The sequence below is a fragment of the Somniosus microcephalus genome, chromosome 10 (assembly GCF_052327205.1).
Source record: "Somniosus microcephalus isolate GS21.2 chromosome 10, FLI_Smic_1.0, whole genome shotgun sequence".
Classification (NCBI taxonomy): Eukaryota; Metazoa; Chordata; class Chondrichthyes; order Squaliformes; family Somniosidae; genus Somniosus; species Somniosus microcephalus.
Window position 1 is genome coordinate 123,661,730 of NC_140996.1, and position 72,089 is coordinate 123,733,818.

Below are 72,089 nucleotides of genomic sequence, written 5' to 3' on the forward strand. Positions count from 1 at the left end.
GCTGAGTTAGAGGCTGCAGTGTGTACCATCTACAAGATGCACTGCAGCAACTCGCCAAGGCTTCTTCGGCAGCATCTCCCAAACCCGCGACCTCTACCACCTAGAAGGACAAGGGCAGCAGGCGCATGGGAACACCACCACCTCCAAGTCACACACCATCCCGACTTGGACATATATCGCCATTCCGTTCTCATCACTGGGTCAAACTCCTGGAACTCCCGACCTAACATAATTGTGGGAGCATTTTCGCCACATGGACTGCACCAGTTCAAGAAGATGGCCCATCACCACCTTCTCGAGGACAACGAGGGATGAGCAAGAAATGACGACGATGCCAGCGACACACATAGTCCCCAGAATGAATTTTAAAAAGGACATGTGTCGCCTTCCCACCTAGACCACCAGATAATGGACACATACTCTGACTGTGATGGTACACCGCTCCAGTAGGCACTCGGATACGAGGCAGACACACTTTAATTTATTTTTGTTGCCAATGTTCTCCCATCCACCTCCTTGATGAATATGGTTCCATTGGAAGCAGTCACCCTTAAGTGCCTTGTCCAAGTGGAATCCTTCATGAGGGACCTCGGTAGCAGGCCAGGTCAACACAGCCGAGCCCAACCCTGTCCTCGCCAGTCACCCGTGCACTCAACGCCCGATCTAGCAGGTGTCCCTGAACCATACTCGGGATCTCCCCCTCCCTGGTGCAGGGGCCACTGCTGCCAAATGTAGCACTGCTGCCATTTCCCAGGCTGAGATCAGCCGACGTGGCACAGACCGGCGATCGAACCTGGAGCCTTTCCGACCTGTGCGATTCACCACATCGGGTGACTCATTTATGGGCTTGAGCCAGCAGCAGGTAGGGTTGCCAACTCTCCAGGATTATCCTGGAATTGAAGATTAATCTCCAGGACGCTGCTGTGAGCCACCCAGGAGAAAAATCAAAGGCGCATTAAAAAAGAATCGTGTTTTTTACATTTTCTTTGAACAATTTCATTTATTAGTTGTAAAAATATTGGATATGGGGGAAGAAAGGCTGTTTGACTAACAGTTAAGGTTAATCCAATTGGATAACATAGAGTCTGTTCACTTTCCAATTGGCCGTGGGAAGAGAGCGCGCCTGGAGGATGGGCCAATGGCGGGAGTGCGGGGGCAGGGCGGTTCTAGGTGGGAGGTCATGTGATGAAATCTCCAGGGATACGCCCAACCAGAGTTGGCAACCCTACCAGCAGAGGTATCTTTTGGGCATAAAATTTAAACGTGATTGCACCCCGACACAGCTGAAAACTTGGAAGTAAGCTGATTTGAAGCACATTAATTCCACTCACATAGTCCCATGTTTATTGAACCTCTCTGGAACACAAAGGGGCCTACTTTCCTCGCAGGCAAATCTTCAACCTTTCTGACTTGGCTCACGATTGACCCAGTAAATTAATTAGCTGCAGACGAGGAGCTGTGCGCTCCAGTGCGGTGTTTTAGAAAATATATTTTGCCTTTTAATACATCTGGGGACTCTGGAAATGCAGTTATTTTGCAAAGAGACCTCCCTCAGCAAGCTGAGAAGTGCTGATAACTAACTGGAAAATGCACAGAGGCCTGGAAGGTTGCATTTTACCAACCTTTTAAATAGCTTGAGAGTACGGCTTGTCAGACGCTATGAACTCAGTAATGAGCATCTATGCTGAGATCTAGGAATATATAGTGCAAGGTTCCTGCCACACAATTATTTAGCTTGAAATCGGACAGGAATAATCTGATTGATTTTCTTGCATATCCAGCTACTAGTGCATCTGATCTTATTTTAGTTTTACAAAATACAAGTGGAACGAGAAGGGCAGCATGAGGCAACCTTCATTGAAAGAAGCTTCAAGCAATTTGGCGAACTCAACAAACAGCTTCTCTGCTGCTTTCCAGCATCGGAGTTACCAAGGTAAGGAAGGACTGATGGTCAGGCAGCTCTTTAACTCCTGCTCTGCTTACGTACAACATATAGGCATTTCCTTTAAGGTATCATCCCCACCCTGACAGTGGGACTGCCCCTCACCCCCATCCCCACCCTGACAGTGGGACTGCCCCTCACCCCCATCCCCACCCTGACAGTGGGACTGCCCCTCACCCCCATCCCCACCCTGACAGTGGGACTGCCCCTCACCCCCATCCCCACCCTGACACTGGGACTGCCCCTCACCCCCATCCCCACCCTGACACTGGGACTGCCCCTCACCCCCTCTATCCCCACCCCATTATTATTAGGCATCACTTTGAAAGTCTAACGCTGTCATGCTTTGGCACGTTATGCACTGTAGTGGTAAAGTGCAAACAAAATAATACCATTGTGGTAAAATGGCAATCAAGGAAGCCCAGGGAACTAACATTTTGGAGGGCTCTGTCGAATCATTGCTGTTTCCAGGTGTTTTTGCATGGTCCAGTAAGGGGAGGGCCCGCCTTCTGCCCCTTAATTGGGCACCTTGTCATAGGGGGTGTGACCAAAGACAGGAAATCCCAATACTACAAGGGAGGTGGCGTAAAATCAGGGGCTAGTACACCAAGAAAGAAAGGAGCATGCTGGCTTCCAATCCCAGCACGATCCAGGTTGGGATCGGGGCCTGAACCCCTACGGTGAGGAGAAATACTTTGTTAAATTAGGAGGGGCCTGAAGGCTCCCTCTTTAGATTTATTTGAAAGTGGCGGAGGGTAGCAACTCCGTTCCCCAGCTGGCCACTTAAGCCACACTCTGCGGCCTGTTCTGGCATGTGGTCACTCCAAGTACCAAAGACCCGCGTTTCATGGCTGTGTGCCCTGACCCGGCGTACCTCAGCGGGGGTCAGCTGCAGGGGGCATGGGTGGGCACATCCCAAAACTTACGGCAGGGCGCGCCCACTTTCAGGGCCTATATATTTCACAGGGAGTTTCACAAGCTCTGATAGCCCTAAACTTAGAAAGTAAAAGTGTGTGACTTCCCACCTCTTTCCTGCCCAGTCTCTTTTAGAAACCATGGCATTAATCTTGCTGCTTTTTGTTTAACATTTCTAATCATTGCCAGTGAAAGAATTATTTGTGTATTTCTACTGAGTGAGTTCATTTCAGAGGATTTTATAACCTCAATGGTGGAAAATTGTCCATTTAAGACTTGCCTGCAGTCGGGATTATTTCACACCACTGGTGGCGTAACAACTATTTAACCAGTTAAGTTACAGCCAAGGATGGCAGTGCAGCTCTGGACTGCAGGGAGCTGTCGGGAATTAAGCAGAGCAATGAATTTTACAGCCCTATTCACTGACTTGGCCCTTTCCAGATTTTGGAAAGAGTAATTTATAAATCTGTGGCGTTGGATCCATAGGATTTGTTTTCATGTGTCATCAACCTGTGAGTTTTGAAATCAGAAAGAGTCTTTCACAATTCAACTGTTGAAAACAGTATTCTGGAGTAGTTTGTATTGAAAATTGTAATTAAATTAATCTCTTGTTCCTGGCCTTATTTGTATTTGTAATAAGAACATAAGAACATAAGAAATAGGAGCAGGAGTAGGTCAATCGGCCCCTCGAGCCTGCTCCGCCGTTCAATAAGATCATGGCTGATCTGATCCTAACCTCAAATCTACTTCCACTCTCCATCCCACCCGAACCCATGTGATCTCCCGGGAGAGGCGAAAAACCAGATAAAAAACCCAATGGCCAATTTGGGAGAAAAAATCTGGGAAATTCCTCTCCGACCCATCTAGGCGATCGAAACTGGTCCAGGAGATCACTCTGTCCCTGTATTTCCTGCAGTACTTACCTTCTGTAAAAGATGATCTCCACCCCAGCCAGGAACAGGCCCAATTTACTCTTGAAGGACTCCTAGCGGGGAGCCTGTTCCCGAGGTCTCCACTAATCCCTGTGAATAGAACCATCTCCTGAAATCTAACACAGAATTAGAACACAAGAAGTAGGAGCAGGACCAGGCTACATGGCCCCTGGGCCCGCTCCGCCACCCACAGGGCCATGACCGATCCGAACCTAGACTCATGTCCAATTTCCTGCCTGCTCCCCGTAACCCCTAATTCCCTTTATTTAAATATCCAAAACTTGAGATTTTTGCTTTACCACAAGGAAGGTGAAAACAGCTAAGTGGTGCATGAAAAGGACAATTGTAAACCAACACGCTAGTTTATTTTACATTGAATACATGACTGAAGAGAATACATGTCCCTCAGAAAGATTTACACACTTCTTATCATCATCATAACAATAAAAGAATAAGTGATGCAAACTTTGCCCTTGATAAGGGCCTACTTTTATTTCACCAATTATTATCGCTACATAGTCCATCTAATTCTATATAACTGACTAATGCTCACTTGGAGTCTCCTGGCTCTTATAAACCCCAACATTCTGCACCTCCAGTTCACACCTGGCAGGAGAGAGAAATAGGCAAAAGCTTCATCTCTGCTCCTCCTCCCTCTACCCCCAACTCTCCACCCCCTAACCGCTACCCCACCCCCCGCTGACCACCACCCCCCCCAAACCCCCTAGCCCTCACAAATCCACCCAAGCTCTTTGTGTCAAGGGTTGGCCCATTGAGCTGCCAATCAAAACTACCACCATGCCCCTTGGTCTGCGTCCCATGGCAGCTACATTGTTTAGCCAGCTCGCCCACCTGTGTTTCTCAGTGAATGAAACCGGTCCAAGATTACATGTGCAAATATCTCTGGGAGGTGTTGGAATGTACAAATAACCCTCTCCCCATCCTATTGTCTCAAACTGATAGTTATAACAGTTTTAATGACTAACCTATTTTCCTTCAGGACAGCCCATCAAGCTCCTAGCCCTTCTTTGTTTCAGCACCTCAGACATTTTGCTATCAAGTCAGAAAAGTATGGTGGAGCTCTAGGAATTAATCTTTTATATCCTCAACCTGACTTTATACCAAAAGAATATTACAGCCCTATCTAAAAGCTCCTTCCAGGTAAAAGTCTCAAAATGTGACCATAACCATTACAGCAAAATCCGTGTTCAACAGATACTCTTTCAAGGAGTTGAGCTGTTCCATTGTTTTGTTAATACCAGCCCAACAAGTGTGCTAATCCCTACATGCTTGTTTTAAATTCCCTCAAGGGAAAACTGTTGCATCTTTCTCTGGAAGCTCATTAACAAAGCTTTAATGAGCAACCTCAGTTTAAAAAAAAAATTAAAACGTCCATACCAATTTCATTCTTTTTTGGGGAGGGGTGGAAAATGGAACTGAGCATAAAAAGGAAAGAAAATGGTGGACTCCACTTTTCTACCCATTTTCCGTCAGTTTTAATATCTGCAGCTATTCAACAACAACAAAAAATCCCCCATGGAGGATAGCAGTACAGTTCTATAGAATACGCAGTTTGGTTAAAAGTTGTTACAATGCTAATTCTCAACCACTGGAAAGTAATCTTCCCCTCTAGTTTTTTTCCCCCATATCACGCATTTTTCTATTAAGAGGTTTGAAGAAATCCTATGCCCAGGCTTAGTCTTAAAGTGACACCAAGGCAGTACGCAAAAATAGAGGGAGAAGCTCACCTTCTGAAAACATTCCTTCCTCTGACCCTCCACAGCCTCACATCCTGCCACTCCATGGAGCACCTTTGTTGCCCAATAGAAAGAAAGAAAGGCTTGCACTTATATAGCGCCTTTCACGACCACTGGACGTCTCAAAACACTTTACAGCCAATGAAGTACTATTTTAAGTGGAGTCACTGTTGTAATGCAGGAAACGCGGCAGCCAATTTGCACACAGCAAGATCCCACAAACAGCAATGTGATAATGACCAGATAATCTGTTTTTTTGGTTGAGGGGATAAATATTGGTCAGGACACCAAGGATAACTCCCCCTGCTCTTCTTCGAAATAGTACCATGGGATCTGTTACGTCCACCTGAGAGAGCAGACAGGGCCTCAGTTTAACGTCTCATCCGAAAGACGGCACCTCCGACAGTGCAGTGCTCCCTCAGCACTGCATTGGAGTGTCAGCCTAGCTTTTTGTGTTCAAGTCCCTGGAGTGGGACTTGAACCACACAACCTCCTGACTCAGAGGCGAGTGTGCTACCAACTGATCCACGGCTGACACTTAGATACTGCGTTTCATAAAATGTGATGAAACTGTTCTCGATTGTAATGTCCATACACATTCAAGAAACCTTCCCTTGTCGCCTGTGCCAAATGCAGAAGAAGATAAGAAGGGGTTACTTTACACATCCCTAAAATGAAAGTAGGTGTTCACATTCAGGGACCGCGCCAACATTTCACTGTGTACAAATAGTGAGTTTTATGTTACAGGAATGACTCCTTGAAATTGAAACCTTGGTAATCCGATACCCAAGCCAGATGAGTGTACAGTACTCCAGGGCACTGTTGATAACTCACCAGGCAGCTCATGAATGGGATCTGGAGGGGTAGTCTTGTCACTGGGAGCTGAGATTCTTCTCAGATAACGCTACAAGCCAAAGCTTAGGGTGGTTTGACTGAACAAGCACCGAGAAGCTTAACAGTGCGCTGTGCTCCAGCAGTGCCCCAGTGCAGACCTGAGGATCTTAAGTATATTAAGTCTTGGCGGGTTCCGTGCCAGAGGACACCGGTGAGCACGATGCCAGTGTAACCGCTGGTATCGCAGCCCCCATATATTGAGGGCGAGTGCTGAGACTAATCTAATTGTCTTAAACCAAAGTTATGTTCCTCATTTATGTAGTTAGCACCATTAACTCATTACCAAGGAAGAGCAGAGACTGGAGTACTGTCTACTACACTTAATTCAAAGTCACAATTGAAATGATCTGATGTTTCAATTTCTTAGCACAAAATTCTTACTTTAATGTGTTATTTACGTTGGTTAGTTAACTCGCTGGATATATCTTTTTTAATTGGAAAAAACAACTTCAAATTATCAGGAAGAGCTACAACTGTGGTGCATTCTACACGTTAAGTCCGTCCTGGTATGAAGTAATACCACTTCTGCAACGGGTTTCATGTCAAAATGAATTCAGAGGCCATACAATGTAAACAACACCAGAAGTGCCTCTCCCTCTGTAGCATTTAACACAGCTACCACATCCACCCAATTCACCACCACAATTCTGCTGCCCTCATTCACTTTTCTTCTTTTCCATTCCAACCATCATGTATACTGAAACAATCTGGGGGTGTGGATTGCATACATGCTTTCAGCGCCTGTTGTATGTGTGTGCAAGTATGAAACATACCAAAGACAGTGCCGTTCACATGTGCATGTACAAGCAAAGCAACATGTGTGATGTAGAGGTGCCCTGTTGAAAGTTGTACAGAGGAACAGGAGTAGATCATTCAGCCCCTCGAGCCTGTTCTGCCATTCAATTAGATCATGGCTGCTCTGTATCTTAACTCCATTTACCCATCTTGGTTCTATATCCCTTAATACAAAAATCTATCAATCTCAGTTTTGAAATTTCCAATTAACCCAGCCTAATCAGCTTTCTGAGGGAAAGCGTTCCAGATTTTCACTACCCTTTGTGTGAAAAACTGCTTCTGACATCACCCCTGAACGGCCTGGCTCTAATTTTAAGGTTCTGCTGTAGGAGTCTACTTACTCCTAGCAAAAAATACTGAACTCGGAGAGGTTCAACAGAAAAGGTTTAATTATTGAGGCTGCATGTTGAACACAAAATGGCGTCAGAGCCTACACCAAGTCCGACTGCCTTTCATCAGTCCACAGCTTCGACTGCTCCTCCCCCGCTCTGGGCTTAACTATGTTGCAGATCGAGTTTCTTAAAGGTGTGATCCTTCTTAAAGGCATGACGCCTGATTTATAGTCTACGGACCGAAAGCGGATTGTGTCCTTTCTGTGATTGGTACGCCACACAGCTCCCCCCAGAATCCGCTAGTAGGGAGTGTACGAACCGGCGTGGTGGCTTGATGGCACGGCCGGAACGGCTCTTGGCGGTTGGTGTCGGGAGCGGGGCGGTCGGACGCGTCGGGCTCTTAGGCAGTCTGCCCCGCGGTGGGGGTTGGCCCACTTGAACGGGTTCGTCGGGTTCTAGGTGCGCCAGCTTGAGCCGGTCGACCGACACCTTGTCAGTTCTGCCGCCCACTTCGAGGAGGAAGAACTTGTTCCCCGTCTGGAGTACCTGGTAGGGTCCATCGTATGGGGGCCGTAGAGGTCCTCGGTGGGCGTCATGGCGCACGAAAACAAATTTGGCCATGTGCAGGCTAGGTGGTACGTGGGTTGCTGGTTCGCCGTGCCGGCCGGTGGGTACCGGAGCGAACTGTTGTGCTCGGTTGGCGAATGCGCGGCGTTGCTGGTCAGCCGACCAGGGGGTCGTGGCAGTGGGCAGGAACTCTCCGGGTACGTGCAGCGGCTGGCCATACACGAGTTCCACCGCCGAGGCTTGCAGGTCTTCCTTGACCGCGGAGCGTAGGCCAAGTAGCACCCACGGGAGGCGGTCGATCCAAGTCTCGTCATCGAGGCTGGCGCGGAGGGACACCTTCACGGACCTGTGGAATCGCTCGCACAGTCCGTTGGCTTGGGGGTGGTAAGCTGTGGTGCGGTGAACGGCCACCCCGAGGTTTCGGGCGATGGCGGCCCACAGATCAGAGGTGAACTGCGGGCCTCTATCCGACGTCATGTCAGAGGGGACGCCGAACCGAGCGACCCAGGTACCGATGAAAGCCCTCGCGATGTCGGCGGTGGTGGTGGACGTCAGTGGAATGGCCTCGGGCCAGCGGGTGGTACGGTCCACGATTGTCAGCAGGTGCGTGTGACCTTGTGATGGCGGCAGGGGGCCGACGAGGTCGATGTGGACGTGGTCAAACCTTCTTTCTGGCACGGTGAACTCCTCGAGTGGGGCTTTGACGTGCTGGTGGATTTTGGCATGCTGGCAAGCTATGCAGGATCTGGACCAGACGCGCACATCTTTGCGCAGGCCGCGCCAGACAAATCGGTTGGCCACCAGTCTAATGGACGCGCGGGTGCCAGGGTGTGAGAGGCCGTGGACGATGTCGAACACCCGTTTTCACCAGGACGCCGGGACTACGGGGCGGGGTTGCACCAAGGAGGTGTCGCATTTGACTGTGACGGCGGACGGGCCGCAGGCGACATCGGTCAGTCACAGCCCTGGGAGGGTTGTGGGCGCGGAGAGCAGATCGGGGTCGGTGCGTTGCTCCGCTGCCAGTTGAGCATAATCCACTGCCAGGTGGGCGCCGTGGACGGCGGGGCGGGATAGGCAGTCGGCCACCATGTTGTCTCGACCGGAGACGTGCTGGATGTCCGTGGTGAATTCGGACACCGCGGCGAGCTGGCGTTGTTGCCTGGCTGACCACGGGTCCGCAGATTTCGCCATCGCGAATGTCAGGGGTTTGTAGTCGACAAACGCGGTGAAGGGGCGGCCCTCCAGAAGAAATCTAAAATGGCGGACTGCCAGGTACAGTGCGAGGAGCTCGCGGTCAAAGGCGCTGTATTTGGCCTCCGGGGGGCGCAGTTGGCGGCTGAAAAAGGCCAGCGGTTGCCAGGCCCCGTTGACCCACTGTTCGTACACGGCGTCGACCGCGTGGTCGGAGGCGTCCGTGGTGAGGGCCACCCTGGCGTTGGGCTATGGGTGAGCAAGCATGGTAGCATCGGTGAGCGCCTTTTTGGTTGAGTTGAAAGCGGTCAACATGTCCGCCGACCACTCGATCGCCATTCTGTCTTTCTTACCCCGGAGGGCTTCGTATAGGGGCCGCATGAGGGAGGCCGCTCCGGGAATGAAGCGGTTGTAAAAGTTGATCATCCCCAAGAACTCCTGGAGGCCTTTGATGGTGGTAGGCCGGGGGAACTGCTGGACGGCTTGCACCTTGGCGGGCAGGGGAATGGCTCCATCCTGCGTGATGTGGTGGCCGAGGAATTCGATCCTGCTGAGGCCGAATTGGCACTTGGCTGGGCTGATGATGAGCCCGTGCTCACTGAGCCGCTGGAACAGGGTGCGGAGGTGCTCGATGTGTTCCTGCTTGGAGGAACTAGCTACCAGGATGTCATCCAGGTAGACAAAGAGGAACTTCAGGTCCCGGAGGACCGAGTCCATGAGCCGCTGGAAGGCCTGGGCCACGTTTTTGAGGCCGAAGGGCATTCGGAGGAACTCGAATAGCCCAAAAGGGGTGATTATGGCCGTCTTGGGAACGTCCGTGGGGTGGACTGGCACCTGATGGTAACCGCGCACCAGGTCGACTTTGGAGAAGACTGAGCGGCCGGCCAGTCTAGCCGAGAAGTCTTGAATGTGCGGTATGGGGTACCGATCCGGCGTGGTGGCGTCGTTTAGGCGCCAGTAGTCCCTGCAGGGGCGCCATTCCCTGTCGGGTTTGGTGACGATGTGGAGTGGGGAGGCCCAGGGGCTGTTGGAGCGGCGGATGATGCCGAGCTGTTCCATTGTGGTGAACTCGGCCCGCGCGATCTCCAGCTTGGCCAGGTCCAGCCTGCGGGCGTGGGCATACACCGGTGGGCCTGTGGTGGGGATGAAGTGTTCTACCCCGTGCTTGGCAACTTTCGCGGAGAAGGTCGGGTTGGTGAGGGCTGGCAACTCAGCCAGGAGTGCTGAGTAGTCGTCCGTTGAGCGGGCGCGGCACTGCCACGCCATTTCGGCGGGTTGGGGGGGGGCCATGGCGCCCGGGATAGGTGACACGGTGTTCATGTCCACGAGGCGGCGCCGAGGCATGTCGACCAACAGGCCGTGGGTGCACAGGAAATCCACACCGAGGAACGGGGAGAGCACCTTGGCAGTGATAAACTCCCAGTTGTAGCGGCGGCCTGCGAGGTCGATGGTGATGGTGCGGGTGCCGTACGTCCGGATGTCGGTGCCGTTGGCGGCAGCCAGCGCAGGGCCGCGGCCGCCTCGCTGGATCTCGAGGGCGGACGCGGGGATGATGCTGCGCTGCGCGCCCGTGTCGCATAGGAAACGGCGTCCGGAGGCGCTGTCCGTAACGTACAGCAGTGCGCCTGCTTGCCTCACGGCCATCGTGTAGGCCGGTGTGGGGGCGGTTGGAAACGTGCAGGGATGGCTGCAGCAGCGTGCCCGTGCGCCGAACCGGGTATAGAAGTAGCAGTAGCCCTGGGTCGGAGGGCTTGGGGGACGTGGGGGCCTGGGGGGCCTCGTGGCCGAGCTGTGTGGCCGCGCGATAGAGGGTGGAGCGCGCGCCGACGCTGCAGAGGCCAGGTCGGGGGTGACGGTGTGGTTGGAGCCGGCGGACAGGAGCTTATCAGCTTCGTCGGCCAGGGCCTCGAGGTCCGTGAGGCTGGACGCCACAATCGCCGGGCGGATGCTGGGAGGTAGTTGGTGGATAAAGAGCGTGCGGAAGAGGGAGCCGGGCGGTTTCTCGTCGGTCAGAGCAAGCATGTGTGAGAGCAAGTCTGATGGCGTGGAGTCACCAAGGCCCGGGAGGTCGAGGAGGTGACAGTTGCGCAAAAATTGGGAGGCTGTGAATTTTTTAAGGAGCGCGGCCTTGAGATGTGCGTACTTGCCTTCCTCCGGAGGGTTTTGTAGTGTTGTCCAGACTTTCGTGATTGTGGAGCTGCCCAGGGAGGCGAGGAGGTAGTCGTACATCGTTGCGCCGGCGGTGATGCCGCGGAGTCGGAATTGCGATTCGGCTTGAAGGAACCAGGCGGTGGCTATGTTCTCCCAGAACTCCGGCAGCTTCACAGAAACTTGTGTCAGCCATGGTTACGCTTAGGAGTCGTCCTGAGCGTCGGGGTCACCAATGTAGGAGTTTACATACTCCTAGCAAAAAATACTGAACTCGGAGAGGTTCAACAGAAAAGGTTTAATTGTTGAGGCTGCATGTTGAACACAAAATGGCGTCAGAGCCTACACCAAGTCCGACTGCCTTTCATCAGTCCACAGCTTCGACTGCTCCTCCCCCGCTCTGGGCTTAACTATGTTGCAGATCGAGTTTCTTAAAGGTGTGATCCTTCTTAAAGGCATGACGCCTGATTTATAGTCTATGGACCGAAAAGCGGATTGTGTCCTTTCTGTGATCGGTACACCACACTGCCCTCTTAACCGTACAGACAGTGTAAATTTACCCAGTGTGTGCAGACTAAGTGCACAGTATTCCGTATAATCAAGGCTGTAATGTGTTTGTGGTTGAATTAGACCCCAAATCACCTAAAATCCAAATTGTAATATATCTTAGTTGATTTATGTACGATGATTGGGGACCTGTTTAAATGACATCACCTCAGGGGTGGGTTTAATGCAGGTGATAATTCAGATGCACATTAGTACCTGGCAGTGTATTCTTTACTCAATTACTCCCACTCCTCATGTTACCAACTGTATTCTACTCCACATTGCTCCCAGTGTACTCATAACTTTTCCTGGCATCTGTTATTTTCTTTTTTATAATTTCTCTTCCCCCCCACCTCCTCTCCTTTTAAAAAAAATGCTTGTTAAAGCTGTGCAGCCTCCCAGCTGAGACTAAGTAATATGACAGAGCATTGTACTTAACCACACACAGATTCAAATACTAAAATAAAAACAGAAAATCCTGGGAATACTCAGCAGGTCAGGCAGCATCTGTGGAGAGAGAAACAGAGTTAACGTTTCAGGTCGATGACCCTTCATCAGAACTGGAAAAGACTGGTGATGGAACAGGTTTTTAAGCAAATGCAGGGGCAGGGAAAGGGGGGAGTGGAGGAAAGAACAAAAGGGAAGGTCTGTGATAGGATGGCAGGCAGGAGAGATTGAGAGACATTAAGAGAGATTAAGAGATGGTGCAAGGGAAAAGGAGATGGTAATGGGACAAGTTAAGAAACAAAAGATGGCTCTAGATGAAGTGTAAATGGCACTGGCAGAATGAAAGACAGTTGCCATGTGGGAGAGAGAAAAAAAAAATGGGGGAAAAAAGGATAGGGGCAGAGGTTACGGTCTGAAATAGTTGAACTCGATGTTGAGTCCAGAAGGCTGTAAAGTGTCTAATCGAAAGATGAGGTGCTGTTCCTCAAGCTTACGTTGAGCTTCATTGGAACAGTGTAAGAGCCTGAGGACGGTGAGGTCTGAGTGGGAGTGGAGCGGAGAATTAAAGTGACAGGCGACTGGAAGCTCGGGGTCACCTTTACGGACTGAATGGAGGTGTTCCGCAAAGCAGTCACTCAATCTGCGTTTGGTCTCCCCAATGTAGTGGAGACCGCATCGTGAGCAGCGAATACAGTATACTAAATTGCAAGAAGTACAAGTAAATCGCTGTTTCACCTGGAAGGAGTGTTTGGGGCCCTGGACAGTGGGAAGGGGGGAGGTAGAAGGGCAGGTGCTGCATCTCCTGCGCTTGCACGGGAAGGTGCCGGGGTGAAGGGGAAGGGATGTTGGGCGTGATAGAGGAGTGGAACAGGGTGTCACGGAGGGAGCGGTCCCTTCGGAATGCTGAAAGGGGGGGGTGAGGGGAAGCTGTGTTTGGTGATGGGATCACGCTGGAGATGGCAGAAATGGCGGAGGATGATCCGTTGAATGTGGAGGCTGGTGGGGTGAAAGGTGAGGAGAAGGGGATCCCTATCATGGTTCTGGGAGGGAGGGGAAGGGGTGAGAGCAGAAGTGATGGAAATAGAACGGTCAAGGGCCATGTAACCACAGTAGAGGGGAATCCTCAGTTGAGGAAAAAGGAAGACATGTTGGAAGAACTAGTATGGAAGGTGACATCGTCAGAGCAGATGCAGCAGAGACGGAGATACTGGGAGAATGGAATAGAGTCCTTACAGGAAGCGGGGTGAGAGGAAGTGTAGTCCAGGTAGCTGTGGGAGTCAGTGGACTGGTAGTGAATGTTTGTCATAGCCTATCCCCAGAGATGGAGACAGAAAAGTCCATTTTATTTATTTAACTTTTTCTCTCTCCCACATGGCAGCTGTCTTTCATTCTGCCAGTGCCATTTACATTTCATCTAGAGCCATCTTTTGTTTCTTAACTTGTCCCATTACCATCTCCTTTTGCCTTGCACCATCTCTTAATCTCTCTTAATGTCTCTCAATCTCTCCTGCCTGCCATCCTATCACAGGCCTTCCCTTTTGTTCTTTCATCCCCTCCCCCCTTTCCCTGCCCCCACACTTGCTTAAAAACCTGCTCCATCTCCAGTTTTTTCCAGTTCTGACGAAGGGTCATCGACCTGAAACGTTAACTCTGTTTCTCGCTCCACAGATGCTGCCTGATCTGCTGAGTATTTCCAGCATTTTCTGTTTTTATTTCAGATTTCCAGCATCCGCAGTATTTTGCTTTTGTATTAGTGTTCAAATACTAAACATTGATTAATCCACAGTAGTTTCCCAGCATCTTGTCATCAAGTATTCATTTGTATTCCAAATTTGTCTATTGCTGGGGATGTTCATTCTGATGTAGCCACCTGTGAAATAATGGGAATATTATAAAATGCACTGGTACTGGAATGCCAGTTACATGCTCATTAAGTGTCAGCTTGACTCAGTTGACAGCAGTTTCACATGTGTAGGTTCAAGCCCAGCTCTAGAACTTGAGCATATAGTCTAAGCTGACATACTAGGCTGTAGTATTGAAGGAATGCTGCATTGCTGAAGGTGTTCATCCTACATAAGAAATAGGAGCAGGAGTAGGCCATTTGGCCCTTCGAGCCTGCTCCGCCATTCAATAAGATCATGGCTGATCTGATCTTGGCCTCAATGCCACTTTCCCGCCCGCTCCCCATAACCCTTGACTCCCCTGTATCTCAAATACCTGTCTATCTCTGCCTTGAATATATTCAATGACTCCGCCTCCACAGCTCTCTGGGGTAAAGAATTCCAAAGATTCACGACCCTCTGAGAGAAGAAATTCCTCCTCATCTCCGTTTTAAATGGGCGACCCCTTATTCTGAAACTATGCCCCCTAGTTCTAGATTCCCCCACGAGGGGAAACATCCTCTCAGCATCTACCCTGTCAAGCCCTCTCAGAATCTTATATGTTTCAATAAGATCACCTCACATTCTTCTAAACTCCAATGAGTATAGGCCTAACCTGCTCAAACTTTCTTCATAAGACAACCCTTCATCTCAGGAATTAACCTCGTGAACCTTCTCTGAACTGCCTCCAATGCAAGTATATCCCTCTTTAAATAAGGAGACCAAACCTGCACGCAGTACTCTAGGTGTGGTCTCACCAGCGCCCTGTACAGTTGTAGCAAGACTTCCCTACTTTTATACTCCATCCCCCTTGCAATAAGGGCCAACATTCCATTTGCCTTCCTAATTACTTGCTGTACCTGCATGCTAACTTTTTGTGTTTCATGTACGAGAACCCCCAAATCCCTCTGTACCGCAGCATTCTGTAGTCTCTTTCCATTTAAATAATAATTTGCATTTTTATTCTTCCTACCAAAGTGGATAACCTCGCATTTTTTCACATTATACTCCATCTGCCAAATTTTTGCCCACTCACTTAACCTATCTATATCCTTCAGGTGAGGCATTGAGAACCAAGACTCCATCTGCCTGTTCAGGTGAATATTATTTCATGGCGCTATTCAAAGAACAGGGAGTTCTGATCACCTTGAAACATTCCTGCCTCTACCAACACCACAAAAAGCAGATTAACAGGTCACCCATCCCAATGCTCTTTGTGGTATCCTGGTTGCCACGCATGCCTACATAACAACAGCCATTGCATTTCAAAGTGATTCATTGTATGTGAAGTGCTTTGGGACACTTCTCAAAAACACTAAGGTGCAAGCTAAGCACAAGACTTTTCTTTTAAGTAGGAATTGAAGGTGCTGTGTGTCAACCCACTGTACGTTCACCTCTGCGGTATGGATTCTATTCCAGCCAGACTAATCAGTTAGAAATCCCTCTCTCTCTCTCTCTCTTGCTTTGGAAGGATCCAAAGTGAAATGAGTTTGCGCAGTGTCAAGCCAGTTATCAGTGGACTTGGGGCTACAACATAAATCCACCCACAGTTCAGCACGTTTGGCACTAACTTGGTAGACATGCTCAAAATGCTTGGTGTGGAGAATAGAAACGTTGCACTGTTGCAGTAAGGGATACACTTTGGAAGCTAGAGTTGAGATGCATTGTTGGAGCAGATCGTTATCCTTCATCATATCTGTGCCATATCTGACCATGGGGGTCATTGATAGGAATGTGCAGGAGGGAAAGAACTGATTTCAGTTCAACTAGCTGGGACCAACGATTGAAAAATATCACCTACTACTGGATTTCACAGCTCTTAATTGCTTTCCCTGCCAAACATTTATAATAGTTCCTCTTGAATTGGCTCATCCTATCTGTTGATGTTGGATCCAACAATTAAAATTTGCATGCCTTGCTGCTCTCACAAAATTTCTCCCAGTAGAATATGCATTTTGAAAAGTGACCATTGTAAGCTCCTGTGTTCCAGATTTCCTTACAAGCCTCTGATAGGACTGTCTAAGGGAAGGGAATTGGCAAGGAAAAGAAAGGATGAACTGAATGTGTATGTGAGGTATTTGCTAAATGGATCACCTCATGTTGCAAAGGTAAGTGGTACAAAACTTCAATGAAAACATATAGAGGGATAAACTGGAAAGCCCCTGAAAATGGGCGCAAAAATCGCGATGCATGATTAACCCGTGCCCCTTGATTGCAATGTAAGCTGCCACTGACTTTGTGCTGCCTGCTCACTATAGTTATTTTTGTGTGCAGCCAGCACTAACTGCGCTGTTGAATAGCTGTACGCATCAGCAGGGGGCCAAAAATCGATGCTTGCTAGCACTACTTAAAGCTAGCCTGCACTGCTTAAAGCTAGCCTGCACTTCTTAATACGGAGGTGCACTGTGGCTGAAGCAGGTGCTGGGAATCGCGCAGGAAGTGAATCTCACCTGGGAAACAGTAAAGGATGGCACAACATGGGAGAAAGCGGGCTCCAAGGTTTTCAGATGCTGCACTGGAGGCCTTGGTGGAGGAGGTGGAACATAGGTGAGATGTCCTGTATCCACAGGGGAGAAGGAGGCCCTCCAGACACACACTCAAAAAGGCAGTGGGAGCAGATAACCGTGGAGGTCAATGCCAAGAGTCAAGCCCCGAGGACCTGGATGCAGTGCCAAAAGAAGTTCAGTGACTTCACACAAGTGGTCAAGGTTAGTGAATGCATCTTTAAATGTCATATCCTACCAACTGCACCACTAGCCTCACACATCCCCACTAGCCTCACACACCCCCATCACTCACCTACCAACAATTCGTATTCATTCATATGCTCCACTGCACTGTCACACACTTAGCACTGCTGCAAGCCTCACACCCACATCTCATGGCTTGCACACACTGCCAGCTATTCAATCATGACAGCCACATCACCCAAAGAGATTACACTACACTTACTGACACACTTGCATCTCTCTTGCAGGACAAGGTGGCACATAATCGGAGGCAGCAGGGACTACCATTAGAGGGGCAGGCATGTCTCCATCTCCTAATCCCCATGGAGGAGACGGTGCTGGCCATTATAAGAATGGCCATTGCTGAGACCATGGCCAGCAGTGGGGCTGAAACCATTGAAGATGACGGTATCCTCATACCTAATCCTCGTTCTCACATCCCACTTCCCCCCTCAGCCCACAATCTCTTCTGATTTATGGAGTAAGCAGGCACCTCTTACCTTCCCCATCCGCTCACCGCAGCCTTGTGCCTTTTTTATTTCAGATAACCAAAAGATGCAACCTGGCCAGGCAGTGGAGGAACAGCAACAAGACCGTGATGATGAAGACACAGCACCATCACTTGATTTCACACTCGCAGCCACCAGCTCAGATATTGACACTGCGCGTATCATAGAGGATCGATTAGAGGCGGAATCGGCACTTGGCGAGACACCGAGCAGGAGTGGGCAGCCAGGACTGGGACCAAGGATAGGGCAGGTGCCAGATCGCCGGAGGGCTAGGCCGCACACAGAGGACTCAGATGAGGAATTCGATGGGGGCAGAAGGCTGATGAATATGCACAATGAAATGCTTGGTGCATTGGCAGGCCTGCCAGAAAGCCTGCAGTCAATGTCAAGGAGCACGGAGGAGTTCAGCACCAACCTTGCGCAGAACTTGGAGCCCATCCCTTCCAGCATGGAGGTGGTGGCCAACTCTGTTGGCACACTTGATGACCCAACCCTGATGCAGCGCCTGATGGCTGATGTCACATCTCCCATTGCAGCAGAAGCAGCAGCCACCCAACGTCTGAGTGCTGTAGTGGAAGCTCAGACTGCTGTCATGTAAGGTCAGCTTGCTGCCATCATGGCTGTGGATTCCAGTGTTCAAAGGGGCTTGCAGGGTGTCATAGCAGTCCAGCAATCTGTCCTCCAACAGATTACTAGGATTGCTGAGGCGTGGCCCTGGGGGAGAGGCAGTGGCTCCATGGAGGGTGAACCTGCTGTCCTCTCTCGGGATGACAGCATTTGTGCTCCCACCCCTGCCATTCCGCCAGTGCTCTTGCTGTTGCCTGTCAGCCAGCCAGCCCAGACTGCTGCCGGCCATGCCGAGATGGTGCAGTACGAAGCCGGACCTACTAGGCCCAGAGCTGCTTGAGGTCACCCTCCAAGGACATCTGCAGTCTCCCCCACTGAACGTCAGTGGCCTTCGACCAGCCATGGGGTAGCATTGCATAAGAGTACTAAGACAGGCACTAAGGGAATGCGCAAGGGTGATTATTTCACATTTATATTCAATATGGCATGATTTCATTTATAAAGTAGGTTTAGAATATTTATTTTGTGTTAGCTTTTATTTTTGCATTGTGGCCAATCAGACGCTGTGATGGTCAGTGACAGAGGGAAGGGAAGGTGTGGGACTGTTGATGAAGGGGGAATTGGAGTTGCGGTTACTGGTAGCACACTCGAATTAGTCCTTCACAGACAGTCCGGGCAGAAAGGGGCTGTCTAGATTGCCTCCTCTCTTCCTCTTCCTCCTCTTCCTCCTCCTCCTCCTCCCATCCTCCTCCTCGTGCTCCTGCTCCTCAGCTCATCGCCGTATAGCTGGTGCCAAGGGCTATCCCCTCCTGATGGCGAGGTTGTGCAGCATACAGCAGACCACCATGATTCTTGACACCCGCTCTGCCAAGTACTCCTCCAGTGTGGTCCAGGCAGCGGAAGTGTTGTTTCAGCACGGCATTGGTCTGCTCTATCACATTTTGAGTGCCAGCATGGCTCTCATTGTATCCTTGCTGCACACATGTGCGTGGGTTGCGCACCAGAGTCATTAGCTATGTCGTTAGTGGATAGCCCTTGTCACCCAGAAGCCACCCTTTGGTTTGCCATGGTGGCTGAAATGCAGCTGGCACAGCGGACTGCCGCAGGATGAAGGCATCATGACTGCTGCCATGATACCGGGCATTGGCCTGCATGATGCGCTGCTTATGGTCACACACCAGCTGGACGTTGAGGGAGTGGAATCCCTTTCGGTTCTGGTACATTGCAAAGCAATGTGCATGTAGTCAATGGCACACTGCACCATGAGGAACATAGAAACTTAGAAAAATAGGAGCAGGAGTAGGAGTAAGCCTGCTCCGCCATTCAATATGATCATGGCTGATCCTTTATTTCAATACCATATTCCCACTCTCTCCTCATACCCCTTGATGCCTTTTGTGTCTAGAAATCTATCTATCTCCTTCTTAAATATGTTCAGTGACCTTGTAGGGGGTTTTTTCCTGCTCTCTTGCCCGTTCTGGCCTCCTGCCAGGCTTCGTGCAAGAATTACCCTTGAGTGGTTCGACCCACTCCCCCTACGGTTCTAGACCTTGGACTTAGATGCAGAGAACAGTAGTGCAGAGAAAAGGACTCAATAGACCAGGCTGAATAGCACGAAATGGATGCTTTTATTTTTAAACAGTTTGAAGCATTACAAAATACATGTCATAGGCACAGATTAAAGTAACTACAATCATGCACAAATTTATGAACTTGACTCTATGGAAATGGGGAACACACGGCACATCGAAAAAGGGGAAACACATTACGATTTCCCTTAACTCCCTCCCCTATACCTAAACTAAGTTTCGACCTGGGGAACCTGGGATCATGCTCACCACTCTCGAAATCGCGAGAAAGGGGGGTTCGCAGCCCTTTTGGCACCGCTTTCCGTCGTCACGTGGATTTGGAAACTTCTGGCGCAGTCGATATTCTCTCTCTCTCTCTCGGCGATGGGGTAGACACAGCCTCGATGAGCGCTCGTCAAGGTTGAGATCCACTAAGCCTGTCGTGGATTTTTGTTCGTGGAGTAGAACAACAACCCAATGGGATGTTGAGACACGGAAGTGTCAGGCCCGGACTGTCTTTTTGTCTCCGGCCTGGTCGGTTCTCCAGAGGGTTTCTTCTCCGTCGGCCTGGGTCGTCGATGATCTCCCGACCCCAGTACCCGGGCCACCCTCGTCGTCTTCTCGTCGTGGCCGAGCCTTGTTTGGCTGAACACCGACCACGTTGTCTTTTTACCGAAACCGTCCGTCTTTAAAAAGACGAAAACGTTTTCATCGATTCTGCATCTGCCGAAGTGGAAGAGGCGCCGATCCTGCCACCGTCCGAAGAAGTTGAAGTCACGTATATGGACTTTCAATCCATAGTTATACTCTTTTGGAACAGTCTTATCTCCCGCCAAATCATAGTCCTGTCTTTGTATTAATTTTGGCGGGCAGAAATCTCTGCAGGGGCGCTTTGTCTTGTAACGGAGCCGGTGATAACTTAAACTGGCCTTCCTGGCCGATAATGTCTTTTAATGTCTTTTGCATTGTCACCGCGGCTCGGTTCGCATATTGATCGGTCCGGAGATTTTCCTTGATGGCTGCTAAACAGTTTTTCCTTTGTACAATAAATGGGTATGAGTGATTTTGCATTGTCCGCCCATATCTTGATGGGCCCCATCCTGTACTTGTAATCCATTGAATATGTATGCTGTTCCTCTGAGTTTCGATTCCCAGATACTGGCTTTCGCGGGCTCACTGTCTTCAATCCACAAGCCTGTCTGGCTTGCAGTAACAGAAATAAAATGGTTCATAAACTGATCACGGGGCCTGGCGGCCATTTTGTATGCCCTTTTATCAAAGGTTTTTCTGTGCAAGCTTACTTTGGTCAATAAACAGTCTTATTTTATCCAGTTTTCTTGCGTGATTTTTGCTGAAAATTGCGAATCTTACAACCTTCTGTGGTAGAGAATTCCACAGGTTCACCACCTTCTGAGTGAAGAAATTTCTCCTCATCTCAGTCCTAAATGTCCTACCCCGTATCCTGAGACTGTGACCCCTCGTTCTGGACTCCCCAGCCAGAGGAAACATCCTCCCTGCATCCAGTCTGTCTAGCCCTGTCAGAATTTTATACGTTTCAATGAGATCCACTCTCATTCTTCTAAACCTGCAAGCCTAGCAAATCCATGTGCTCTCTCCACCTGCTGGTCTCTGGCAAGAGAGAATGAAATGTATTCAGTTTTCTTTGAATTGAGAGCCTCAGTGACCTCCCTCACACAACAGTGGATGGCAAACTGCGAGATGTTGCAAATATCTCCAGCTTCAGCCTGAAGGTGCCCGCGCATAAAAGTTCATCGCCACGTTCACAGCCACTTGCAATGCGGTCCTTGCCCCGCTCTGAGGTTGCAGTTGTGGCTGCAGCAGATGGCAGATTTCATTGAGGACATCCTTACTGAAGTGCAGACAGCTCACACCTTGTTCCTCACTGAGGTTCAGGTAAGAGAATTGTTCCCTGAACACCCTGGGCGGATATGGCCTCCTTCTCCCCCTCCTCCCTCTTCTAGCAGCTTGTCCTGCTCTGCATGGCCTCTGCTCATTCTCCCAGTCATACTGTATTCCAAGGGGAATGCCTACTAATGCACCCATGTCTGGCAGCAACTGGTTTGTGCAGAAGTCTTGAAATCAGGACAAAGTCCTTCAGCACTTGCTACTTCACTCCCTGTAGATATTTGCAGTTGAAACAACTATGGAAAGGACCAAATACTTGTAGAATCATACTAACAACCAGAAGAAATCAACCAGCCACTAACCTGTAAGTATTCCTATAAATAGCGCTTGTGGGGGAGTTCTTTCTGCTGCCTAATGTGTGTTAAGTCATGCTTAAGAGAGGGTATTGGCTGGAGTGCACGCTGATTGACGCCATGATCTGCCAGCTCCGCATACTTCCGGCAGACGTTAGCTGCATGCACACTAACGCCTTCACCAATATGGCGTCTGGCGTGATTCGCGGCAGAAGTGTGTGCGCACGCGCATCGGATGCCATTTTGGTCCCAAACGGCACCCATAGCACCCAAACAACAGGCGCAACCGATCCCAATTTTGTGCCCATAGAATCATGGAATTTGCAGCACAGAAGAAGGCTCATTCAGCCCATCATGCTTGTGCCAGTGCTAACTCTTCAAGTGGAGCTTTCTACTTTAATCCTATTTCCCTGTCCTCTCCTGATCCTTTTATATACTTCCATTTCAAATACAAGCATTTCATGCTCTAATAATCCTCTTTGAGGGGAAAATAATTTCTAACATCCCCCTTCGTTCTCCTCGTGATAGTCCTCAGTCTACAACCCCTTGTTAACCATTTGCCAACCATTAGAAACAATCTTTCACTATTTACCTATAATTATATGCATGAACACTATCTCTGTTCATTGCATTCAAATATATATCTAACAAAAAATTCGGTGCTTGTATTGATTCACTGCTCAAAGTTTTAACCTCTCTTTAATTGAATTTGTACCATCTGTCTTAATATTGATCCTAAATGTTTCAGCTATGATTTACCTGTCCAAAGACTGTGAAAGCTTTTGTTCAAAGCATTACTGATATAAAGAAAAAGCCTTTAAGTGAACAAGGCTAAGAGAAAGATATCTGTAGAATGAACATATGTCCTGATTATAATCCCTGGGTCCCAATTCTAATCAAGGTTCAACTGCAGCATGCAATTCCCAGTGTTACAAAAATAATGGTGCTCGTGCTTTACACCCAATTCCATTCAACGCGTATGGATTCAATGGTAGATGAATCACCTGATTGTATTGCTCATAATGAGTTCCATCTAAAACGAAGAAGCCAGGATTGCAATCCTCCAGTATTGCAGCTATTAGATTAGGCGGTTGAGAAATGACTGCGGTGTTTGGAGCTTTGTGAGCAGTGTGCATTTGCTATTTGGTTGAAAATGAGAAGCGAGAACTCTCTCCCAATAGTGCCACTTCCTCGATCCATTCTCATACCCACTGTCCACTTCTGTGTGCAGGTTGGTCCATAGCTCCCTGTGCAAAATTACAAAAGCAAAATACTGCGGATGCTGGAGATCTGAAATAAAAACAGAAAATGCTGGAAGCACTCAGCAGGCCAGGCAGCATCTGTGGAGAGAGAAACAGAGTCAACATTTCAGGTCGACGACCCCTCGTTCTGAACTGCCAGTTCTGATGACGGGTCATCGACCTGAAACGTTAACTCTGTTTCTCTCTCCACAGATGCTGCCTGACCTGCTGAGTATTTCCAGCATTTTCTGTTTTTATCCCTGTGCAATATGTTAGCTGTCACTTTTTTTTTAAACAGAGATTGTGGTACTCTGCTATCAAAGGTATTCAGAAATGTAATTGCAATGGACACAGGACAAATGCAAAAAGAAAGTAAGCCTGCTTTGGTTAGTTTACCAGTGCTGCATTCTGCACGAGTCCATTAACCCTGACCGGCTTTGGTGGTCAATGTAAATGGAGTCATTCGGATCACAGAGTTCAAAGTTCAACTCCTCTGACTATGAATCATGCGGTGGAAAGAGCAGCCATTAAGACTGTCTGAGTGAAGAAAGTACCAATCTGTAACGTATCTGTTAGCTGAAATTCTCTACCCCGGTTTGCTTTCCAAAGTCCTGGAGCACGATTCTAATCAGTATGCAACAGGTATATTGGTGGATCTGTACCAACCGTCAGCAGTTTGTGTGAGGTGTTCAGTCAATAGATGGACAAATTTATGATCCAGATGTAATGAGGTGCATCAGTTATAGTTACACTGTGGCGGAGCCACTGAATGACTCTGGGCAACTGTATATAATTCCCTTTAACGATGTTCTAACACCAGCCTAAGCCTGTACCATTGTGTTAGACATTACTGTGTTTTGTATATAGTGTTTGTATGTACGGGGCGTGGCCCCTTTAAGAGCGCGGGAAACGCGGGCAAACACGATGACGTCATGTCGCAAACCACGTGATTGTCCAGTCAGTCCTCGTGGAATCTCCATCTTGTTAAGACCTGTTTTCGTGGTTCTCCTGTATCGATCTCAACAAACTGTTTGAACTCATTTAGTCTTACATTAAAGACCTGTTTGATTGATCTCCTGAGTCGACCTCAGTTATTGGTTAGGAATTCGTCAATTCCTACATTGGTGACCCCGTTTTTTGTGAACGTTTTTCGCAAAAAGAACACAGCATGGAGGCCAATGCCGTTTCGCTGAAGCTACCGCAGTTCTGGGAGCAGCAAGCGACCTCGTGGTTCATTCAGGTCGAGGCCCAGTTCGCCCTGAGGGACATCGTTGCGGATCAGACCAAATATCTCTATGTGGTCTCCGCACTCGACAGCTCTACCGCCTCGCGGATCGTCAGCCTCCTCGAGAACCCTCCAACGGAGCGCAAGTATGAAACCCTGAAGGCGCGGTTGCTGCAAGTTTTCGGGCTCACTAAATCGGAGCGCGCCCATCGATTGCTCGCTATGCCCGGGTTCGGGGACTCCAAGCCTTCAGAGTTGATGAGCCAAATGCTCACACTCCTGGGCTCAGAACCGGAATGCTTCCTATTCCGTGAACTATTCCTCAGCCAGCTGCCTGAGCAGGTGCAAGCTGCCCTGGCCAGATCCGAGGTGGAAGACTGCGCGGCACTCGCGGCAGAAGCGGACAAAATTTTCGCAATAAAGCAGCATTACTGCACCGCCACGAGGCGCCCATCCCCCACAGACGCCGCCCAAGCACGTCAGCCTGCTGGGCTGTGTTTCTACCACGCGCAGTTCGGCACAAAGGCGCGACGTTGCCACCCTCCCTGCAGCTTTCCCCCAAAAAAACCAACTGTGACTACTGAGGAACGGGACTAACGGGTGCCCCGCGGCCGCCATGGCGATTGGCAATGCGGGCAAGTTGCTTTTCATCACCGATACGCTCTCCAGTTGTCGTTTTCTGTGCGACACCGGAGTGCAGTGCAGCATTTTACCCACGTCCACCCTCGATGTGCAGGCAGGGAATCACGGCGTCGCCCTTGAAGCGGCCAATGGCGCAGCAATTCGGACCTTCGGCAGACGGTGAGTGGAGGTGTGCTTCGGGGGGCAATGTTTTCACTGGGAGTTTGTGACGGCCAAGGTTTCTCAACCCATTCTTGGCGCGGATTTCTTGTGCGCCAAAAGCTTCCTGGTCGACGTGAAGAACCGGCGGTTGATCAACGCGGCAACTTTCAATTCTATCCCTTGTTACCGCAGTAACACTACGTCGCGCACCGTCGCCTGTGCTTTCCCGACTCCTGACGAGTTCGCTCGTCTGCTCACCGAATTTCCCAACCTGACAAGACCCACGTTCTCCTCCACAGCCACGAAACATGGTGTGGACCACCACATCACCACCAACGGCCCCCCGGTCTACGCGCGGGCCCGGCGCCTGGAACCTGGCGAGCTGGCGGTCGCAAAGGCGGAGTTCGCGACCATGGAACGGTTAGGGATTATTCGCCGGTCGAATCATCCCTGGTCTTCTCCCCTCCATATCGTCCTGAAGCCTGGCGGCGGATGGTGACCATGCGGCGACTATCGACGCCTAAACGACGCCACCACTCCTGATCGGTACCCGATCCCCCACATCCAGGATTTCTCTGCCCATTTGGCAGGGAGCACCGTCTTCTCGAAAGTCGACCTCGTACGGGGCTACCACCAGGTCCCAGTGCACCCACAGGACGTCCAGAAGACCGCAGTCATCACCCCATTCGGCCTCTTCGAGTTTCTGTGAATGCCGTTTGGGTTAAAGAACGCCACCCAGGCTTTCCAACGCTTGATAGATTCCGTGCTGCGGGACCTCAAGTTCCTCTTCATCTATCTGGACGATATCCTAATTACCAGTCCTACTAAAGAAGAACATATCTGTCACCTACACACCCTTTTTCGACGCCTCAGCCAACACGGCCTGATTATCAACCCGGCCAAGCGTCAGTTTGGCCTGCGCCAAATTGATTTCCTGGGACATCGCATCACCACAGAGGGAGCGGTTCCTTTACAAGCGAAGGTAGAGGCGGTGATATCCTTCCCACGCCCGCAAAGCATTAAGGCCCTGCAGGAATTCCGAGGCATGGTAAACTTTTACCACCGTTTCGTGCCTAAGGCAGCACTACTCATGCAGCCCCTGTACGAGGCCCTCAAGGGCAAGACTGGCAAGAACCCGGTAGACTGGACGGACGACATGGCCCAAGCGTTCGACGACACCAAAAGCGCCTTAGCCAAGCAACCATGCTGGCGCACCCGCTGCCAGGAGCCAAAATCGCCCTCACCACCGACGCGTCAGACTACGCAATCGGCGCCGTGCAAGAGCAGTGGGTGAATGGGACGTGGCAGCCGTTGGCATTCTTCAGCCGTCAACTACGGCGGAACGGGAGAGCGTATAGCACGTTCGACCGGGAGTTGCGCGCCCTTTTTCTGGCCATCCACCATTTTCGCTTCCTCCTGGAAGGACGTCCTTTCACCGCCTTTGTGGACCATAAGCCACTAACTTCTGCCATGGCCAAGACCGCTGAACCGTGGTCATCCCGACAGCAGCATCAACTGACCTACATATCCAAATTCACCACGGATATACAGCACGTGGCCGGTAAGGACAACCTGGTGGCAGACTGTCTCTCCCGCGCAACCGTCAATATGGTTCATTTGGGCATCGATTACGCCCTTATGGCAGCGGACCAAGCCTCAGACCCAGAAGTCCAAGCCTGCAGAACGACCGTCACTGGCCTCCGGTTGGCCGACGTCAAGTTCTATTCGGCAGGTACCACGCTGTTGTGTGACGTCTCCGTACGGGACCCTCGCCCGGTCGTGCCGGTCGTCTGGCGCCGTAAAGTGTTCGACGCCATACATGGGTTGTCACACCCAGGAATGAAGGCCTCTCAGAAGCTGATGTCAGCGAAATTCGTATGGCATGGCATGCACAAGGATGTCCGCGACTGGACCAACACCTGTGTGGTCTGCCAAAAGGCCAAGGTACAGCGCCACGTCAAAGCTCCGTTGGCCACCTTCACAGTTCCGGAGCGACGTTTTGACCATGTCAATGTGGACCTGGTAGGACCACTCCCACCCTCCCATGGTTTTTCACACATCCTGACCATGGTTGACCGCACCACCAGATGGCCGGAGGCAGTTCCCCTGTCATCCACTACTTCGGCGGACGTGGCCAGGGCATTCATTTCCACCTGGGTCGCCCGTTTCGGAGTGCCCGCAGATATTTATTCCAACAGAGGACCGCAGTTTTCCTCCGACCTCTGGAATGCAGTGGCCCAAGGACTCGGTGTCAAATTACACCGCACCACAGCCTACCAACCACAGGCGAATGGCCTCTGTGAACGCTTCCACCGATCACTGAAAGCCGCCCTGAGGGCCAGCCTCCAGGACGCTGGATGGGCAGACATGTTACCGTGGGTCCTGTTGGGCCTTCGCACGGCCCCCAAAGAAGGCCTTCACTCTTCATCAGCGGAGCTGGTGTACGGTCAGCCACTGCGAGTCCCGGGGGATTTCCTGCCAGCTTCGATGAAGCCATGGACCGCGTCTGACCAACTTACTAGTCACCAGGAGGCGGCCAGATGCTTCGCACCGGTGCCCACTTCGCACCACGGGCTGCAGAGTTCGCACGTTCCCCCGGAGCTTCACAAGGCTGAGTACGTCTTTATTCGCCATGATGCTCATAGGGATCCACTCAAGGCCCCATATACTGGTCCCTTCCGCGTGTTGGAGGCAGGGGACAAAACCTTCACGGTAGATGTCGGTGGTAAACCAGACCACATTTCGGTCGATTGCTTAAATCCAGCACATCTGGACCTCGACCGCCCCGTCGAGACAGCACAACCGCCGAGATGAGGTCGGTCACCCATCGCCGTTACAGCAGACCAAGTGCAACTGCCCGCCAGACCGCCAGCCACCCAACAGCCTCCGCCTCAGGAGTACAGGAGTCGTTCTGACAGGCTCATCAGACCCCCTCACCGTTTGACTTTGTCCATTAAAGCAAATTCTGGGGGGGTGCATGTGGCAGAGCCACTGAATGACTCTGGGCAACTGTATATAATTCCCTTTAACAATGTTCTAACACCAGCCTAAGCCTGTACAATTGTGTTAGGCATTACTGTGTTTTGTATATAGTGTTTGTATGTACGGGGCGTGGCCCCTTTAAGAGAGCGTGAGAAAACGCAGGCAAACACGATGACGTCACGTCGCAAACCACGTGACTGTCCAGTCAGTCCTCGTGGAATCTCCATCTTATTAAGACCTGTTTTCGTGGTTCTCCTGTATCGATCTCAACAAACTGTTTGAACTCGTTTAGTCTTACATTAAAGACCTGTTTGATTGATCTCCTGAGTCGACCTCAGTTATTGGTTAGGAATTTGTCAATTCCTACAACACCATGATTTGAGTCCGGCCCCCAGATTCCCTGAGCTTTACGATGCAATAAAGGTAATCATGAGTTTCCATTCCTTATGTCAGAATTTTCTTTATAATGTGAACATGTTTAAAACTGGACTATAGTTCCTATTTGTGTTTGATTCAGGCAGTTCAAACTGTTAAATGCATTCAGCTTAATTTCCAAAGAACGTAAGAAAATCCAGAGTGAGAAAAGACCTGTCAGTACATCAAGCCTGCTCCACCCAGAGTCTATTTATGGTTGTTCTATCATGGTCTTCCCTTCCACATCGCCATATTGAACTTTTAACCTTAGTGCTAATGGCGCATCCGTGTGCTTGAGTGCAAATTTATCAGTGGATCTCCACTATGGAAATCAGCAATCCTACTAGAATATCTAATCTGTAATATAATGTGGTTCATAGTTGAAGCTGTCATTTTCCTTTTAAGGAATGACTCACACAAGTCCCAGTGCCGTACCTCCCCTTTAAGGACAAATCTAACAATCTTGTGCTCCCAACAGAGATCCACGCTCCAACAGAACATAGGTGTTGCTGCCCTATCTCTGATTCAAATACAAAGGGCCTAATACGTCCCTAGACTCGTATTCCACTGAGAACACAGGTCCTTCCCTTGCAGTTTTTAAAATATTACTGATGTTGGCTCCAGCTCAGACAGTGAAATACTGAAGGCACAAATTTAACATTTAGACATAATGGCCCAGAAATTCGGGTCTCCACGGGTGAGTATGCACTGGGTACTCACCCGTAGGCCGAATGGAAGTGTCGGTTTCCTGCATGCACTGCGCACGCGCGGGAAACCGGCACTTCCGATTCTCTGAATGAAGGGGTTCAGAGGTCGAACGCGCACGCAGGGGAGGCTGCGCGTGCGCTTTGAACTTAGGTTTTTTTTGCAGGTTTTCACGCGAGGTTAAGCCTGCAGGATTTACACATTTAAAAAGCAGGCGTAAGGCCTGCTTTTTACAAGGTAAATGGTCAATTAATTAAAATTAAAACATTTTTTCCACAGGTTTATTATTTTTAAATACTTTAAAGCAAGGTAAATTTATTTTTAGCCCCATTAGAATATAAAATTCTTTTTTCAAAAATTTAAATTATTGTTTAAAATAGTTATTTAATGTAATTTATAGTTTATTTAAAAAGTGTTATTTAAAAAAAAAATTATTTGAAAGTTTACTGCTATTTTGGGGCCTGTAGTATTTATAAGTTTTGACCGGTCTTCCTGTCAAGCTTTTCCTTCCTCCGATTGGCTGCCCATGGCTCACGTAATCCCAGGGGACGCATCGCACTAACTACGCCCCTGGGACACGCAAGCACAGCGCGTCGGCAGCTGGGCCAGGCCCCGGAGCGGAATTCCACGGGGCCCTACAGCTCAACTGCCGGCGCACAAGGTAAGTGCAGGTCGGGGGCTTACACCCGCGGGAAGCCCACAACCCGAATTTCTGGGCCAATTTTTTAAAATGTCAATTAAAAGTTCAATGGGGAATCCAGAAGCGAGAGAGAGAGCGAATAGGAACTAGCAGACAGCATTTCCCAAGTGCATATTTTATTCATATTTGCTTATAATAATCCAAGCTTTTTGAGCTGTTCCTGATATTTAACTCACCATATTACTGGAAAATTAGATCATTCATCAGTGTCATGGTGCTTGGGCTAGAACATTTAAATAAAAAATGGCCAGCCCAGAGATTACAGAATTACGTCAAAGATTAAGAAATCTATTTTAGAATGAAAGCGCTATTTCACTATTACTATTTCCCTGTTCACTAAGTAAGTTGGAGGTGAATCATAAAACTCATGTTTTGAACCATATTGCTAGGCTTCTCGTACTGAAACAAAAACATGAGCCTAAACATTCAATTTAGTGCTCCGGGTATAGAGTGTCATAGGGCAGGATCGCACGTTAAGAGTTTGTTCATGAAGGGTCGCTGTATCCTGCACAGAATTATCTGAGTGTGCTGACTTTCATGCCCAAATTTCCATTATGGCTGGAACTCTGTGCCAGGAACGCCAACAGAGGAAATCTACCATATAATTCATAAGAATTTTCTTTTTTATATTTTGCAGAATGATATTGTCTATACATTTTTTCATTGTTTTCCAAATAATGAAAGACCCTCTGTGTCACCATCACCAGGTACTGAAACTCCACACATTCTTTCTTTATCATTCCACTTGTTACTGCTTGCTGAAGTCCATGCAACACATACCAAATACCTGACGATGAGATAAATACTTTCAAGCCATGGTTGATCAATTTTGATGCACTTGCTTGTCTTTCAGAGGCTGTATCTCACACTGGGAAGTTGTCAGCGAGCACACAGCTCTGCAGCTCCTGGGAGAACAGCAAGCTGTCTGTGATGGTGAAGCACGTCAAAACCATTGTAAGTACATAGTTAACATCCACCAGGCATTCAAAACCTGCTGTGCCGCAGAAGTTTCTGTCAGCAAGATAGAGGCAAAGCTACAAAAGTATAATCCTTATGTGCTTAGCTGTGAAGATGCTGGCCTAGAAATTGAGTGGGCTTAGCGCCCATTTTGCGGCGCTAGAGGGCATTGCGCTGGACTTACAGCCGGTTTTGAAATTGACTAGGGCCCAACATCGGCGTTACACCGGTAGCGCTGCGCCGGCACCGATGATGTCATCGGTGTGCGGAGCGTCCCGGTTGCCGTGGTGACGGGCCCCAGCGCCGAAATTCAGTTGCGGCCGCCTCGCCCGTGGCAGCCGCAACTAAGACTCTGGCAACAGAGTCTTACACGACTTTGCGCCGGTGCATAAAGGTGGAGCGGCGGCCGGCCACTTTCCCGCCGGCCGCCTGCCCGCACCTCCCTCCCCGGACTCCCCCACCCCCCCCCCCCCCCGCGGAACAGATGCTTCTCGGCTGCGAGCCCGGCACTTCCCCGAGGTGCCGGGCTCATTTTTGTGGCGATTTAACCGGCCAGCGGGCGGGTGCAGGCAGCTCCTCCTTAACTGAAGGAGGAGGCCTGCACTTCCCGAGCCTGCCGCACCACATCGGGCGCCGCAGCGCCGGAATAGCGCCGCAATGCGGCGCGTAGCGCCAGTTTTCAGGCGCAAACAGCCTTCAGTAGCGCCGGCAGCCGTTTGGGCGCGGCGCTACTGAATTTTTGGCGCGCACAGCGCGACTTAGCACCGGCACTAAATTTCCGGCGCTAAGCCCCGGCGCAGCGCAAACTCAATTTCTAGGCCGCTATGTTTACGTGGGACAATGCAATCCAGATATTGGGGCCAAGTTTACTAATACGCGCAGTAAAGTCTGCAGGGAATCTCACCTGTTGGTTGTGCAGCACAAAAGCTTGGGCGTCCTCCTCGCTAATTTTAGAAAGAACTTGCATTTATATAGCACCCTTCATGACCTCAGGACATCCCGAAGCACTTTACAACCAATGAGGTACTTTTGGAGTGTAGTCACTGTTGCAATGTAGGAAACGCGGCAGCCAATTTGCGCTCAGCAAACTCCCCACAAACAGTAATGAAATAAATGACCAGATCATCTGAGTTTTTTTAGGTGTTGGTTGAGGGATAAATATTGGCCAGGACCCCGGGGGAGAACGCCGCTGCTATAGTACACTGGGGTGTTTTTACCTCCACCCGAGCGGGCAGACGGGGCCTCAGGTTAATGTCTCACCTGAAAGACCGTACCTGTGACAGCGCAGTGCTCCCTCAGTGCTGCACTGAAGTGCCAGCCTAGCTTGTGTGCTGCTAGCACACATTTATAAACTTGGCCCCAATATCTGGATTGCTCCTTGGAGCGTTCAAGCAATGATTCCACTGCCTGGGGAAGAGGACCTCCTTCTTGTCGTTCACTGCTGCTTCGATACCTCATTCTCCACTCATCACCTATGAAAACTGTCCCTCCCCATTTAAGGGGCTGCAGGCAGCCTTTGAGGAGGTGATTTCCTGCCCTCTCAATCGGCCAGCTGTCTATAAGGCGCACAATTAACGCTGACAGCTCGCCCATTCCATGTAAATAAGGCCTGGCCAAGAAAATCGATCATACCTCCCGCCAATTGTATCTGGTGGGCGGATGAGCCCTATGCCCGGCCAATATATACTGGGTACGAATATCACCCCACCCTGCGCTGTTGGTTTGCACATTCTGAACCAGTTAAAGACATGGGTGCACATGTGATCTCCAATTAGATGAATGGGCAGCCCTGGAAATTCATTGAAGTAAAATGAATCACTGAAATTGATTAAGGTAAACTGAGCAGTACAACCAACTTATAGTGAGCACTGCAAGCAGGTTTCCCGTTTATAAATCAAACACTACACATGGTGAAAACTGCAGGCTGCCATGAAGGAAAGGGACTTTTGCTGCTAATCTCCTCGCTTCCTGGGGGCCAGGAGTGCAGCTCGGTCCCAACAATACACGCTTCTGATTTCCTTATGCCCCTTTGCACTAAAGGATTGCTTCAAGCAGAAGAAATTCTGCAATATGCTGGCATTCTCGGTTCTGTTGAATGTGCTACATGTACACAGCAAGACAGATGTTAACAGCTGCGCCGGTGTTAACAACTGTGCGAATTGCAACTTTACTTCTGGCCACTGAGCCTTCCAAATCATAAGTCAAGAAGCAGAAAACCACAGTGCTAGTCTGTGTGTGCAACAGCAACTTGCATTTATATAGCACCTTTAAAGTAGTAAAACATCTCAAAGCACTTCATTCAAGGTAATCAGACAAAATTTGACATGAGCCACATAAAGAGATATTAGGACAGGTGATCAAAAGCTGGGTCAAAGATGTAGGTTTTAAGGAGCGACTTAAAGGAAGAAAGAGAGGTAGAGAGGCGGAGAGGTTTAGGAGGGAATCCCAGAGCTTGGGGCCTAGGCAGCTGAAGGCACAGCCGCCAATGGTGGAGCGATAAAAATCAGGGATGCACAAGAGGCCAGTATTTAATGAGCACTGAGATCTTGGAGAGTTGTAAGGCTGGAGGAGGTTACAGAGATAGGAAGGAGCGCGGCCATGGAGGGATTTGATAACAAGGAGGAGCTAAGTGTTCAGCGTGCCCATGGACAGAAAGCAACGCTCCCTCAGGAGGTATCTGGGAAGTCCCCTTCTTGGTTCTCACTGTTGCCTTATTTATATCACAGCCACACTGTCGAGGTCGGTGCTTTTGATGGAGTTGGCACTGTAATGTAAAGCCATTGGGGGAAAAAATCGGTATCGCCCCGTTTGGAGCGCTAGTACTGGCGGTGCGCAAAGTTTAGCGCCAGGCGTGATTGATTGCCACCTCGAGCGATATTGGGTTGTAGCGCCCCTGAAGGTGATTGCGGCGCTAAATCAAGCGCTGCACGGTAGCCTTAAGGCGCTAACCCGGCGGCGTAATGCAATTTCCCCACGGGCGGGCGCAGCGCAGGTGCTGTCAATAATCGATTTGACCTAGACACGCTGGCGCCGGTCAGCCCTTAAAGGGGTGGATCGATTCTCATCTGCAGCCACACTCTGCGCCTTGTAGGCCTCAAACTCGACGGCAACCTACCTGTGGCAGCCAAAACTTCAAGGACATGGAGAGGGTCAGGGAGAGAGCGCAGCGCTTCAGCGAGGGGGCATTGGATGCTCTGGTTGGCGCGGTGGAGCGCCGGCGAGGTGTGCTGTACCCGGAGGATGGCAGGAGGCCTAATCAGACCGAATACCGCAGAGCTTGGAGGGAGGTTTCCCAAAGAGCCACCTCCAGCAGCATGGTGCCCAGGACTCCTGTGCAATGCAGGAAGAAGTTCAACGACCTCACTCGGGTCGTTAGGGTGAGTGCCTTTTTCAGATTTATCTTCATCCCTCCATTTGCACCTCACTTTATGGCCAGAGGGTGCGCAGAGCCCCAATAGCCAGCTGTCATCCAGCACCCACGGCCCTTTCTGGAAACACACACGCACATTCAGCTCAGTGCATAATGTAAGGGCTATTCCACCATGGGAGGCATGTGATGTCAGCTCAGGGCAGCATAATGTAAGGGCTATTCTACCATGGGAGGCCTGTGATGTCAGCTCAGGGCAGCATAATGTAAGGGCTATTCTACCATGGGAGGCATGTGATGTCAGCTCAGGGCAGCATGTTTCATCACACCCCGTCCTTTCTCTTGCAGGCCAAGCTGGCGAGTAACCGCAGGGAACAGCTTCGTACCGGAGGAGGCCGGCCTCACCTGCAGGCCCTTACAGACCTGGAGGAGCGAGTGCACCAGATCGTTGCAAGCCGAATGAGTGGTCCCATCGCCTCTGTTGTGTCTGTGTGTTGATAGAGACACTGAAGACAGGAGTTTGGTTCATAGGTGTTTACTAAACAAAGTCTGGAGGGGAACTAACAGATACAACACAATATACAGGCTTATATAGCCCGAGTGGCCATTACCGGCATTACAGTACACATGGGGCTCTTAAAGGCACATACACTACAATTCCTCCCCTTTTAGCTAACCAGTACATAATATTTAAAGTAATTATTAATTACATGTTATAAGAAAAATAATATACACATTGCTGCAGTTAATTAATTATAAGTCAGTCTCTCTGGAGGCTTCCTGACTCGGTCTGGATAACGCCTCGGTGGTGTAGTAGTTTCTGGTGGTGTAGTAGGTTCTTTTGGCAAGGCTGATTCAGCTTGAATGCCAGTGTCGGGTTCATCGGGTTCCAGTATCACCAGATCGGAGGTAGATATGGGTATCTCTACTTCATTGTTAGGCGTATAGAGTTGTGGTGTAGGTTGTCCCTTTTCGGATGACTCTATGATTTGGTCAGCATGGCGCCTTATTATGCTTTCTCCGATGTCCACGGTAAACATCAGCGGTCCTAGTCGTGTGCAGATAGTTCCAGGCTGCCATTTCTCGGTACGGTAGTCCCGGGCCAAAACTTGTTGACCTATCTGGAAGGTTCTAGTTGGCCTTTCACTCATGCCTTGAAATTGCCGGTTCTCCACGTCCCTTCTGATGTTGGGCTTTGTAACCATATGTGTTGCATTCCTGTATGCGAACAAGAAGTTATCCACCTTGTGCTGAAGTTTTATGTCTTCATTACCCATGGCCTTTATGGCCTTCTTGAAGGTCTGGACAAACCTTTCAGCCAATCCATTGGTGGCGGGATGGTATGGGGTGGACGTGTAATGCTTAACCCCATTGTTTTTTAAGAACTTCCTGAATTCTTCGGACACAAATTGCGGTCCATTATCAGAACAGATCTGTTCCGGCAGCCCATTCCTGGCAAATATGGTCCTTAATACTGTGATGGTTTTTTCCGTGGTGGTGGAGGACATCTTTATTACCTCCGGCCACTTGGAGTGTGCATCACCCGCGATTAAGAACATTGAGTCCATAAATGGACCAGCAAAGTCAATGTGTACCCTTTGCCAGGGAGATGAGGGCCACTCCCATGGATGTAGAGGGGCTTGGGGTGGAACGTTTTGGACCTTCTGGCATCCTAGGCAGCTCTTGGTCATTTCTTCTATGTCTCCATTGATACCTGGCCACCATACAAATGCTCTGGCTAGGTTCTTCATTTTCACTCCACCCAGATGCCCCTCGTGAAGCTCCTTTAGCACTTTATCCTGGAGTTTGGGTGGAATCACCACTCTGGATCCACACATCAAGGTTCCTCGGCATGCTGACAGCTGTTCTCTTCTTTGCGAGAATGCTGGCAACAGTGGTTCGCCATGTGCTGGCCATCCCTTCACCGTTAAGTCGTAGACTCGTGAGAGAGTCGGGTCATTTCTCGTTTCCTTTTCAATGGCAGAATTTGTTACTGGTAGACATTCCACTATGGTTGAGTGGAACATCTCCACTGGGTCTACTGTAGGTGCCTCTTCTACCGTTGGCAACGGTAGGCGCGATAACCCGTCAGCATTCCCATGCTGTTTTGATCCTTTGTATTCTATGTTGTATTGGTGTGCCCCTAGAAAAAGGGACCACCTCTGTAGCCTTTGCGCTTTCATAATGGGAACACCCTTTTTAGGGTTGAATATGGAGATGAGGGATTGATGGTCAGCCAACAAGGTAAATTTTTGTCCGTGTAGGTAATGGTTGAATTTCTTCACTCCCCATACCAGGCTGAGTGCTTCCCTGTCGATTTGGGCATAGTTACACTCAGCTGAGTTCAATGAGCGTGATGCAAAAGCTATTGGCCGTTCCGAGCCATCAGGGAATTTATGCGATAATACTGCTCCTATGCTGTAAGGGGATGCATCGCACGCCAGTCTGATTGGCAGTGATGGGCTGTAATGAGCCAAAACTTCTTTGGACGTGATTAAGTCTTTACATTTATGGAAGGCATGTTTACAGTCTTCGCTCCATTTCCAAATTACTCCTGTTTGTAGCAATTCATTAAGAGGGTGTAGAAGAGTTGATAAGTTCGGTAAAAATTTATGATAGTAATTTATTAATCCCAGGAACGACCTTAATTGTGAAACATTTTCAGGTGCTGGGGCTTTTATGACCGCTTCAATTTTTTCAGGTGACTTATGCAACCCTTCCTTATTAATTATGTGGCCACAATATAATATTTGATTTTGGAAAAATTCGCACTTGGGGCGATTTGCTCGTAGGCCCCGTTCTCTCAGCCTAGTGAGCACCTGCTCCAAATTGGCAAGGTGCTCGTTGTCGTTTTCTCCTGTTACAAGGATGTCGTCTAGGTAGCATTGAGTCCCCGGAATCCCTTTGAGGACTTGCTCCATAGCTCTTTGCCAGATAGCTGGAGCGGATGCTACTCCGAAAACCAGTCGATTGTACTGGTACAGACCTTTGTGTGTATTTATCGTGAGATATTTTTTAGAGGCCTCTTCAACCTCCATCTGTAGATATGCCTGTGCCAAGTCAATTTTGGTGAAACATTTCCCTCCGGATAGTGAGGCAAAAATATCTTCTATCCTCGGAAGAGGATACTGTACCTTGTGAAGGATCGGGTTTACCGTCACCTTGAAGTCTCCACAGATGCGAGTTTTTCTCTGTTCTTCAGATTTATTCAATGCTTTCTTCATGACTGGAACGATGGGTGTTGCCCACTCGCTCCAATCTATTTTGGATAATACGCCTGCATTTTCCAAATTCTCCAGCTCTGCCTCGACTGCTGGACGAATTGCGTATGGCACCGGTCTTGCTTTAAAAAACTTGGGAACTACTGCATCTTCCACTTTTATTGAGGCGGTGATGCCTTTCAAGGTTCCTAGTTTCTCTTGAAACACTTCTTTGGCGTTGGCCAAGATGTCTTTTAATCGTTCAGGTATGACGTCATCATCGTTTTTTTTCTTACTGGTCACCGTCAGTGCCTGAATGGAGTGCCAGTCTAAATGTATTTTCCTGATCCATTCACGTCCCAACAGCGGTGGGCCACCATCTTGTAGAATGTATAAATACAACTTTTGTATTTCCTTGCCGCTGTATACAACAGGCACCCTTATTTTTCCTTTGGGGTATACTTTCTGCCCCGTATATGTTTTCAAGATAATGGATGTGTCTTTTAAAGGTATATGCGGAAATAGCCACACGTAATCCCGTCGATTTATGACGGTCAGAGCTGATCCTGTATCTAGCTCCATTTTAACTGGGGACCCTGCTATCGTGAGGGTAACCCAAATGGTCTGGTAATCATCTTTGGCAAGTACATTATGTAATTTGAGACAGCTTAGTCTCTTTTTTTCGGAGTCGCTATCGCTCTTCTGGTCTTCGGAGCTACTGTCCGTCATCATTTGTACCTTTCTGTACTTTTCTTTATTGATTTTTTTTTCCCTGTCTGTGGATTTATTTTGTCCAGATCGGCATACCCGTGCAATGTGTCCAATCTTTCTGCATTGCCTGCATGCTTTGTCCTTGAACCAGCAGTCCCTCTGGTTATGGGTGGATCTGCCGCAGCGATAACATCTCTCGAAACCCTGTGTCATTTCATGGGTGCCGAAGTCCTGTGTCTTTTGTTGTATCTCTGCAGCTCCTCTTGCGGCTGCTTTGTATGATACAGCCATACTGAAAGCCTTGTCCAGTGTTAAATCTTTTTCAGAAAGCAGCCTTTTCTGTGTTCCTTCACTTAAGAGACCGCAGACGAATTTGTCTCGAAGATAATCTGCTAGTCCTGCCCCGAATTGGCAGTGTTTTGATAGCTTTCTTAATTCGGTGAGGTAATCAGCGTTACTTTCATTCTTGTGTTGATTTCTCTTGAAGAATTTGAATCGTTCCGCTATCAGCAGTGGTGTTGGGTTTAAGTGCTCCTGTAGGGTATCAACAATTTCTTTAAAATTCTTGTCCTTTGGTTTGGCTGGAGTGATAAAATTTTGTATCAGCCCGTATGTCTTTGCGCCCATTAGATTTAGCAGTACTGAAGCTTTTTTTTCATCTTCTATTCCATTTGCAGTGCAATATACCTCCACTCTTTCCACATATGTGGTCCAATCCTCTATCTCGTTATCAAAAGCATCAATATTGCCAGACTTAGGCATCTTAGAAAAGATATGGTGCTTCCCGGGCTTTTCTTTCTTTTCTGCAGAAAAGATATGGCGCTTCCCGCGCTTTCCCGCCGCTGCTGCCGATGACAACGCTGTTTCCCGCGATTTCCATTCTTTTTTTATTTATTTATTTACAGTTGGAGACTCGTTCCCGCTGGACTTTCTCTCTCTAGGTCTGAACGCCGACCTGCTTGCAGCGCCGGCCGTCTCCTGAGTGCTCCCTCCCTGTCTGTTACTGCTTGCCTCCGATTTCGCTGCTTGTCCCAGCTGTAGAGGCAGCCGCTGGAGCCCTAGCCTGACGCCCAGGAAGGATTAGCGCAGTACCTGCCACCAGCTTGGCCAGCTGGTGAAACCACAGCTTCTTTCACTTTCTTGATTCTTCTGGACGCCAGAGGAATCGATGTCCTTGAGGTGCTGCCGAATTGCAGGTAAATCCGTTTCCACTTCGTCACCACTGTTGTGTCTGTGTGTTGATAGAGACACTGAAGACAGGAGTTTGGTTCATAGGTGTTTACTACACAAAGTCTGGAGGGGAACTAATGGATGCAACACAATATACAGGCTTATATAGCCCGAGTGGCCATTACCGGCATTACAGTACACATGGGGCTCTTAAAGGCACATACACTACAGCTTCTGGAGCTGCCGACCCCATTGTGCACAGCAATGGTAAGGTCATCACCTTTTTGAACTCTCTTCTTCCACTTGTTCCCCCCACCAGCATGCTTTTTCACTCTGGACCCAAGTCAGAGCATTGCAGCACACATGCATCCCTTGCTGCCACCCTGTCCTTTCGCTAAAGGCACTCTTCAACCTCCCTGCTTTCAGATGCTGCATCATCAGCTCGGGAGCCGGGCCCTCAAGCTGCCACTGCGACTGACTCGGGAGGCGACAAGCAGGAGGAAGCCGGACCATCCGAACCACCCTCAGGCGAGCCAGCCCATCTGCAGACTGGGGAGACTACTTCCCTGGAGGGGAGCGGGGGGGGAATGCTCTGAGGAGGATCCAGCTCCAGGAACCAGTGGCCTGCATCAACGCGAGGGGGTAGGGAAGCTCGGGGGCCGTCTCCCCGGAGGGCGAGTCGGGCCCCGAGTGCTGCTGCACAGAGTGCAGAAGAGGTGCGTGCCCTCGCAGAAATGAGCGCCCAGGCTGGGCTGAGGCACACTGAGCTCATGGCTGCAGTGGCAAGTGTTATATCTGTGTATCTTAATGTTGTGTCCTTCAATAATCAGACAACAGACTGCAGGGAACGATTCAACAGGTGTTTACTGAATGAGGGTTACTCTAGAACTAACTGTACAGATCACTACTCAGGGTTTATATACAGGTGTGGTCACTGCCGGTACTACAGTATACAGGAGCTGTAAAAAGTAGTTCTCTCCCTTAAGGTATATATACATTACATACATTACAATTCCTCCCCTTTTAGATTAACAGTACCATAATACTCATTTAACAATTAACATTTTTAATATACAATGTCATATGAAAATAGTCCATTCATATATTCAGTCTCTGGGGAGGCTTCCTGATTCTTTCTGGATAACGCCTTTCCCGAGTGTCTCGCTCTTGGTGCGGAGGCGATTCTAGCACCCTGTTGTCAGTTGATTCATCAGCTTCCAATGCTATTGTTTCTGAGGTAGATGCGACCTGTACGTCGGGTTCCTCACCAGGTACGTATGGCCGTGACATGGGGTTGACTCGTTCCTGTGACTCTAGGATCTGGTCAGCATGGCATCTCACAATGTTCTCCCCAACATCCACTGTGTACATTAGTGGCCCCTGCCGTGTGCATATCGTTCCTGGTTGCCATTTCTCTGTTCGGTAGTCGCGGGCCAAGACTGGTTGCCCTACATTGAAGCTCCTTGTCGGCTTCTCATTGATGCGCTGGAATTGCTTACTCTCAACATCTCTTCGTACATTTGGTCTGAGCAAATCCAGACGAAATCTCAACCTTCGGTTAAAGAACATCATGGCCGGGGCCTGGTTGGTGACTGCATGTGTCGCATTTCTGTAGGCTAACAGGAAATTGTCCACCTTATGCTGCAGTGGAATGTCGTCATCGCACATGGCCTTTACTGCTTTTTTAAAGGTTTGTACGAACCTCTCAGCCAATCCATTTGTGGCTGGATGATACAGGGCGGATGTGTAATGCCTTACCCCATTCCTTTTCATAAATCTTCGAAACTCTTCGGACACAAACTGTGGTCCGATATCAGAGCAAACCTGCTCTGGCAAGCCGTTCCTGGCAAAAGTGGTCCGTAGGACTGCAATAGTTTTCTCCGTGGTGGTGGAGGACATTTTGATCACCTCAGGCCATTTCGAGTGCGCATCCACGGCTATTAAAAACATTGAGCCCATGAATGGACCAGCAAAGTCAATATGCACCCATTGCCATGGAGATGAGGGCCACTCCCATGGGTTTAGAGGGGCATGTGGTGGTGCATTTTGGACCTTCTGGCATCCTGAGCAGCTCTTTGTCAGGTCCTCGATTTGCTGATCGATCCCCGGCCACCACGCATAAGCCCTAGCAAGGCTTTTCATTTTCACCCCTCCCAGATGACCTTCGTGAAGCTCATTGAGCACTCTCTCCCTTAACTTGGGTGGAATTACCACTCGGGATCCACACATCAAGGTCCCCTGGCATACTGACAGCTGTTCTCTTCTGGATGAGAATGCTGGCAACAGTGAGTCGCCATGTGCTGGCCATCCCTTCAACGTCAAATCATGTACCTGAGACAGTGTCGGGTCATTTCGGGTCTCCTTCTCTATACCAGCGTTAGTTACTGGCAAGCATTCAATTATAGTCGAATGAAATATTTCGACAGGATCCACTGCTGGTGCTTCCTCCGCAGTAGGCAGTGGCAGGCGTGATAGCCCATCAGTGTTTCCATGCTGTTCGTGCCCTTATACTCTATTTCATATTGGTGCGCCCCTCGAAAAAGGGACCATCTTTGTAGCCGTTGCGCAGTCATCACCGGAACGCCCTTCTTTGGATTAAAGATGGAGACAAGTGGTTGGTGGTCAGTCAGCAAGGTGAACTTCTGCCCGTGCAGATAGTGATTGAACTTTTTCACTCCCCACACTAGGCTGAGGGCCTCCCTGTCAATCTGGGCATAGTTACGCTCGGCTGAGGTTAGTGACCGAGATGCAAAGGCTACTGGCCTCTCCGAGCCGTCCAGGAATTTGTACGACAGCACCGCTCCAATGCCATAGGGTGATGCATCACACGCCAACCGAATTGGTAGTGCTGGGTTGAAATGAGCCAACACCTCTTTTGATGTGATCAATGCTTTGCTCTTCTGGAAAGCTCGTTTACATTTGTCACTCCACTTCCATGGTACCCCTGTTTGCAGTAGGGTGTTCAGTGGGTGTAGTACGGTAGACAAATTCGGCAAGAACTTATGGTAGTAGTTCACCAGCCCGAGGAACGACCTCAGTTGTGACACATTTTCCGGTGCTGGAGCCTTGACTACTGCCTCAATCTTTTCAGGCGACTTATGTAACCCCTCTTTATCAATAACGTGGCCACAATACGAGATCTGCTTCTGGAAAAACTCGCATTTGTGGCGATTAGCTCGGAGCCCATATTCCTTCAATCTAGTGAGCACCTGCTCCAGGTTGGCGAGGTGATCACTGTCATTTTCGCCCGTGACCAGGATGTCGTCCAAATAACACTGGGTCCCTGGAATCCCTTGCAGGACTTGTTCCATTGCCCTTTGCCAAATAGCCGGAGCTGATGCTACCCCGAACACCAGCCGGTTGTACTGGTAGAGACCTTTATGAGTGTTGATCGTGAGGTACTGTTTGAAGGCTTCTTCTACCTCAATTTGCAGGTACGCCTGGGCCAGATCAATCTTAGTGAAGCGTTTCCCTCCAGATAGCGAGGCGAAAATATCTTCAATCCGTGGAAGCGGATATTGTACAGTGTGAAGGACTGGGTTCACTGTCACCTTAAAGTCCCCACAGATGCGAACCTTCTTTGGTTCCCCAGGTGTATTACTCAACGACCTCTTCATTACAGGAACGATGGGTGTAGCCCACTCGCTCCAGTCCACTTTGGACAGTGCTCCTGAATGTTCCAAACCTTCCAGCTCTGCTTCGACGGCTGGGCGGATCGCATAAGGTACCGGTCTGGCCTTAAAAAAGTTTGGGCTTGCATTTTCCTCTATTTTGATCGTCGCTGTTATGCCTTTTAGTGTTCCGAGTCCCTGCTGGAACACTTCTTGTGCGTCAGTTAGCATTTTTGACAGTCGTCCAGGTGTGCCGTCGTCATCCTTTTTGGCATCTACAGTCAGTGCTTGTATGGAATGCCAATCTTGCTGTATCTTCCGGATCCATTCACATCCTAGTAGTGGTGGTCCTCCATCTGGCAATACATATAGGTCCATTTTTGGTGTTTCTTTGCCGTTATATATAACGTTCACCCTTATTTTTCCTTTGGGGTAGACTTTTTGCCCTGTGTACGTCTTCAAGACAATCTTTGTATCTCTCAAGGGTATATGTGAGAATAGTCGCTTGTAGTCCCTTCGGTTTAGGACTGTTAGGGCTGATCCTGTGTCCAATTCCATTTTCTCTTGGACTCCTGCTATCTTGAGCGTGACCCAGATAGTTTGGTGATCCTCCGTTTTGATCACATTATGTCGTTTCAGACAACCCAGCTCCTTGCTTCCGGAGTCTGTATCACTCTTCTGTTCGTCTGAACTACTCTCCGTCACCTTATGTACCTTCTTGTACTTCTCCTGTGGAGATTTCTTGCTGCTGGTTTTCTTTCCTGACCTGCAGACTCTTGCTATGTGTCCTACTTTTCCACACTGTCTGCACACTTTGTCCTTGAACCAGCAATCGTTATGGTCGTGTGTTGTTCTGCCGCAGCAATAGCACTTCACTGTTCCGTATGACATTTCATTTGTGCCATATTCTTGCGGTCTCCGTTGTATCTCTGCAGCACCCCGTGCTGCTGCTTCGTGTGATACTGCAATGCTGAAAGCCTTGTCCAGCGTAAGATCCTTTTCTGATAGAAGCCGTTTCTGGGTTCCTTCACTTTGAAGCCCACACACAAACTTGTCCCTTAAAGTATCTGCTAGTCCCGTTCCAAACTGGCAGTGTTTCGATAGCTTGCGCAGTTCCGTTAAATACTCAGCATTACTTTGATCTTTATGCTGGTTCCTTTTGTGAAACTTAAATCTTTCTGCTATCAGCAGCGGTGTGGGGTTTAAGTGGTCCTGTAGGATTGACACTATGTTTTCAAAATCCTTTTCTACTGGCTTCTCTGGGGTTACTAGGTTTCCTAGTAAGCCATATGTTTTTGCACCCATTGAATTCAACAATACCAGCGCTTTCTTGTCATCTGGCACTTAATTCGCCTTGCAGTATACTTCTATGCGTTCGACATATGTCGTCCAATCTTCGACTTCATTGTCGAACGCTGTGATACTGCCACTCTTCGGCATTTTTGAGTGTGGTTAGACTGGCTTAAAATGGCGTCTCCCGCGCTTTCCTTTCTTCCCCGCTGCGGCTTAAAATGGCGTCTCCCGCGCTGCTGCCGACGCCGCTCTCGGCGGTCCTCGTGGCAAATGGTGATGCCCTGTGGGTTTCGTGCGCTGCTCCTGCGCTGCTGCCAATGCCGCTCTCTGTGGTCCTCGTGGCAATGGCAGCGCCTCGCGTTTTCCTGCGTGCCTCTCTCCCCCGTTGACGCTGCTTGGCCCTTGAACATCGGCTGCGCTCTGCTCTCTCTCGCCTCTCTCTCCCCGTTGACGCCGCTCGGTCCTGAACACCGGCTGCGCCCTGTGCGCTCTGCCCTCTCTCTCTCTCCCCCGTCAACGCTGCTCGGACTTTTTCTGTGCCGCTCGGTCGGGCTCTAGCCACCACTGTCCGGGAAGGGTCTGCGCAGTACCTGTTGCCAGCCCGTTTTGCTGGACCACCGTGACTGGAAAGCCAAGCCTGGCTCTCAACAGCCTCCCCTGTGATGCTCAAATCTCCGCTGGATGACTGGGCGGTTGCCCGTGGTCGACGCCCGTGCTTCTGGACTTGATCTCCTTCCACTGTTCTCCAGGAGCGAATCCCTGGGAGGTGATGCAGAGTTGCAGTTGGTTCGAATCTGTGTCATCACCCATGTTATATCCGTGTATCTTAATGTTGTGTCCTTCAATAATCAGACAACAGACTGCAGGGAACGATTCAACAGGTGTTTACTGAATGAGGGTTACTCTAGAACTAACTGTACAGATCATTACTCAGGGTTTATATACAGGTGTGGTCACTGCCGGTAGTACAGTATACAGGAGCTGTAAAAAGTAGTTCTCTCCCTTAAGGTATATATACTGATGCGCTATCATTAACTCAAAAGACTGAGATTAAGCGAGTAATTAACAGGCTTTTATTAACAAGAGAATGAAGGTGTGCCTCGAGTGGTCGACCGGTCCAGAATACAAAGGGGCTGTGGAGCAGTCACCTTTATACCTGGATTCATGGGAGGAGTCAGCCGAGGCATGTACAGGCATGTACACAGTGGAATACAAACAGTGGTTTACCACATTCACCCCTTGTTTAAAATTGAGTCTGGCGGGGTGAAGTGTATTAAAAGTTAGTGTATTGGAGTCTCTCCGGAGGTCTTGTCTGCCGCTGTGATCGACGTGGCGACGGCAGGGGTAGTGAAGCTTCCGGCGCCGAGTCCCGTGTAGGCTGGGGCACTGGTGTGTAGTCCTCGTAGATGTCGAGCGGGTCACGGGGCCCAGGCCTGCCGTTTGCTGGGGCTGGATATCGGATCGTGGGGGGGGTGGTAGTGGGTAGTGGGTTACTGCGGCCCCCGAGGGTGCGAGGTCTCTTATGGAGACTGTGTCCTCCCGCCCGTCTGGGTACGCAATGTAAGCATACTGGGGGTTGGCATGGAGGAGGTCGACCCTCTCGACCAGGGGGTCTGTTTTATGGGTTCTCACGTGTCTTCTCAGTAGGACCGGCCCTGGGGACGTCAGCCATGGCGGTAGCGATGTCCCCGATGTGGACTTCCTTGGGAAGACAAACATTTTCTCATGATGGGTGGCGTTAGTGGCACTGCAGAGCAGTGACCGAATAGAGTGGAGCGCATCGGGGAGCACATCCTGCCAGCGGGAGGTCGGAAGGCCCCTAGACTTTAAGGCTAGCAGGGCGGGCTTCCAAACTGTCGCATTCTCTCTTTCCACCTGTCCGTTCCCCCGGGGGTTGTAACTGGTGGTCCTGCTTGTGGCAATACCCCTAGCTAGCAGGTACTGACGGAGTTCGTCACTCATAAACGATGAGCCCCGGTCGCTATGGATATAGCTGGGGAAACCGAACAGGGTGAAGAGGTCGTTCAGACATTTAATGACCGTGGCACTGGTCATGTCCGGGCAGGGGATGGCGAATGGGAAACGGGAGTACTCATCAATAATATTGAGGAAGTACACATTGCGGTCGGAGGAGGGGAGAGGCCCTTTAAAATCAACGCTCAGGCGCTCGAAGGGGCGAGTGGCTTTTATCAGGTGAGCCCTGTCTGGTCTATAAAAGTGCGGTTTGCACTCAGCGCAGACTTGGCAGTTCCTGGTCATGGTCCTGACCTCCTCAATGGAGTAAGGCAGGTTGCGGGCCTTGATGAAGTGGAAGAACCTGGTGACCCCCGGGTGGCAGAGGTCATTGTGGAGGGCCCGCAGTCTATCGATCTGCGCGCTGGCGCAGGTGCCACGCGATAGAGCATCCGGGGGTTCATTGAGCTTCCCGGGCCGGTACAAGATCTCGTAATTGTAGGTGGAAAGTTCGATTCTCCACCTCAAGATCTTGTCGTTTTTGATTTTGCCCCTCTGCTTGTTGTTAAACATGAAAGCAACTGAACGCTGGTCAGTGAGCAGGGTAAATCGTTTTCCGGCCAGGTAGTGCCTCCAATGATGCACAGCCTCCACAATAGCCTGGGCCTCCTTCTCAACAGCGGAGTGTCTGGTCTCCGGGCCCTGGAGGGTTCGTGAAAAGAAGGCCACGGGTCTCCCTGCCTGATTGAGGGTAGCGGCCAGGGCAAAGTCGGACGCGTCGCTTTCCACCTGGAAGGGGATGGATTCGTCCACTGCGTGCATGGTGGCTTTGGCAATGTCTTCCTTGATATGGTGGAAGGCTAAGCGGGCCTCTGCCGTCACGGGAAAAGAGGTGGACTTGATCAGCGGATGGGCCTTGTCCGCATAGTAGGGGACCCACTGGGCGTAATAAAAGAAAAACACTAGGCACCTCTTCAGGGCCTTGAGGCAGTGGGGCAGTGGGAGTTCCATAAGGGGACGCATCCGGTCGGGGTTGGGGCCGATGACTCCGTGTTCCACAACACAGCCAAGGATGGCGAGGCGGGTTGTGCGGAATATGCACTTTTCCTTGTTATACGTCAGGTTGAGGAGTTTGGCGGTGCAGAGGAATTTTTCGAGGTTTGCGTCATGGTCCTGCAAGTCATGGCCGCAGATGGTCACATTGTCCAGATATGGGAAAGTGGCCTGCAACGCATTTTGATCGACCATCCGGTCCATCTCCCTTTGGAAGACGGAGACCCCGTTGGTGACGCCAAAGGGAACCCTAAGGAAGTGATAGAGGCGGCCGTTCGCCTCAAAGGCAGTATACTGGCGGTCCTCAGGGCGGATAGGGAGCTGGTGGTACGCTGATTTCAGGTCAATGGTCGAGAAGACGCGGTACTGCGCGATCTGGTTGACCATATCAGCTATGCGGTGGAGTGGGTAAGCGTCCAGCAGGGTGTAGCGATTTATTGTCTGGCTGTAGTCGATGACCAGGTGCTGCTTCTCGCCAGTCTTAACGACCACAACCTGGGCTCGCCAGGGGCTGGTGCTGCCCTCAATAATCCCTTCCTTCAGGAGCCGCTCCACTTCGGTTTTAATGAAAACCCTGTCCCCGGCACTGTATCGCCTGCTCTTTGTGGCAATGGGCTTACAGTCGGGGGTGAGGTTAGCAAACAGTGGCGGGGGGGGTGACTCTGAGTGTGGAGAGGTTGCACCTGGTGCGCGGCGGGCAATTTGGAAGCTGCTGGCTGCGGACTGTGAGTGGGGGGAGGGGTCCACCGTACGCCATCGTAACACTTTTAAAGTGGCACTGAACATCTAACCCCAGTAGAACGGCAGCGCAGAGGTCGGGCAGGACCAGAAGTTTAAAATTATCGTACACAGTCCCGTCTACTACGAGTGTCACCACGCAGTAGCCGCCAATGTCCGCCGACTGGGACTCGGAGGCCATAGAAATCCGCTGGTGCACAGGCAGGACTGGGAGAGAGCAGCGCTGCACCGTGTCAGGGTGGATGAAGCTCTCCGTGCTCCCAGAGTCAAAAAGGCAGATTGTTTCGTGACCATTTACCTTAATGTCCATTGTGGAACTGGCCAGCTGGTGCGGTCTCGCTTGGTCCAGTGTAACGGAGGCCAGCGTAGGGGTCGGTGTGTCGCTGCGGGTATCAGATGAGGTGGTGTTGGGGGCCTGCTGCGTCCCGGCTGTCGTCCAAGATGGCGGCATCCATGATCCCCATGTGGCTGGAGGCGTCCAAAATGGCTGCTGTTCCGGTGGTTCGCACATGGCTGGGGAGGCCCAAGATGGCGGCCCGCACGGCCCACACGCGGCGCTGCTGGGGTTCGGGGTGGCTTTGGCCCTGCAGACGCTGGCGTAGTGTCCCTTCTTCCCGCAGCCCGAGAAGATCGCATTTTTCGCCGGGCAGCGCGCTCTGGGGTGTTTGGCCTGGCCACAGAAGTAGCATTTCTGGCCTTGGGGCACTGCTGTCTGGCCTTGGGACACAGCTGCGGTAGTTGGGCCATTGCTGGGATGTGGCTGGGGTGGCACGGCACTATGAGACGGTCCTACCGTGTCCCAGGCTGTCGTTCCCCGCAGCGTCCACGGTGCAGAGGAGTAGGCATCCATGCCCCGGTAGGCTGCGTCCAATGATAGTGCGAGTTCAGAGGCCTTGTTGAGGTCGAGGTCACTCTGCTCCAACAGTCGCTGTCGGGTGTAATTGGACCTGTGGCCCGCTACAAAAGCGTCCCGGATAAGTTCCTCTGTGTACACGGCGGCCTTTACATCCTTACAACCACAGGCCCGGCCAAGCACAGACAGTGCCTGAAGGTATTCCTCGGTCGATTCCCCAGGTTGTTGTTTACGACTCCCCAGAAGGTGCCTGGCGTACACTTCGTTCACTGGGCGCGTGTACTGGTCCTTGAGGAGCTTGATAGCATCCGCGTACGAGTTCGCGTCTTGGATGACCGAGTACACTCGGTGGTTCACTTTGGAGGTCAGGACATCCAGTTTGTCCTCGTCCGATTTGATTGCAGCGGAGGCGGTCAGGAATTTTTCGAAACACCTAAGCCAGTGAGTAAACTTGATGGATGAGTCCGCCTCCCGATGATCTAGGTCCAGGCATGCTGGTGTGAGGATCTTCTCCATTATAAAAATCTTGTTAATAAAATTGATGCGCTATCAATAACTCAAAAGACTGAGAATAAGCGAGTAATTAACAGGCTTTTATTAACAAGAGAATGAAGGTGTGCCTCGAGTGGTCGCCCGGTCCAGAATACAAAGGGGCTGTGGAGCAGTCACCTTTATACCTGGATTCGTGGGAGGAGTCAGCCGAGGCATGTACAGGTATGTACACAGTGGAATACAAACAGTGGTTTACCACATATACATTACATACATTACAGCAAGGATGCCTGAATCCATCGAGACACTGGCAAGGAGTGTCCAAGACTTCGGCGCAGCACAGGCCACGAGTGCGCAGGACTTCGGGACAGCACTGGCAAGGAGTGCGCAGGACTTCGGGACAGCACTGGAAAGGATTGTCCAGGGCTTCACTGAAGCACTGGCACCTGCCACGCAAGTGCTGAGTGCTGCCATGCAGTCACTCGCTGGTCTCATGCAGACGCAGATTGAGGCCACGCGAGCACTGACTGCTGCCACCCTCGCTGGATCAGGCAGGATTACCCAGGGCCCTTGCAGCACAACAGCAGGCCAGCAATCTGTGGACCAGCCGATTGCTGCGCATGCTGCGGTGCTGCCCCGTCAGAGTGCCAGTGTGTCGGCCGACCAGGGAGCTGCTGTCCGCTCTCAGGATGACAGCATTCCTGATGCTACCACTGGCACGTCTCCACTGCAGCTGCCACCACCTGTAGGACAGACTGCTTCCACCCATGCAGAGTTGGAGCAGTCAGCAGCCGAGCCCTCCAAGCCCAGAGCTCGTCCAGGCCATCCCTCAGGGGCATCTGCGCTTTTGGACAGTCAGCAGGCCTCCCCCAGCCTTGCTGCAGCCACTGGGGTCCCATTACGGAGGAGCTGCAGGGAGGGAAGGGGCCAATCTCGCAAGCGAAGCAGATCACCATCGAGGGGGAGAAAGTAGAAGGTGCTGCTCTTACCTGTTATTTGTAGAATTCAAGGCCGAGGATGCTGGCCTGAATGTTAATGATGTTTTGGACAGTCTCCCGGGTGTGCGAGTCACTTATGTGGCAGTCTGTTTGTTTAGCTTTTTGTTGCCATTGCTTTGTCATGCGGGAAGGAAGCACATTTTGTTAAATAAGCAAATTTCTTTATTTACAATGGCCATGTCTGCTCTTTACATACATTTTGCCCTTCACAGGCTTTGGGGTATCAGAACGGTTCCATTCCTGTTCTTGGAATGGCAGCAAGCATTCCGTGAGAGGGGCCTAGAAGCGACTTCTGATAAGCCTCTGACGGACGGCCCTTCCAGTTTCTGCCTCCCTCCCGTCTTGGTCCTCCTCCTCCTCCTCCTCTGCTGGTGCTTCAATGTCTGGTGGCATTGGCTGGGTCCTCAGGATGGTGAGGTTATGTAGTATGCAACACAAAACCACGAAGTGGGAGACTCGCTCAGGTGAATACTGAAGCGCATCTCCGGAATGGCCCAAAAAGCAGAACTTTTGCTTCAGCACGCCGATTGTGTGCTCAATAATGTTCCTGGTCGCTTGATGGCTCGCATTGTAGCGTTCTTCAGCAGGGGTGCTGGGCGAACAGAGCGGGGTCATCAGCCACGGGCACAGAGCACAGCCCTTGTCCCCAAGAAGCCAGCCTCCTGGGTGAGCCGGGGCCTCGAAAAGGTCTGCCACAGGGGTCTGGCGCAAGATGAAGGCGTTATGGCTGTTGCCTGGAAACTGGGCATTCACAGCGAGGATCAGCTGTCGGTGGTCACAGACCAGCTGTACATTCAATGAATGGAACCCCTTGCGGTTGTGGAACTCCTCCGCATTCTCTACAGGCGCCTGCAAAGCCACATGCATGCAGTCAATGGCGCCCTGCACCATGGGGAAGTCCGCTATTCTTGCGAAGCCCTCTGCGCGCTCCCTCTGCTTGTCTGGGGTCATTGGGAAGGAAATGTATTGCCGCCTCCTTTTAAAGAGGGCATCAGTCACTTGACGGATGCAGCAATGCACTGCGAACTGCGAGATGTTGGCTATGCCCCCAGTTGCAGCCTGAAAGGAGCCGCTTGCATAGAAGTTAAGGGCAACAGTGATCTTCACAGCCACCGACAGAGATGTCCTGCACCTTAGCTGAGGCTGCAGATCTGGCTGAAGCAGGTGGCACAGCTCAGTCACCACCTCCCTACTAAAGCGCAGCCTTCGGAAACACTGCTCCTCCGACATGTTCAAATATGAAAATTGCTGTCGGAAAATCCTGGTAGCGTAAGGTCTCGTGTGGCGACGTCTGTTGGCCCTCCTCCATCTGGCCATGCCTGCCCCTCTATCCCTGCGTCTCTGTGCCCTGTCACGATGGTTCAGAAGCAGGACGTTCCCATCCAATGCAGCCCCCATATTAAGTGCGCACAGAAAGTTTTGCCATTTCAGATGCTCACCAACAGCAAGGTAATGGTCAGAAGGCTGAAGTTCTTCTGCCAGCGCTGGCTCAATGTTGAAATGGCTCTCCGTCTGCAGCTGAGCAACTCTCTGTATCTCTCTAAGAAGTTGTGGTCCAAAAATGGCTGCCGCTTTTAAACCACACCAGTCCCCTTTAAAGAACTCCCCCCCAGCCCGACAGCGACTGGGAAACGTTCCAGGTAAGCGGTCCTTAGTAGTGCCAGGCGGAACGGAGGGGGGCACCACTGAATTTGCGGCCCGGGGCTCCCCAAAGGCGTTGCACACTGAAATGACATCATGATCTGCATGCGCCGGTGAGCCGGCGCTACGGTTTAGCACCGGCGCAAAATATCCGCTCAATATGGGGAGAGGTGCAGGGTTCGCTGCGCCCGGGCGCTAGTTGGTTAGCGCCCCACTTGTCGGCCTCTTTAGGCGCTAACGGGTGGCGCAAACAACCGAATTTTTCCCCAATGGCCCAGAAATTCGGGTCAGAGGCTTCCCGCAGGTGCAAGCCCCCGACCTGCACTTACCTAGCACGCCGGCCGTTGAGCTGTGGGCCTGCGTGGGATTCTGATCCTGGGCCTGCTCCAACTGCCGGAGTGCAGTGCTTGCATATCCCAGGGGTGCAGTTAGTTCGATGCGTCCCCTGGGATCACGTGGGCCATGGAGAGCCAATGGTAGCAAGGAATGCTTCATTCATAAAATTGACAGGAAGTGCTGTCAAAACCATAAATACTATAAGCCCCAAAACATCACTAAAACTTCAAATAATGTTATTTTTTAAATCACATTTTTAAAATAACTATAAATTATATAAAATAACTATTACAAACAATAATTTAAATTTTTGAAAAAAATAATTACATTTTCTAACAGGGCTAAAAATAAACTTACCTTTCTTTAAAGTATTTAAAAATAATAAACCTGTGGAAAAAATGTTTTAATTTTAATTAATTCACCACTTACCTTGTTAAAAGCAGGCCTTGCACCTGCTTTTTATATGTGTAACTCCTGGAGACATACCCTCCCGGAAAAACCTGGAAAAAAACCATAAGTTCGATGCGCACGCGCAGCCTCTCCAGCGCACGCGTTCCACCTCTGAACCCCTTCTTTCAAGGGAACGGAAGTTCCAGTTTCCTGCGCATGCGCAGTGCATGCACGAAACCGGCACTTCCATTGGGCCTACGGGTGAGTACCCCGTGCGTACTCACCCGTGGAGACCCGAATCTCTGGGCCAGTTGAAATAGAAACAAAAGTTGCATTTTTCTACTCAGTCAATGTAGGAATGTTTCTATTTTTGTAGCAGAGATAAAGAACCCTCAGCACGTTTTGTATACAGATGGAATATTCTGTGCCAGGGGCTAGCAGTCAACAACATCTGAAAGCAAAGCACATGGAGGAAGGGGAGTAACTTTTCATGTTCATATTACTGGTGAGGAGCACCCACCCCCTCATTGCTTCAACGAATCATCTCGTAAGTGATTCCAGGGCTTTCCCTCCCACCACTCGGACATCTCCTTTCCAAGACGAAAACCCTAAGGGGTAAAAATTGGGCCGCGCCCTTCACTGGGGCGCTAATTGATTTGCGCCCTCTTAGGGCGCTAACGGGAGGCGCAAATCAACCGAATTTAGCCCCCTAAGTCTCTCCAACCTTCCTTCATAGCACAGCCCTTTGTCATTAGGGGTCAGCCTCATAACTCTCCTCGGCGCTGCTTCCAGCACATGAATGTCTCCCTTGTTTATTAGCAACTAGTATCCAAGGTGCAGTCTGACCAGTGCATTGTACAGTTTGATCACGACTTCCTCCGACTTGTATTCCACTGTTTTGGCTGTGTAGTTCAACATTCCATTGGCTGTGTTGATTGTCGCTCTGAGTTGGTTGGACATGTTGAGCGTGAAGTCCACTAAGACTCCTGGATCTCATTCAACTTTATCCTCAGCTAATTCAACACCACTCATGGAGTACATGTGTTGCCCACTTTTCCTTCCTATGTGCAGTACCTCATATTTATTTGTATTAAATTTCATCTGCCATTGCAATTTGACAAATTTGCCATTGAGCTTTGGATAGGCTAAAAGCATCTTCTGTGTAACATTTTCCTGTTCCTGGGACTAGGGACAGGGTCACTGGCAAGGCTTGGAAGCTAAGCTAGAGCCAGGCCTGGTTAGTACCTGGAGGGGTGACCATCAGGGTAAGACCAGGTACAGAAGGTCACAGAAGGAGCCCCGAGGAGGGGCAGTTGGTGAGAAGGTCACGGAAAGAGGAGCGGCTGGTGAGCAGGCCCGGGCGTTGGGCTGAAGATTGTCAGACAGGAGGAATGGTGGAAATGGAATGGCGGCGCGCACCGACGCAGCGGCTTTGCTTCTCCCAGTCATGGGAGCTTGCAAGATCACATTTCGTTGTTCATGTACTTGTGCAATGACAATAAAGTTGAATTATTATTATTATTTTCTAGCATGAAGACTTTGTTCCGGGTTTTGCTAATGTTTCTTCTCTGCTGGTTTGTGCTTTGTGCCAGTTTCTGGATAAGGAGACAAACTGAAGTTATAGAAGAAGATTTAACACTTCTCAAAATGCTTTTGACCCCAACAGCCATTTGCCTGGCGCCACGTACATACTCTGAAGATCATTAATCAGCACAATACTGGAAGCAGCAATTCATCTCCCTAGCAAAGTATAACAAAGGCACAGCATGGATGTAATCCTTGTCTATAAAAAATTCAACCTCTGTCATTTTATCTGATCAGTGCACGGCAAATATTGTCAACGTTTGAAAATTAATTGTACTACAACTTTGTTTTATGCAAATAGTGTGCATGTCAGATCTCGGCAATATTTTTTTAAAAAGAGTTATTCCAATTTGTTCCCCTCCTGTTTGATACCAGCAACTCTCACTGGGTCACACAAATGGCAATGTTTGCCAATGTTTTGTATGACAGTGAAGATTTTTTTTAAACCTTGCTTGCTAGGAATGAAGTGGTAGGGCTGAGGGCTCACATATTGAGATATACTCCCTGATGTCCAATTACCAGTTTACCAGGACGGGGAGGGGACCCAATTGGTCATTTTTAGAATTCGCCTCTGAGGCTATTGGCCTTTGATTATATTTGCATTTTATTTTTACATTGATCAAATATTAAAATAGTTCACCTATAGCTTTTAGGGAAAACCGCTGCATTGCAAATTGAGTTGTAATCGTAGAATCATACAGCACAGAAGGAGGCCACGGATGTTGCCTGGCCTGCTAAGTTTTTCCAGCATCTTCTGTTGTTATTACAGAAGGGGGCCATTTGGCCCATCGTGCCTGTGCCGGCTCTTTGAAAGAGCTCTCCAATTAGTCCCACTACCATGCCTTTCCCCAGAGCCCTGCAAATTTTTCCTTTTCAAGTATACAGTATATCCAATTCCCTTTTGAAAGTTACTATTGAATCTGCTACCACCACCCTTTCAGGCAGCGCATTTCAGATCATAACAACTCGCTGTGTAAAATCATTTCTCCTGCTCTCCCCTCTATTGATGTAACTTAATGGAGACTCTAACATGTGAGTTCTATAAGCATTTCGTGGGTTACATTTCATTATTCAATATTACAGTCTAGTCCATATAAACATGTATCTGATACAAATACAACATTCCAAGTTGCTATTCCCAGCCATGCTCAGACTGTCGCAATCCCCACCCAACCATGACCTATATTGGCGAATACATTCATCAAAACTCAGCAAACACTGTTAAGTTTGCTCGTGCTGTCAAAATTGCCCTTAAAAAGGCTAACAAACATATAAATTGTATTCGTGGCAAACTTTGACTGACTGGGGACCACAAATCAATGAGCATTGAACAGTATCATTAACTAGGAGAGGTCACCATAATAAAGGCACCACATTCAGCAGAACCTCCGGGTAATTTGGCACTGACTATGTACAAGTAAAACATCCTATATTTCTAGTAAACAGCATATCCTCTCTCTCCTATTGCTTTATAACAGTAGGTTTTGATGGACTTGAGCTGAGCTAAGTATACAAGTTCAGCTAGCTTCAGTCATCTCGAGTGAATATTCTTTATTTCAAAAGTAGTAAAACTAGATAACACCGTATATAATAAGCCTTACTGACCTACATGGTTCCCAAGGTGCTTCTTAAGATGTATACTCTATTGAAAGTATCAATCTTTGGTCATAACTATTGTCTTCATTGTTGAAGATTTTAAGAGCAAGGAAGCCAAGTTAAAGGATGGGGAATTATTAATCCTGAACAAAACACAGGTAAAGCACCATTAGGTTGAACGAGGGGGCACTTCATTTGTATTTGGTGAATTAATTCACTGACAACTTTATACATATACAAAAAGCTCTTGTTTAAATGGCACTTTATCATCCGGAATACTTTAATAACCGGCAAAATAGAAAGATCTCAATACAAAACAACACCTCAATAACCGGTAATCTTGCCGATTCTACCATACATTTAATGAAACATTCTGTAGGTGAGTACCCAATTATACAGTACATTTCTTGATTTTTTATTTTTGTTCCTGTTAAAAATTCCCTTGGTAGGTATACCTCTCTGTTATTCAGAATTTTTCATCAACTGGCACCATCCTGGTCCCATAGGTGCCGGATAAGAAAGGGTTTACTGTAGTAGCCGATCCCTTGCAGCATTGCACATGGGGAAGGGGAGATCAAGTGTAGTTTTATGGTGAAGCAGGGTTAGAGGGTGGGGGGAGCCACTGGACCAGGGTGTGCAATTCAATCCCCATTTTCAAGCCCTACTTTTGGTCCTTTATTTTTATCTAATACTTTGATTTTAAATTGTTGTTTATAGTTGAATAACAAAATTTGGGAAGGCTAGAAGCAGAGGGTCGATTTTGGTGTTGAGCGCAGACTGGGTGGGTCGCGGGCGAGGCATCCCACCCTGATAACATCGGCAGGCCTGATCGAGTTTTGCTGGTCAGGCCTCCTCATTTAAACAGACCAGGCGAGTTGCCAGAAAAGCACACTGCTTAAAAGCAGCTCGCCGTTGGGAGGATGGGAAAGCCGGTTGGCCAAGTCATCGTGTGCCTGCAGCAGCACCTTAAAGGGGAGGGCAGGAACCATTGGGGCTTAAACGGAGTAGCAGATTTTGGCGGCAGGGAAAATTTATGAGCACACACAGCAGCAAGGACTTGAATGTATGGAAGCATTTGATGCTAAATAGAGTGGCAGATCTGCTTCCAGCTTTCCCAGACTGCAGCTAAGAGTAGTCAAGAGTCAGCCATATTGGTGTGGGACTGGAGTCACATTTAGACCAGACCAAGTAAGGATGGCAGGTTTCCTTCCTTAAAGGACGTTCGTGAACCAGGTGGGTTTTTACAGCAATCCGACAGCTTCATGGTCACTATAGTAATCTGGGATGTTATGATTAAGGTTATCCACCAGGTGGTGCTGTAGCTAGTGCTGCCACTAGTTAAGGTCAGGGGGTTGCTTCCTGTCAAGGTCAGCAAAGGTGGAATGCCAGGATGCAGGATGCAGGCCTGTTTTGTTTGCTACACAGTTGTTAATAAAGTACTCGTGCTAATTCTAAGATATCGCCTCTTCGAGTTCTTGTTCCACTACATGGATTTATCACATTTGGCGACGAGGTAAAAAGGACCCTGAATAAAGAAGAGAAGTCTGCCGGGACTTTTAAACAACAAAATCATGAGCTAAAGTTAGCTACCAGTTGGAAGAGAGCATGGCTGCCACGATAGGAATGGTTTCCGCTTTTGATATTCGATCACAAACCTGGGAAGAATACTGTGAAGTGTTGGGTTATTTCTTCAAAGCAAATGAAATAAATGATGCCGGAAAAAGGAAAGCCATTCTGCTTAGTTCAGTGGGAAGCCAGACCTACAGTTTGATGAGGGATCTGCTCAGTCCTGAAAAGCCTGGAGACAAATCATTTGTTGAATTAGTGGCCTTGCTCAAAGAACATTTCAACCCCAAGCCTAGTGAGATTGTACAGTGGTTCAAGTTTAATTCAAGGAACAGAAAAGAGGAAGAGAGTGTAATGGACTATGTCGCGGTGTTGCGTAAATTAGCACAAGATTGCAATTATGGGAACAACCTGAAGGAAATGCTGAGAGATAGGCTAGTTTGCGGAATAATGGACGACCGAATGCAGCGCAGATTATTATCCGAGACTGGGCTTACTTATGAAAAAGCATTGGAACTTGCTCAAGCCATAGAGACAGCGAACCGAGATGTAAAAGAAATACAGGGTTCAGACAGGGCTAATGCTAAGCAAGTTGCAGGTCAGGTTGTTGTGCACAAGTTAAACATGCATCAGAAACCACAACGTGAGTATGGGAAGGCATGATATAGATGCAAGGGCGATCACCTGGTGCGTGAATGCCGGTTTCTGGAGGAAAAGTGCCACAAGTGTGGGAAACAAGGACACATAAAACGAGCATGCAGGGCAAAATCACCTGTGGAGGAATCCAAACAAAAAGGGGGAGGAAAGCAAAACCAAGGGAGAGAAGTGACAAAACAGGGAGCACACCACATCAGCGGGGAAGCTGAGGAAGAAGAGGACATGTTCATAATGTATAGCATGTTAGAGAACATTCCAAAAGTGGCTCCTATCACATTGCAACTGACAGTAAATGACTCTAAGGTGAACTTTGAAGTCGATACAGGGTGCGGTGTAACCATAATGAACAAGGCAGAGTACTCAAAATTGTGGAACCGTGCAAAAGTTCCAGAGTTAAAGTCTTGCTCTCTGCATCTTAAAACATATACAGGTGGATGAGTAGTGATATTAGGTGCAGCTAATGTGACTGTGCATCACAGGGACACAGTGAAACAGCTACCTGTAGTTATAGTATCGGGTACCGGACCAAACCTGTTAGGTCGGGGCTGGATAAAAGAAATTAAATTAGACTGGGGAGCAGTAAATCAAATAAATGAGGGCAAACAGTTGACTTTGCAAGAAGTGTTGAATGAACATGAGAATGTGTTCAAGGAGGAACTTGGCACATTTAATGGCCCCCAGCTAAGATTTATATGGACAAGGAGGCACCGCCAAGGTTTTTTAAACAACGACCTGTGCCTTATGCCATGAAGCCAAAGGTAGAGGCTGAGCTTGACCATCTATTGAACATAAGAACATAGGAACATAAGAAATAGGAGCAGGAGTAGGCCAATCGGCCCCTCGAGCCTGCTCCGCCATTCAATAAGATCATGGCTGATCTGATCCTAACCGCCAATCTACTATCACAGAACCATCTCCTGAATCTAACAGAATTAGACACACGAAATAGGAGCAGGATCAGGCTACACGGCCCCTGGGCCCGCTCCGCTACCCACAGGGCCATGACCGATCCGAACCTAGACTCATGTCCAAATTCCTGCCCGCTCCCCGTAACCCTTAATTCCCTTTACTTCTAGGAAACTGTCTATTTCTGTTTTAAATTTATGTAATGATGTAGCTTCTACAGCTTTTTGGGGCAGCATATTCCATGGACCTACCACCCTCTGAGTGAAGTAGTTCCTCCTCATCTCAGTTTTGAAAGAGCAGCCCCTTATTCTAAGACTATGCCCCCTAGTTCTAGTTTCACCCATCATCGGGAACATCTTCCATGCATCCACCCGATCCAACCCCTTCACAATCTTATATGTTTCAATAAGATCGCCTCTCATTCTTCTGAACTCCAATGAGTAGAGTCCCAATCTACTCCACCTCTCCTCATATGTCCATCCCCTCATCCCCGGGATTAACCGAGTGAACCTTCTTTGTACTGACTCGAGAGCAAGTATGTCCTTTCTTAAGTATGGACACCAAAACTGTACGCAGTATTCCAGGTGCGGTCTCACCAATACCTTGTACAACTGAAGCAATACCTCCCTATTTTTATATTCTATCCCCCTAGCAATGAAAGCCAACATTCCATTGGCCTTCTTAATCACTTGCTGCACCTGCATACTAACCTTTTGAGTTTCGTGCACCAGGACCCCCAGATCCCTTTGTACTTCAGTACTTTCCAGTTTCTTGCCATTAAGATAATAACTTGCTCAACGACTTTTCCTGCCAAAGTGCATAACCTCACACTTTCCAGTATTGTATTCCATCTGCCAAATCTCTGCCCACTTACTTAGCCTGTCTATGTCCCCTTGAAGGTTTTTTATGTCCTCCTCACTCACTACGTTCCCCCCATCTTAGTATCATCTGCAAACTTTGATATGTTACACTCGGTCCCCTCCTCCAAATCGTTAATATAGATTGTAAAGAGTTGGGGACCCAGCACTGACCCCTGCGGAACACCACTAGTTACTGATTGCCAGTCTGAGAATGAACCATTTATCCCAACTCTCTGCCTTCTGTTAGATAGCCAATCCTCTATCCATGCCAGATTATTACCCCCAATCCCGTGATTTTTTTATCTTAAGCAATAATCTTTTGTGTGGCACCTTGTCAAATGCCTTTTGGAAGGCTAAATACACTACGTCCACTGGTTCCCCTTTATCCACCCTGTATGTTACTTCCTCAAAGAACTCTAGCAAATTTGTCAAACATGACTTCCCCTTCATAAAACCATGCTGACTTTGTCCTATTAAATTATGATTATCCAAATGTCCTGTTACTGTCTCCTTAATAATGGACTCCAAAATTTTACCTACCACAGATGTTAGGCTAACCGGTCTATAGTTTCCAGCCTTCTGTCTACTGCCCTTTTTAAATAAGGGTGTTACATTAGCAGTTTTCCAGTCTGCCGGGACCATTGCCGAGTCCAGGGAGTTTTGGAAAATTATTACCAATGCATCCACAATCCCTACCGCCACTTCCCTCAAGGCCCTAGGATGTAAGCCATCAGGTCCAGGTGATTTATCCGCCTTGAGTCCCATTATTTTACCGAGTGCCACTTCCTTAGTGATTTTGATCGTGTTTAGCTCCTCCCCCCCTTTAGCCCCCTCTTTGTCCAGTGTTGGGATATTCTTAGTGTCTTCTACTGTAAAGACTGATGTAAAATATTCAGTGTTTTTGCCATCTCCATATTTCCCAACATTAATTTCCCGGTCTCATCCTCTAACGGACCAACATTTACTTTAGCCACCCTTTTTCCTTTTATATAACTATAAAAACTCTTACTGTCTGTTTTTATATTTTTTGCTAATTTACTTTCATAATCTATCTTCCCTTTCTTAATCAATCTTTTTGTTATTTTTTGCTGTCTTTTAAAGTTTTCCCAATCCTCTATCCTCCCACTAGATTTGGCTACCTTATATGCCCTTGTTTTTAGTCGAATACTATCCTTAATTTCTTTACTTAGCCATGGATGGCTGTCTTTTCTTTTACACCCTTTTCTTCTCAGTGGAATATATATTTTTTGGAAGTTGTAAAGTAACTCCTTAAATGTACACCACTGATCATGTATCGGCTTACCCTTTAATCTATTTTCCCAATCCACTCTACTCAATTCCGCTCTCATACCTTCATAGTCTCCTTTATTCAAGCTTAGCATGCTTGTTTGAGATCCAACCTTCTCACCCTCTAATTGAATATGGAATTCAACCATGTTATGGTCACTCATTCCAAGGGGATCCTTTACTAGGACATTTTTAATTAATCCTGTCTCGTTACACAGGACCAGATCTAAGGTTGCTTGCCCCCTGGTCGGTTCAGTTACATACTGCTCAAGAAACCCATCCCTATTACACTCAATGAACTCATCCTCAAGGCAGCCCTGTCCAATTTGATTTGTCCAATTAATATGATAGTTAAAATCCCCCATAATTATAGATGTTCCCTTATTACAAGCCTCAACTATTTCCTGATTGATACTCCGTCCAACAGAGTTGCAACTGTTCGGAGGCCTATAGACTATGCCCACTAGTGTTTTTTTCCCCTTATTATTCCTTATCTCCACCCAAACTGTTTCATTATCCTGATCTTTTGACCCAATACCATTTCTCTGTATTACAGTGATTCCTTCCTTTATTAACATAGCCACCCCACCTCCCCTTCCTTCCTGCCTGTCCTTCCTGAGCGTTAAATAACCTGGTATGTTTAATTCCCAGGCATTGTCGCCCTGCAGCCATGTTTCTGTAATGGCCACAAGATCATACCCATATGTAGTTATTTGTGCCATTAACTCGTCTATTTTGTTACGAATGCTACATGCATTCAGATAGAGAACTTTCAAATATGTTTTGTGACACTTAGTTCCTGCTTTTGCCCTTTTTATTACTTTACCTTTTACTCCATACCTTCTGCCCCTTCCTGACACGCTCTGTTTTTTAATTTCCCCACTGCTACCTAAGTCTATGACCTTCTCTGTTGTCATTTTTATTATTTGCTCTCTCGGAACCTCCTCCCCACTAGTTAGTTTAAAGCCCTCTTTACAGCCCTAGTTATATGATCCGCCAGGACTCTGGTCCCAGCACTGGCCAAGTGAAGCCCATCCCAATGGAACAGCTCCCTCCTGCCCCAGTACTGGTGCCAGTGTCCCAGGAAGCAAAACCCATTTCTCCCACACCAGTCTTTGAGCCACCCATTTAACTCTCTAATTTTATTTGTCCTAGCCAAATTCGCTCGTGGCTCAGGTAATAATCCAGAGATTATTACCCTTGAGGTTCTGTTTTTTAATTTGACCCCTAGCTGTTCATAATCCTTTAACAGAACCGGCTTCCTAGTCCTATCTACGTCATTTGTACCAACATGGACCACGACAACTGGATCCACCCCTTCCCACTGCAAGTTTCTTTCCAGCCCAGAGGAGATGTCCTTAACCCTGGCACCGGGTAGGCAACACAGCCTTCGGGACTCTCGCTCTCGGCTGCAGAGAACTCTATCTATCCCTCTAATAATACTATCCCCTACCACTACAACATTTCTATTCACTCCCCCCTCTTGAATGGCCCCCCATTCCACGGTGCTGTGGCCAGGTTGCTCATCCTCCCTGCAGTCCCTGCTCCCGTCCCCACAGGGAGTAAGAACCTCGAACCTGTTGGACAAGAGCAAGGGCTGCGGCTCCTCCAGCTCTACCTCCTGGATCCCCGTACCTGCCTCACTCGTAGTCACACCATCCTGTCCCTGAGAGGGAACATACTGGAGCCAGTGAAATGTTCGGAATGGGCAGCTCCCATAGTACCTGTTTTGAAACCGGACAATTCGGTAAGACTCTGTGGAGATTATAAATTGACAGTCAATCGGGTGTCCAAACTAGAGCAGTATCCTATTCCCAAAACAGAGGATCTCTTTGCAAACCTGGCTGGAGGAAAGAAATTCACAAAGTTGGATATGAGTCATGCATACTTGCAGATTATACTGGGTGACGAATCAAAGAAGTATGTCACCATAAATACACACAAGGGCTTGTTTACATATAACCGCTTACCGTTTGGTGTCTCATCGAGTCCAGCTATCTTCCAGAGGACAATCGAAGGTGTACTGCAAGGGATTCCACATGTTTCCATCTATCTGGATGACATTTTGGTGATGAGAAGAACCAACCAGGAGCATCTGAGCACTCTGAGACAGGTATTACAGAGATTGGAGAGGGCAGGGTTACGACTCAAGAGGAGTAAGTGCACTTTCCTGGGGAATGAGGCAGTGTTCCTGGGACACAGAGTGGACGCCACCGGGCTCTATCCACTCAAGGAGAAGGTACAAGCACTGCAGGACGCCCCTGCTCCTACCAATGTGGCTGAGTTAAAAGCTTACCTGGGACTGCTGAACTATTATAACAGGTTTTTACCAAACTTGTCAACAGTGTTAGCACCGCTTCACAAACTACTGTGCAAGGAGACACAGTGGCAGTGGGGAGAGGAGCAGGGGGTTTCATTTGAACAGTCCAAGAAATTGATGCTGTCGTCGGATGTGCTGGCTCACTACAATGAAGAGACAGACATCATTCTCTCTTGTGACGCTTCACCTTACGGGGTGGGGGCAATTCTTTCACACCGCATGGAAGATGGAACTGAAAGACCAATAGGGTTTATGTCCCGAACTCTAACACCAGCGGAAAAACTATTCCCAGTTAGACAAAGAGGGGTTAGCAGTAATATTTGGGTTACAGAGGTCCACAAGTACATATATGGCAGGAAGTTCACCATATGCACCGATCATAAACCTCTTATCTCTCTTTTCAATGAAATGAAAGCAGTTCCACAGATGGTGTCACCCCGGATCCAGAGGTGGGCCGTGACGTTGAGGGCATATGAGTATGTCATCGTCTACAAGGCGGGCAAGTACCATGGAAACGCAGATGCCTTGAGCCATCTTCCACTGCCAGGCACACCTATCCGTTCAGCTCCAGAGGACAGAGTTTTGATGTTGGAGGACACTGACACGGCACTTGTGACTGCAGAGCAAGTAAGAACATGGACAGGTAAAGATCCAGTACTGTCTAGAGTTCGAGAATATGTGGTGAGCGGATGGCCACAGCATCTGGAAGGGGCTGACTTCACACCCTACAGTGTCAGGAAAACAGAGCTGAGTGTGCAGGATGGTTGCGTGTTGTGGGGAGCATGAGTGATTATTCCACAGCCAGCACGACAGTCTATCCTAGAGCAACTACATCAGTGTCATCCTGGGGTCTCGCGTATGAAAGCCTTGGCTAGGAGTTACTTGTGGTGGCCAAAGCTAGATGAGGAGATAGAAAATCTAGTCAAAACATGCAGCACTTGTCAGGCACACAGGAAGGCACCAGCAGCGGCTCCTCTCCACCCCTGGGAGTGGCCGGATAAACCATGGAGAAGATTGCACTTAGATTATGCGGGTCCATTCATGGGGAAGATGTTACTCATAATCATTGATGCACATTCCAAATGGATGGATGTTTATCCTGTTAATTCTGCTTCCTCCACTACTACTATAGACTGCCTGCGTCAGAGCTTCAGTAATCAAGGGCTACCGGAGATCGTGGTAAGTGACAATGCCACTTGTTTTGTGAGTACAGAGACAAAAGAGTTCATGAGAAAAAATGGCATAGTGCAGGTGACCTCGGCTCCATATCATCCATCCTCAAATGGACTTGCGGAGAGAGCCGTACAAACATTTAAAGAGATGATGAAAAAAAGTGCAGAAGGGAGTTTAGCAGCCAAAGTGTCACGGGTTCTGTTCAGCTACAGAATAACACTTCAATCCACCACAGGACTCTCTCCTGCTGCGATGTTATTAGGTCGTAGACTATGGTCCACTCTTGACCTTGTCCACCCATGGCTAAAAAGGAAAATGGAAAACAGACAAAACAACCAAAAAGAGAACCATGACAAAAGAACAAAGAGCCAAAGTTTTGGAGAAGGAGATGCGGCCCTTACCAGGAATTTCAGTTATGGACCAAAGTGGATTCCTGGCTTCATAGACTCAATTACAGGGCCAGTATCATACAAGGTCATGTTGGGAGATGGTAGGGTAGTACGCAGACATGTGGATCAGATACTTCACAGACACGGGGAAATTGAAATGAAGGTTCCAGAGGCAATGGCTGAGGACAGGTTTGCCCCCAGTTATCCAAGTGCATCTGTGGTGCCACCACCATGGACAGAAACAATTCCACAGGAACCTATTCTTCAAGAGGAAACCATCGTTGCAGAGTCAGATACTCTGAGCACTGCTCAGGACCAGCTGGTGACTTCACCACAAACAAGCAGGGACTTTACTGTTAGACGTTCACAAAGGACTCGCAAGCCACCAGAGAGATTGATACTGACCTGTTAGATTCATCACGTATGGAACATAGTGAATGGAGACTTCTTATGTGACCCTTAGGAATGGTTGGTTGTTAAGATATTCATACTGAAATCTTAAGGGGGGAGGAACATAGTAATCTGGGATGTTATGATTAAGGTTATCCACCAGGTGGTGCTGTAGCTAGTGCTGCCACTAGTTAAGGTCAGGGGGTTGCTTCCTGTCAAGGTCAGCAAAGGTGGAATGCCAGGATGCAGGATGCAGGCCTGTTTTGTTTGCTACACAGTTGTTAATAAAGTACTCGTGTTAATTCTAAGATATCGCCTCTTCGAGTTCTTGTTCCACTACATGGATTTATCACAGTCACTTTTACTGACACCGGTATTTTTTCCCCAGATTTTTTAAAACTGAATTCAAATTTTCGTACTTCCATGGTGGGATTTGGATTTGGCCTCTGGATTGGTATTCTGGTAACATAACCACTACACTCCCCTACCCCTTCTGTCACTACCAAGGTGAAATTATCAGATGTTATATTCATCTCACCTACACGATGGGGTTATTTCCACACAACATCCTTCCCCATTTCCGTCCCAAAAGAAAATGTTGTTTCAAAGATTTGGGAACATCCTTATAATAATGTCTATAGTTTGGTCCCACAGTGGACCTGGTCAGAGAATGTGATTTGTACAATGGAAAATAGGATGGGATTCAAAGCCCTTGGAACTGATGGTACAGCAATACTCCAGAGTTTTGCTACAGCCTTGATTGCAACCCAAAACAGATACTGTTTGCAATCTAATTTGTTCTTGAGTGCATCGTGCCTGAGGTTTGATTCGGAGCTCAAAGTCCCGAGAGGAATTCATATTTTTTATTTCCGTTTGCCTTTTTTGTTTTTAGGAAGATGGGACATAAATGATGTACAAAAATCATTCGGAATACTATAATCCCTGGAGCCTGTCATATTTTGCTTTACTTCACCACCTCCGGTTACCACTTCATCGAAACACATCAGATTTGTAACATTCCTAGTACTACCAAAAAATAAGGAAGCTGACAAATAATTGAAACCAAAACAACAAAAATAAGAACAACGCCATCTGTTAACAAGTTTATTCTGTGATTTAGCTCCACAACACAGACATGGACTAAATGAGCATGTATCTGGAGAGGGGGTGGAAGGGGGGAGGAGGAGGTAATACACTGAGGCGAGAAGGATGAAAACCATGGTGGTTTGTTCGTTTTGTTCAGAGGAGAACATGAATCCCATTTGTTCATTTTGTTCAGGGGAGAACATGAATTCCACACTGCTGCACAATCTTGTCGGGCTCGGTCGGACTTCTCTTGTAGTGTCCAGTAAACCCCTCAGCCAAGAAGCCCCAGTTACTGTTCCCTGATGTTTGCTTCAGCGCCACTCGACCGGTGTAATTTATAGCTGTGTTTATTCTCAGCTGTTGTACGGTGGCCAGCCCAGGCCCATTGCCTTCTAGTTCCTGTGTTTTCTCTTGCCGTGACCTTGTGCATGACTTCATACCTCCACATTATCCTCTCTGTGTTGGCCGTGTTGTTACAGCCTCTCATCACACTGCGACCAGCTGCTATTTATTACAAGTTTGCTCTGTGTTAATAGCAGCAACCTGCTGCCTCCACACTGAAACAAAATGATGGTCCAGCGTTTCTGCACAGTTTGCACATTCTGGCATCTTTTAACTCTTAAATCAAAACCTGTTCCCCTTTCAGCTGACTTTTTAAAAATTCTTTGTCGCATTTGATCTGTTAACGAAAGATCTGTGCTTTACAAAACCTATTTCATCATCGGAAATGAAACAATTGTTTAATATCATTTTAACGAATGTTGCTCTTTAATTACAATTGGTGGTGGTATTCTATCAACAACCTACCAAGCAAAAGACGGAATTTTACAAACAAATTATTTTGAAAGAAACCGGTAGACTATCATTCTGTCACACAGTCCCTCCCCCCCCCCTGCCAACACTGCTGCCATTTTAAATCTGTGGGTTGAGAATACAAATACTATTTCCATTAATCAGGGCCAGAGTGATCCCCTGGACTTGTTTCGATCGCCGAAGGGGGGAATCGGAAAGGAATTTTCCAGATTTTGTTTCCCTCCTTGGCCTGGGTTTTCACCTCCCCCAGGAGATTACATGATTTCCGGGTGGGGTGGGTGGAGAGTGTTCATATTGTGATGCACAAGACACCACAATTATAGTGGACAGGCGGAATGGGCCAGGAGGTCTTTTCCTGTCTGGCATTTTTGACTGTTTGTATGTTCCACCCACTTGCAGCCTGGCCATAGGCTCTCTGCAGGACAGTGGGTGGATCAGTCGGTCATTGTTCCCACCTGTCACTCCAGCTTATTATACAACATAAAGATGAGGTTGGACAGAGATTAGTATCGAGCAATGAACTCCTCAACTCAAATTTCAGCGAAAATTAAATTAGCTTCTTCAAGTAGCCAAGTATGAAGAGCAAAAATGGAAATATTGACATCATTTGAAAATATTATTACACAAATTGTTCTCTGGATACAAGGGTAAATTTTGCAAGACTCTGCTCCCGGTGTGGAGTCCTGCTCCACGGGAGAGCAGATTGACAAATCAGCCATTTATTCGGGAGCGCCATAGCTAAGGCATGAATCTGATCTCTGCTCCCCCCAAATGAAACACCAGGCAAGGAGCAGTGAGACAAAATTTACCCCGAATATTCTTGCTGTTGTTTCGCACATTCCTTTGGGGTTTCTATCGTGCAGTAACAGGGAACGAGTCTGCACAAACATTTGCACAGGCCCCACGAAGACATATTCTTCCTAGTCTGGGCCATGATATCTCGGGGGGGGGGAGCAGAGGGTGGGATATGAATTTATCAAAATCAATTTTACTCTGGTAAGTTTTTTACTTACATCTTGTAACTCTGATTATTTATTCCTCCTTACATATATACGAACAATGACGGAACAGGTAAAGACCCTCTGGTCCATCCTTATCTGAGGAAGGATGTTCTTGCCATGGAGGGAGTGCAGCGAAGATTCACCAGACTGATACCTGGGATGACAGGAATGACGTATGAAGAGAGATTGGGTCGATTGGGCTTATACTCACTGGAGTTTAGAAGAATGAGAGGGGATCTCATTGAAACTTATAAAATTCTAACAGGACTAGACAGACTAGATGCAGGAAGGATGTTCCTGATGGGGAAGTCCAGAACCAGGGGTCACAGTCTAAGGATAAGGGGTAAGCCATTTAGGACTGAGATGAGGAGGAATTTCTTCACCCAGAGAGCGGTGAACCTGTGGAATTCTCTACCACAGAAGGCAGTTGAGGCCAACTTATTAAATATATTCAAGATGGAGTTAGATATATTTCTTAAGGCTAAAGGGATCAAGGGATATGGAGAGAAAGCAGGGACAGGGTACTGAATTTGGATGATCGGCCATGATCACATTGAATGGCGGAGCAGGCTCGAGGGGCCGAATGGCCTACTCCTGCTCCTATCTTCTATGTTTCTATGTTTCATCCAGCCCTTTCCACACAATTGCGATAACTTGTGCATCACAATATATACACTCCACCCCACCCAAAACCATGTGATCGCCTGGGAGAGGCAGAAAAAGATAAAAACCCAGGGGGAAAATGTAGTGTCTGAGTATAAATAATACACGGACTGCAGGAGAACAATAATAACAGGTATTTACTGAACAGAGGGTAACTTAAGACTGACGTACAGAAGCCTGCTATGGCTTTATATACAGGGGTGGTCACTGCTGGTACTGCAGTATAGAATCAGTTCTTCTCTTAAAGGTACATACACAACAATTCCTCCCCTTTTAGATAAACAGTACATAACATTCATTTAACAACTAAATAATAACTAGCTACAATTACAATTTTCTCTGTACTATATACATCAACTGAAATAATCATTTATAAGTTCAGTCTTTGAGGAGGCTTCCTGATCCTGACTGGATAGCGCCTTTCTCGAGTATCCTGTTCTTGCGGCGGAGTTGATTCTGGCTCATTGTCATTGGTTGGTTCGTCAGCTTCCAATACCACTGCTTCTGAGGTAGACGCAATCTGTACTTCGGGTTGATTACCAGGTGCACCTGCTCGTGGTATGGGTTTGGCTTGTTCCTGTGACTCTAGAATCTGGTCAGCATGGTGTAGTGTATGTACTCGCAGAAGGAACTATATTCTGCAGCCCCTGTATACTGCAGTACCAGTAGTGACCACCCCTGTATATAAGCCTGTGTAGTAACTTTGCATAGTTAGTTCCAGTTTGTCTCCACTCAGTAAAGACCTGTTATAACCAACTCCTGCAGTCCGTGTCTCAATTACACACGGACATAATACTGGCGATGAGCAGATCCGAACTTACCTACAGTCTGCACCACCTCATGGGGATCCATCCCTGAAGCAAAGTTGTCAGAGGTCGAGGCCAGAAGGAAGAAAGAAAAAAAAACAATCAGAAGAAATGGGCGTCGACCATGGGCAACCGCCTCTGATTCACCGGAGTGAAAGATTTGCAGGAGAGGCTGTTGAGAGCGGGGCTTGGTTATCCTGTCGATGGTGTTCCAGCTAATCGGGCTGGTGGCAGGTAGTACACTGATCCTTCCTGGGCTGCGGCGAGCTAGAGCTCGATCGGATGGCTTTTCAACGGGGCCGAGCAGCGTTGTCGGGAAGAGGAGAGAGAGAGAGAGGGTGGAGCACACAGGGCGCGGCCGGTGCTACGAAGCCGGGCAGCGTACAGACCCGAGAAGAGGGAGGAAAGTGTCCCACAGGGTTGCTCTGACGATGGGGAAATAAAAGAAATTAGAAGCACAGAAAGCCGCGAGGAGCTGCAGTTTGCCACGGGAACTGTGGAGAGCGGCGTTAGCAGCAGCGCAGGGGGAAGTGCACGAAGACCATAGGGTGTCGCCATCAAGGCATAAAATGCCAGCAACAGCGCTAGCAGCAGCGGAGAAGACGGAAAGCGCGGGAGGCGCCATTTTGTTAAATCGGGGAAGAAGGCAAAGCGCGGGAGGTGCCATCTTAGATTTCCAAGATGCCGAAGACTGGCAATATCACTGCCTTCAATAATGCAATAGAAGACTGGACCATGTATGTGGAAAGAGTCGAAGTATATTGCGAGGCAAACGAAGTAGCCGATGAGAAAAAGGCATCGGTACTACTAAACTTAATGGGCGCAAGAACGTACGGCCTATTGCAGAACCTGATTACTCCAGCCAAACCGATGGCGAAGAGTTTTAACGAAATTGTTGATATCCTACAGGAACACCTAAATCCTACACCGCTGCTGATAGCAGAAAGATTTAAATTCCACAGGAGAAATCAGCATAAAGATGAGAGCAATGCTGATTACCTTACGGAACTACGCAAGCTATCAAAGCACTGCCAGTTCAGAGCAGGACTGGCAGATACCCTACGGGACAAATTTGTCTGTGGACTCCTGAGTGAAGGAACCCAGAAGAGGTTACTCTCAGAGAAAGAGCTGATGCTAGATAAGGCTTTCAGCGTGGCAGTATCGTATGAAGCAGCAGCAAGGGGAGCTGCGGAAATACAGCAAAAGCCACAGGAATACGGCACCCACGAAATGACACGGGGATTTGAAAAATGTTATCGCTGCGGCAGAACAACCCATGACCAGAAGGATTGCTGGTCCAAGGACAAAATATGCAGGCAATGCGAAAAGATGGGACACATTGCACGAGTTTGCAGGTCTGGGAAGAAGACTAACGACAACAAAAAGGCTACTAAGGAACAGTACAGGAAAGTACAAAAGATGACAGACAGTAGTTCCGAAGACCAGATGAGCGATAGTGAATCCGGGAACAAGAGACTAAGCTGTCTCAAACTTCACAACGTAATCGCAAAAGAGGATCACCGAACCATTTGGGTCACCCTCACGATAGCAGGGTCCCAAGTCAAAATGGAATTGGATAGAGGATCAGCCCTGACCGTCATGAATCGGCGAGACTACGAGCGGCTATTCTCACACATACCCTTGAAAGAGACATCCATTGTCTTGAAGACGTATACGGGGCAAAAAGTATACTCCAGAGGGAAAATAAGGTTGCCTGTCGAATACAACGGCAAGGAAATACCGAAATTGTATCTGTACATACTGCAAGATGGTGGACCACCGTTATTGGGATGTGAATGGATCAGAAAGATAAGTTTAGACTGGCACTCCATTCAGGCACTGATGGTGGCTGGTAAGAAGGATGATGACGTCACACCTGGACGATTGTCAAAAATCTTAGCTAACGCCAAAGAGGTATTTCAACAAGAACTGGGAACTCTTAAAGGCATAACCGCCTTGATAAAAATAGAAGAGAATGCAATTCCCAAGTTTTTCAAAGCAAGACCGGTACCATATGCAATTCGCCCAGCCGTCGAGGCAGAACTGGAGAATCTGGAGAATGCAGGCATGTTATCTAAGGTAGACTGGAGCGAGTGGGCGACACCCATCGTTCCTGTCATGAAGAAAATGTTAAACAATAAGTCTGAGGAGCCAAGGAAGGTTCGCATCTGTGGGGACTTCAAGGTGACGGTGAACTCAGTCCTTCACACAGTGCAGTATCCTCTCCCGAGGATAGAAGAT